At 45.0% G+C, this 72,089-nt stretch overlaps 1 protein-coding gene across 1 annotated transcript; it reads right to left on the bottom strand.

The window, feature by feature from the left end:
- Positions 1-24,435: 24,435 nt before the first annotated feature.
- On the bottom strand, positions 24,436-32,231 carry LOC126541778 (cytochrome P450 1A2-like). The gene is made up of 5 exons (XM_050188707.3): positions 32,012-32,231; positions 29,811-29,936; positions 28,149-28,253; positions 27,102-27,233; positions 24,436-25,589 (listed from the first exon to the last, which is right to left on the bottom strand). The coding sequence occupies exons 1-5, from the start codon at positions 32,151-32,153 to the stop codon at positions 25,231-25,233; spliced, it is 864 nt and encodes a 287-aa protein (XP_050044664.2). The 5' UTR covers positions 32,154-32,231; the 3' UTR covers positions 24,436-25,230.
- Between the last annotated feature and the right edge of the window lie 39,858 nt (positions 32,232-72,089).

Below are 72,089 nucleotides of genomic sequence, written 5' to 3' on the forward strand. Positions count from 1 at the left end.
ATATAAAGGTTAGCAATACAGGCGATTAAATTAAAGCTGCAACCATGGGCAGAGAATAATGGCATATTGGAAGAACTTTATAATAGTTTCAGTATCGGGAGGCATCTGGATGATAACTAATTTGTCTTTACTCAGTGTATTGAAGTATCCAGTGAAGAAACGAGACTGCTATATGTGACATTTTTCGACATTACCGGAGCATATGACAACGTAAACCGCAACATATAGATATATTGTAGAAGGGGAATGCATAGACAACGACTGTGTACAGCTTTTGACAGAGATTTACCTACAATATACAGTTTGCGCAAAATGGGTAGGGATGAGGAAGGAGGAGCAAGTTGATGTCAACAAGGGACTGAGACAGGGGGGCCCTCTATCCACGCTGCTGTTTATGATGCACATGGTAAGGGTGGAAAGGGCACTAGAGGGAAGCAATATCGGGCTTAATTTCTCATACAAACAGGCGGGAGCAGCAGCTTGCAGGTTTGTCTTATGTAGATGATATTGTGCTTCTGCGCTTCAGAATAACCCCGCGACCTGCCCCTAGCTCCCCCTATCTAGGAGGCCGGACAGATACCAGCAGTACCACCCGGTGGCAGACCAACTACGTGAAGTGAGAAATGTGTCAATCCTCCGCCAAGAGTTAGCCTGACGACCTCCCACCCCCGCGAAGACCGGCATGTCTTCGCGGGAGTGGGAGGTGGGATATTGTGTTATTAACTAACAAACAAAGTCTATATGAATATGAACAGACGATATGAATCGTCTGGCTAATATCTGTGGACAGGAAGACAAGAATTCAGGTCTGAAATTCAGCGTTAAAAAACAGGTGTTATGGTATTTCATCAAAACAGTGAACAGACATTGTCAATACAGGGCCAGGAAATACTTCGCGCAGAAGAATATAAATACCTTGATATAGAAATAAACGAAGGCAATATGGAAACACTTGAAAAAAAAAAACAATGACACCAAGGGGGAACAGAAATACGGCCATAATGAAGCAAAGAGCGCTATGGGCATACAATAGGTACGAGGTGTCCAGGACTTACATTTGTATATGCGTTTGTTTATTTGAAATCAGGGAGACAATCAGGACTCGATAGCAACCAAAGGTTAGTGGGACGCCTCGCATTGGGTGCTCCCGAGAAGGTTACAAATGAAGCTGTGCAGGGTGATATGGGTTAGACAAGTTTTGAAGGGAGGGAAGCTGAGAGTAAAATTGATTATGAAGAACGACTCAGGAATATGGAAGAAACTAAATGGGCTGAAATAGTGTTCAGATATTTGTACCGGAAGAACATCGATTCGCAGTAGAGTAAAAGAACAAGCTTACAAGCAAGTATGCGACCGGTATGGTGACCAACATGTCAACAAATAACGTCAAACAGAAAGTCAGAGAGGTTGAGAAAATCTCATGGGTGGCGGCAATAGGAAAGAAACAATTTATTATAGCTCAAAGGGAAGCTCTTTACTTCTTCAATCAGGATCAGGATTCCATAGAACGTGCATATATGAAGCGAGATACAACAAGGAAGAAAACGGATGTACTTGCTGCGGTAAAGCTAGGGAAACGATATAGCATGTTTTATTAGAATGTGAAAATATCTGCCCAGCGGTTGATTTTGGCATCTCTAGCCTCCTTGAAGCCCTTGGGTTCAGCGAGAGCAGGGGGAAAATAAACATTTCCGCAGCAGAGATTGGTAAAAGACGATTAAAAGATTGGTGGAAGAAAAGTAGGGAAACGACAAACAACGGAGGCGTACAACAAAGTTCCCAATAGTGGTTCAGAAAGTTTTGTGATGAAAATTTTGCGCGCGTTCTTTTTCTTTTTTTAGATAGGTGGTACATTAGGAAATATAATAACACCAGTTTGGTGGCGCAGCCCACCGCCCCGCTTCAAAAGAGACGCTCATAGCATCCGTCCATGGCAGGCTATCATGAATTGCAGTGGCGTTTCTTCATCCCTACGGCCAATATTTACTGTTACAATGGCTAATATTGTTTTTAAGACTGTTCTCGCGTACAATATTTAGTTGCCTACTCACTGCTTCCTCGAAGTTCTCCGCATAATTGAAGCGTTGTAATTTCAATTTGCTTGTTCATGTGTTTGAAGCAGGGCCGTAGATGCTCGAGAAGTTGAGTGCATAGGACAGATACCAGAGGAACCCTACGTTGCTTTAGTAATCATCGTCATGTCTATCATCACCAGTTCATGTTTATACGTACTGTAGGGCGAAGTCTTCTTCCAGCGATCTCCAATTACGCGCCCTGTCCTAATACATACCACCACATAATCCTCTGTCGTAATCGACTGCGCTTCCCTTCTCTTGGAGCTAATTCTGCAACTCCAGCAGACCACCGGGTATTTGTCCTGCGCATTAATTACATGACCTTCTTAACTTCATCTTTTCTTCATAATGTCAATTAAATATCAGCTAACTCCGTTTGCTCCCAAGTCCAGATGACTGTCTTCCTGTATCTTAAGGTTACGCCTAAAATCTTTAGTTCCAGCGCTCGTTAGGAGGTCCTTAACTCCTTCATAAGCTTCTTTGTTAACTTCATAATCTTAAGGTACGTACGCCGTTCTTATCGGAACGGGCAATAGCACACTTTCAGACTTCTGAGGGTGCAGCGGAATGATCGCGCACCTTTTTCGCCACTTGCCTCGTTTCAAACCGCAATGAGCAGCCCTCTCAGTCACGCTAGACCAGAGCCCACACTAACGGAAAACAACATTATTGGAAACTGGCCTACGCGAACGTCAGTGCGAGCCGCTGTGAAGGCACTGCAGCGTTATTTAAACGACACCGGACGTTTTCACAAATTATGACTGTGCGCTGCTGGACGTAGACTGTATTAGCGGGACGTTGACACTGTGTAACACTGTGTGACGCCTTCGCAGACTGTGTCAAAGCCTGTGTGCGTGTGTGTGTGTTTCTTTCCTTTTCGTAGTTTTCTCTCATCTATATCTATCCCATCCCTATCCCCCTTCCCCGACAGAGAGATAAACGCTGATTAACCTTCCATTGTTCCAGCCAATTTTTATTCTTCTGTAAATTTCGTCCTCGTGATCAATGTCGACTTTGAGTAATCGGCCTAGATAAACGTACTCTTGCACAGATTCTAGAGGCTGACTGCCGGCTATAAAGTCTTGTTCTCTTGGCAGACTATTCAGCATTACCTTTGTCTTTCGTATATTATTCTTCAACCCTACTTTTGCACTTTCTCGGCTGAGTCCTCAATCTTTAGTAATAGATTATTGTATTAGAGGGACCTAAAGTCCGCAACAAGCTCCATAGCTGTGAGTTGCATCCAAGTGGGACTTGGTGCAAGTTGTTTTGATTTTGCTAACATCTTGTTGATTACCAATTACCCGATCCGTGTCGTGGTTCGAGTGAAGGTCTCATCAAAGATTGGTGTCGCAAACTTTCGCTTTGTCTTCCTAGCATTTACGTGCTACTTCTGTCATACCAATTATTTATTTATTTATTTATTTATTTATTTAAATTCTTAATTAATTAATTAATTAATTAATTAATTAATTTATTTATTTATTTATTTATTTATTTATTTATTTATCTATTTTATTTTCTTTACACAATACTGCAGGCCAGTAATTTAGCCCTAGCAGGAAGGGCTACAAAGGATACATACAATGTAACGAAGATCAACAACAACAAAAATCAAGGGAACACGAAGACCATAGCAATGTTCAACCATCAAAGTTTACAATGCGAGACTCGAGTACCTTCATAAATTTATCTTCCGGGGCAAAGAATTCCATTGAGACACTGTTCGGAGGAAAAAGTGTACTTGTGTGCGTCGGTTCTAGCGAAAATTGTCGATAAAGAGTATTCATGGCTATGTCTAGTTGTCCTTGCAGTTAAAGGTTTTATGCAATTGGGAAGTGTTAATTTAGTTTTCCCTGCAAGACAATTGTGAAGAAACCCAAGACGACCAATTTTCCGGCGAGCCTCGAGAGTCAGTACATTGTACTTCTGCATCAATACGGATGGCGAATCGTGGCTTCTGTATCTACCAAAAATAAATCTTATTCCCTTTCTTTGGACTCTTCCGAGTTGCATAACATCCTTCTTATAATGGGGATCCCAAACTTCACGAGCATACTCTAGCTTTGACCGAATACACGTATTGTAAGCTAACTTTTTGGTACTAATTGCAGCATGTTTAATTTTTCTTTTAAGGAACCACAGCTTCCGCAGGGCTGATGAAGAAATGTCCAATATATGCACTGACCAAGCAAGCTTATTAGTTAGAGTCACGCCTAAGTACTTATATTGGGAAACTTCCAATACAGGCTGGTTATGGAGTTGATAAGAAAAAGAACTAGGAAACTTTTTTCTTTGTGACACGTAAAAGTAGTTGTCTCATAATTCAGCGCCACACCCCAACGCATACACCAATCATCGATTGCCAAAAGAGTTTTTTGCAACAAGAAGTGGTCATTTGTGGATGATATATTTTTTTTAAAAGAGCACAATCATCAGCACACATTTTTATGGATACGTCATGAGACACTACGTCCACCAAATCATTAACTTAAAGAAGAAACAGTAGCGCACCTAAAACACTCCCCTGTGGAGCACCCGAGATAACAGACAGCGCACTAGACGGACAATGATCAATTTCCACAAACTGCCTTCTATCGGCTACGTACGAGGCAATCCACTGAATAATGCACAAAAGTAACCCTATACACTCTAATTTATAGAATAATTTTCCATGAGGCACTCTATCTAACGCTTCCGATAAGTCTAAAAACAGAATGTCAATTCGACCGGACTGGTCAAGTACACTCGATATCTCGTGCACCGTCGAAATAAGCTGTGAGGTTGTAGATATACCCTTTCGAAAGCCGTGCTGATGGGGAGACAAAATATTGTTTTTAATAACGAATTCCTGAATAAAACTCACGAATATGTGTACCAAAAGCTGATAACATCTGCTAGTAACAGAAACATGACGGTAATTTTTAGGAAGTAGCCGGTCACTGGCTTTATAGACAGGCGCCACACGAGCTATACGCCAGTCAGCTGGTACGACACCAGAAGTTATTGAAAAGTTAAACACTGTGGTCAAGAAATTTGAGATTTGTTGAGCGTAACGCCTTAAAAATGCATTTGACAGTCCGTCAGGGCCGGTGGACTTCTTATCATCGTGCTTCAATAGCATGGCAAGAACCCCCTCACTAGTTATATCCAACTCATTTTCTAATACAGGAGAAACATTCGGCAGGTTATATTCACCATGTATTGAAAAAACAGATTGAAAGTATTGATTAAACGTCTCTGCAATAGATGTTGGGTCATCGAGAATTTTATCATTAACTTTGACTTTCTTAATCTCCTTTTTAGTTTGACTGAGGTAGCGCCAGACTTTCTAGGATCACTTTTAATGAAGTCGGCAATAGTGTTGCTAAAAAAGTTGCTTCTTACTTGTTTTACTTTACTTTGCAGATGATGCTTTAGCTCCATAAATTGTGGAGTGAATGTCTTGTGCTTCTTTCTCAGGCGCTTAATTTTTATTTTGGTTTGTATTATCTCCCGACTAATCCAGGGGTCTGTACGGTGCTTTTGCAGTCTTTTTGACGGTATGAAATGTTTAATGCAGAACTTAACTGCAGAATAAACTGTTGCCACAAACTTTAGACGTTGTTTGTACTAACAAGAAGATGCTCTTCTAAATGATCGATTACTGCTGTGTCATCGGCTCTATTATAGTCTTTTACTGTAACTGGAGGAATTTTTTTTCCTTTTGCATCTCCATATATCTAGTCCAGCAGAAATATATCAGGTTATGGTCAGAAATTCCAGGTTCAGCTTGCACCATTCCCGAGCTAAATTATTCAGAAATAGATATGAGATACAGAATTGCATTTCCACGGGTGTAAGCTCTCACAATCTAATCAAGATTAAAAGTAAGCATTAGAACAATTAGAGCGTCAACCGCTTCACAATATCCATACTGCATGTTATTCCAATCAATGGATGGCAGGTTATAATCTCCGGTTATAATTAGGTTTTTGTACCGGAATTTTAGCAGGTTATCATGCAGCCTGCTCAAAAACAAGTCATCAGCATTCGGAGGTCGGTAAACAGCGCAGACAAAAAACGAGTTACCTTGTAATGACACCCTTAGAAGTAGACTTTCATGATCACAGACTTGGTCAGCAACAGTAACTTCGATATTATCATTTGTTATCACCGCAACGCCGCCACCACGGGAACCCCTATCACGTCCGTACAGCCTGTAGCCCGGCGGCGCAACTTCGTCATTTTAGTTTACCTCAGTTTACCTGTCGCTCCTTAGGTTAGTTCTCACGCTCAACTATTTCGAATTCGGTTCTATCACTACCTGCAAACTTTCGGCACTAGCATGGGAACACCATTCGCTCCCACGTATGCAAACATTTTCTTGGGACAGCTTGAAGCAGACCTGTTGAAATCCCACCCTCTAAAACCACACATCTATCTTCGTTACATAAACGACATATTTATAATATGGAAACAGGGCACAAGCGCGTTAAGCGACTTAATTAGCCATTTCAATCACTTTCACCTGAGTATTAAATTTACTGCTCACCACTCGACTAGTGAGATCAACTTCCTCGACACGACGGTCTGCATAGAAAACGGAAAAGTGAGAGCGACACTTTACTGGAAGCCTACGGATAGCCAGCAATATTTAGACTACAACAGTCATCTTACGCGACACGGCAAGCAAGGAATTTTTGTCGGACAAGCAAAACGAATAAGAAGAATCTGCAGCGAAGACCACGATTATATCCACCACCTCATCATCATCATCATCATCAGCCTAGTTACGCCCACAGCAGGGCAAAGGCCTCTCCCATACTTCTCCAACTACCCCGGTCATGTACTAATTGTGGCCATGTTGTCCCTGCAAACGTCTTAATGTCATCCGCCCACCTGACTTTCTGCCGCCCCCTACTACGCTTCCCTTCCCTTGGAATCCAGTCCGTAACCCTTAATGACCATCGGTTATCTTCCCTCCTCATTACATGTCCGGCCCATGCTCATTTCTTTTTCTTGATTTCAACTAAGATGTCATTTACCCGCGTTTGTTCCCTCACCCAATCTGCTCTTTTCTTATCCCTTAACGTTACACCTATCATTCTTCTTTCCATGGCTCGTTGCGTCGTCCTCAATTTCAGCAGAACCCTTTTCGTAAGCCTCCAGGTTTCTGCCCCGTAGGTGAGTACTGGTAAGACACAGCTGTTATACACTTTCCTCTTGAGGGATAGTGGCAACCTGCTGTTCATGATTTGAGAATGCCTGCCAAACACACCCCAGCCCATTCTTATTCTTCTGGTTATTTCAGTCTCATGATCCGGATCCGTGGTCACTACCTGCCCTAAGTAGATGTATTCCCTTACCACTTCCAGTGCCCTGCTGCCTATCGTAAACTGCTGTTCTCTTCCGAGACTGTTAAACATTACTTTAGTTTTCTGTAGATTAATTTTCAGACCCACCCTTCTGCTTTGCCTCTCCAGGTCAGTGAGCATGCATTGCAATTGGTCTCCTGAGTTACTAAGCAAGGCAATATCATCAGCGAATCGCAAGTTGCTAAGGTATTCTCCATCAACTTTTATCCCCAATTCTTCCCACTCCAGGTCTCTGAATACGTCCTGTAAACATGCTGTGAATAGCATTGGAGATATCGTATCTCCCTGTCTGACGCCTTTCTTTATTGGGATTTTGTTGCTTTGTTTGTGGAGGATTACGGTGGCTGTGGAACCGCTGTAGATATCTTCCAGTATCTTTACATATGGCTCATCTACACCCTGATTCCGTAGTGCCTTCATGACTGCTGAGGTTTCGACTGAATCAAATGCTTTTTCGTAATCAATGAAGGCTATATATAATGGTTGGTTATATTCCGCACATTTCTCTATCACCTGATTGATAGTGTGAATATGGTCTATTGTTGAGTAGCCTTTACGGAATCCTGCCTGGTCCTTTGGTTGACAGAAGTCTAAGGTATTTCTGATTCTATTTGCGATTACCTTAGTAAATACTTTGTAGGCAACGGACAGTAAGCTGATCGGTCTATAATTTTTCAAGTCTTTGGCGTCCCCTTTCTTATGGATTAGGATTATGTTAGCGTTCTTCCAAGATTCCGGTACGTTCGAGGTCATGAGGCATTGTGTATATAGGGCAGCCAACCTTTCTAGGACAGTGTTCCCACCATCCTTCGACAAATCTGCTGTTACCTGATCCTCCCCAGCTGCCTTCCCCCTTTGCATAGCTCCCAAGGCGTTCTTTACCTCTTCCGGTGTTACTTGTGGGATTTCAAGTTCCTCTAGACTATTCTCTCTCACCTTATCGTCGTGGGTGTTACTGGTACTGTATAAATCTCTATAAAACTCTTCAGCCACTTGAACTATCTCATCCATATTAGTAACGATATTGCCGGCTTCGACTCTTAACGCACACATCTGATTCTTGCCTATTCCTAGTTTCTTCTTTACCGCTTTTAGGCTTCCTCTGTTCCTGAGAGCCTGTTCAATTCTATCCATATTATAGTTCCTTATGTCCGCTGTCTTACGCTTGTTGATTAACTTAGAAAGTTCTGCCAGTTCTATTCTAGCTGTAGGGTTAGAGGCTTTCATACATTGGCGTTTCTTGATCAGATCTTTCGTCTCCTGCGATAGCTTACTGGTTTCCTGTTTAACGGCGTTACCACCGACTTCTATTGCGCACCACCATCTAAATGACCTTAAAATATCCACCACCTAAATGACCTTAAAATAACGCTAGCAGAAAGAAACTATCCACAAGCCGCTGTAAGCGGCATCATAGAGATTATGATGTCGCGTCAAGATTGGAGAGACAGTCGGAATTAGCGAAGAAATAGCCTACACCAGAATTTGACAGACCGCCAGTCTTCATAACAAGATATTCTAATGCACTCCCAAACATAAACAACATCCTACGAAAATACCACCCAATATTATGAAGTAACGAGGGTCTCAGAAAAGCGTTCCCGTACGTACCAAGGGTTGCCTATCACCGCAACAGGAACATTAAAGACATGTTAGTGCACGCAAAAGTCAGCCAACCTCATTCACCCGTAATAAGAGCATGTTGTCGCCCCAGGGGCAAAACCTGCAGACACCTTCAAAGTGACATTAAAATTAAAAGCACTGCCAATACTTACACACGAAGTCAAATCTAGCTTCCCATGTACAAGTTCAGACGAGATCTATATGCTTGAATGTTCCTTCTGTAAGAACCAATATATCGGTGAAACGGGACAATCAATGAACGTCAGATTAAACGGACATCACGCGGACACAGCTAGAAAGCTTCCCAAAGTCGTCTCCTAGCATTTCAACCAACCAGGTCATAACTTTGATGAATTTAAACTCTACATCTTACAGTCGAAGTTCCGTTCTGAACGTGAAAGAAAATACAGAGAATCATACCTTATCCATAACTTCAAGACATTGCAACCAATAGGCATAAATATTTCAAAGGGAGCTTTAGAATATATTCGCTATGCTAAATTGCAAGCTATAGGCAACAGCACTTAGTTTGGTTTCTTATCGTTTTTTTTCTTCTGCTTCTTGCTTCCGTTTTACCCGTTTTATTTATTTATTTATTTATTTATTTATTTATTTATTTATTTATTTATTCCATTTCAGTATTTCCTTTTTTTTTCTTTTCTTTTTTCACGACCACCTGTTTCTACCGCTCCTTCCTTCTCTGTCAGTGACACGATAGCCCATGACCACGTGCGAAACAGGTAAGGGCTTCTGTGCACGTCGTTGACACGCCGGCTGACACACGCGCATTCACACGTGATTGACAGACGGTCGTGTCTCGGGCCTTGTGCGCAGCACACGTTTATTCTCAATTCGACACCCTCGCCGCTAATACACCTTCGCTCGTTGCCGCACTCGCCCTCCTTACGCCCTCTCCCCTTTAGAAGAACCCCACCTATATATACTGTGGCATATGTCGCCTTGAAGAGGACATGCCCGCTTGTCGAAACGTTGGCTCCTGCTTTCACCTTGTTTTCGTTTTGTTCATCGTCCACAACAATTGTCTGGCATAATTTTCAAGCCATCGAAGTTTAGTGCCTTTGCTTTATCTCTCCGCTGTTCTTTCCGTCTACCATTTCTCATTACCCTGTCTCCATGCAGGGTCGCAAACCAGAATATCTTCCAGTTAACCTCCTTGCCTTTCCCACCCCATTTTCTCTCTCTCTCTACTCATCTCAAAAGAAAGGACACTTCCAAACGAATTTGTTTACGCGCTAGTTGGCACTCTTATATTGAAAACTGAGTTTGTGCAGCGCAAACAGAAACAAACGCAGCGCCCGTATAACTCGTTTGTGTTTTTGTACGTCCTCTCCATTTGCGCTGCATAAACTCAGGAGAGGAGAGAACTATTAAAGTTGAACATCAGATAAAAGAAACGAAAAGGAAAAACACAATAGATCACAAAGACTGAAGTAAAGCGTTGACAAAGAATTGAGTGCGGCATGGAGTAGAATAAAAAAAAAAATCACGGTGCATCCCTACCTAGCGAAACACTTCTGGCGACGATCCGGGAGATGGCGCTTTCTCCCTCGTAAACAGTTTTTCCATTGCCTCCGTAATGCTCAGCGGTTAATAATTGGTAGGTGTCGGCAGAAACGTGCTACTTACTCTATTCTTCGTTTCGGGGATAAGAACAGTGTAAATCGAGATACCGTAAACCATGCGTCAGCAGGACAACGTAGAGTGGCCCGACTTTGCTCAAGGGCTCAATCTCTCGAGCAGCATCAAGAACGGCCAGCGCCTATATGAGACTACTTTTCAATCTAGTAATGGAACACACCTTGCTTTAATTTTCATAAACATGTCGTACCTGCCCTTTCTTTCCTTTACTGGCACCTCTGCCTAACTTGTATAACTGGCGTATGCGTGTACGCTCTCTGAGATTATTCTTAGTTTCTTAGAATGGCGGATGCAGTTGGTACTGAGAAGAAAGTTATTAACCGAACAAAAGAGTGCTGGCCTCGCACCATTCGTCCTTCCTGGCTGTATGTATCCTTTGCGCTTAGTTGTCCTTTACAGTACACTTGTGTTAGGCTGCTGAGCACGAGGTCACGGGATCGAATCCCGCCCTCGGCGGCCGCATTTCGATGGGGGCGAAATGCGAAAACACCCGTGCACTTAGATTTAGGTGCACGTTAAAGAACCCCAGGTGGTCGAAATTTCCGGAGTCCTCCACTACGGCGTGCCTCATAATCAGAAAGTAGTTTTGGTACGTAAAACCCCATAATTTAATACAGTACACTTGTGTTGTTGTTTTTTATTGATACCTCAAGGGTCCAAATAGGACAGACATTACATGAGGAGTGGGCACGTAAAAGGCGGGAATGATGATGATAAAATGAGAAAGGTGAGTCAGAACACTCGATGGCAGATCTAAAGCGCGCTGTATCGCGGATGAGTGCAGTTTGTCTGGAAAGGCCATTCCAGTCTCGGGCAGTGCGCACGAAAGTGACTGCAAGAACGTAGTGGTGTGGGCTTGTGGTGGGATTAGCGAGTACGGATGGCCTGTTCGACGAGCACGATGAGCCAGCTGTACCAGCTGGCTGTCACGAGGCATGGAATAAAAAAAACCTGTGATAGAGGCATCGGCGAGCGATGCGACTACGAGAAGCAAGAGGGGATAAGTCTAGTTCAGGTTTTAGTGATGAAACGCTAGTGTGATGTGAGTATAGTCTGAAAGAATAAATCTAGCAGCACGGTTCTGAACAGATTCAAGGGCTTTAGTGAGATTAGTTTGGTAAGGGTCAAAGACAGCACATGCTTTGGTCGCACGAGCGTTTTATAGGCAACTGATTTCACGGGTGGTTGTGCTGTGAAGAGATAGGGCGAAGATAACCAAGAATTTTGTTAGCTGAATTAATTATGTGGCTTGCTTGATCTGTCCGAAGACAAATCTTTGCACAGGGGAATTCCTAAGTACTTAAAGGAGTCGGTGGTAGATATAGTACAGTTGTTGTTGTTGTTGTTGTTGCTGCTGTTGTTGTTGTTCTTGTTCGTGCTCGTGCTCGTGCTCGTGCTCAGCAGCCCTACACCATAGCCACTGAGCAACATGGCTGGTTGTTACTTTCTCGATAATGTTTCCATGCAGCTTACAGACAGAAGCACAAACAGCAGACAAATTTGGTTACACATCATTCTTTCCGTGTAATTGAAGTGCGTGGTCGCTCCGTAAATTATGCCTCGAGCGGAGAAATGGTACAGGAGGAGGAGGAGTTGGTAAGGAAGAGAAAAGGCGGGGATGTTAACCACGTCTGGTTGGCTACCCTCTTCGGGGGCACGCGAAAAGGGGAATAAAAAGATGAGATAGAGAGAGGAAGGGAAGAAGGACAGACGCGGTTAGCTCGATAACACACGCTGAGGGCCTGAGCAAGCCAAAGGCGTTCACATAGGCCAGTCGCCCACAAGAAAGACAAAAGTGCCTTCACGGCTCTCCGGACCGACGTGCGATAGGGACGGTCTTCAAGTAGCACCTGCACAGGCAACAGCCGATCGTCATGTCGTCGCAATGCGATAGGTCTGCATATCACCATTTACGGCGACTGGCGCGAAAAGTTTATATCATATATAAGTTAATTAAAACATTATATTATATTATATATAAAGCATTATATTCACGTCGCCTGCATCGCAGTGTTTCCAGGCGAGGAAATTTGACTCCGTGGTTATATTTTCCTTTCTACATCGTTTATGGCTTTGTCAAGGTAATTTTGTGGCGAGAGACAGAGGTTTGTCGCTTAGTTCGTCGTTCTGCAGACTTTTCGGCCGCTATCATTTCTCAATATGTCACGCTCGGGCACCGGTGTTGAAGGAATTTTTTTTTTCGAAGCAATTGTCCCATACTGGGCACGAGAGCCAGATGTAAAGGCCATTAAAATCTAATCACGGGGTTCGCTAAAGCCAATAGCACAAAGAGAACGATTGTACATGAAACGATTGCGACACTTGATCAAACCTCTAGAAATTTTAAGCAGTTACCTCGCTTCTTGTGCAAATGAGATCTATTCATCCAATCTATAACTTTGCCGTTGGTTTGTTTGTGCTTGCCATTTACAGAATCTTCAAGACAGAATCTTTAAAGGCGATGCTAATATATGCCAGTTTTCGCGATCTATTTTCTCTCCGTCTAGAACACATATGTGCCTGCATTATAGCCAGTGATCAAAAGGATATACGGGGCGAAATCTTAGTCTTTCTGTCAAGGAGATCGATCTTTCGCAACTACAGTAACGGAAAGTTCAAGCCTGTCCGTATTGAGAAGCGTCAGGGAGACGGGGTTTTCTTACATCTCGATATTGCTGGTCATTTTAACCATGACCACAGAATTTTTGAAGGCGTATAATGACACTAATTACTTTCTGAAACAAGTAACCCACGCAAACTTTATCAAGCTAGAGAATTTATGTGGTCTATCCTGATTTCGAAGCTTGGAGCCCGTAATAGATGTGTTTCAGAATCTCTTACTGGCTCTATTAAACGGGATATTGGCGGCTGCTCTGTAACATGCGAATTTAGGCTGAACAAACGCATGCAGTTCAGAACTAACCTTACAATACTGCGCAGTTTCAGTGCCCATGATTGGATGCCCATCACTCCCACGTTCCTATTTCCGACGCCAAACACTTGTTGCCAGGCAGCCATTATCCCATCTTAGCGGCTCTTCCACACAAGGAACGCCTTCGCAGACTCCGTGACAGTGCCTACGGAAACAGTTCTGTATCGTGTGTATGTCTGTCTGTGTTTGTGTTTTTTTCTTCAATTCTTTTTCTCTGTCACACCTATCGCATCCGTATGCCCCTCCCCCGGTACAGGGCAGCCAACGGGAGATGATGTCTGGTTAACCTCCCTGTCTTTCCTTTGCCTTTCTTTCTCTCTCTCTCTCTTCCACAAAGTCGAAATGCAATCACGCGAACAGATTCCTAGACCTAAATTCCTAGAACGTGCTCCGTTCAAAGAGAAAGATAATGAAATTAAGGACGCCGAAATTAGCCGGGTGATACTTCCGGTTGGCTAGCCTTTAATGAAAAAGAAAAAAAAAGTAGGTAGGAAAGATGAGATATAAGGAGGAAAGAAGGGACTACTTGAAAGTTATATTGGTACACACTGTCATAGAATCAGCCGAAGTGACACGCACTCTCACACACAGAATATCCTAATGTCGTACAAACAGATATACGTGGGCATGACGATAATCATAATATTAAAGTCACAATTTTTTTCCTTTCTTTATTCATTAATATTAGTGTACTTGCTTATTTCTTGCGGTGAAATTGACAACTGGAATAGTCGTGGGTCTCTTGAACTCAGTCTCTCCACTTCAACTAAGCTATTACAGAACAAGAGTTTGATACAGCAGGATAGCACCGCTGGAGCACCTCAAATGCTTGAACAGGAGGGAGCCATGCTCTGCTTTTTGGCTACGGATAATGCAGATTCTCTCCCAGCAGCGATGGCAGCTCGGCGAATGGTGCACTGCGTGTGCGTCAAAGTTTGAACCGCGTGTTATAACGCCAACTATTATAACTTTTGGAGACGCACGTGCTGCATTTAGCGCGAGAGCGTTGGGGGGCGTCCGAAGGCTTACACAATGTGATAGAGCACCAGGCAAGGACAGCCCACCTATTTTCGCGCCGGCCACTCTCCTTGTGGCAGCTGCGTTGTATAGAGGGACTGAATGTGGCTGTGAAGAGAGGAAAACCGCGGCAACTGTCTCACGCACTGCTAGACACTCCAACGGTGGTGTTCGGGGGAAGAGAACGGAGAAAGAACAAGAGAAAGAGTAGAAGGAGAAGGGTAAAGCGGTAAGTGCGGCGCGTTGCCAGTTCGGCGACAACAAAGAGTACAGGCCGTGCATTCACCGTAGGTAACGGTACACTACAACGGTGGTTGCGCAGGCGGCGACAACTGCAGCGGTGCTAACGACCCTCGAGTTAGCGTATAAACCCTTTTCACCGGAGAGTGGCTCACTCTAAAGAAATGGCTCTTGCGCCGCGCCTAGCCATTCGTTGCCTCATGTAAGGCATGTGACCGGGATAGTTTGTGTTTATCCATCACGTTTAACAGCGCGAACTCAAGGCCGGCCGCGTCGCCTTCTCGGCGGGCGTATTCCGATAGCGGTGGAATGCAAAAATTGCTCCGTTGCTTATGCGGTTGTCGTATGAGCACGTTCTATCGCGCTCGATTCCTATCGGGTTCTATCGTAATTGAAAGCGAGCCGTGTGATAAGCGTATGACAATGAAGTGCACGTTAAAGTTCGCTAGACGGTCGAAATGAATACGGAGCTCCAGAACTACCGCGTACCTCAAATTCCACTGTGCAGTTTGAGAACACCGAATCCCACCTTTTTTTTTTTCTTTTTAATCTGCTAAATATGCTTTGCGCGTACACACTTGACTAAAGCTGCTTCCTATTTAATGAATTGGCGACTGTCGCATTCGCAGCGGGATATTTGTACTATAGAAGCTCGCAGTGTTGTATGTTCAGAATGGAGAAACATCGAAAAAAGATGTATCACTCGTTAATGGCGTTCTGCTAGCTCTGCTTTACTGTACCTATACTGCCCTCCAAAGTTTTCTTCGTCCTTGTTTCCTTGTGCCACAAAACTGGAACAAAATGTCGCACCGTCATCTAACCCAAACCAATGTTGTGCTGCAGCGGCATCACTTTTTCGATCGAAAGTAATGTTCGCGGGGAAATACGATAGCCAGGCAGCAGAGCAAATTTAATAGACACTTACTCGCGCTTGGCAATATTATGTGTTCTGGGAATATTTCTGCAAAAAAACATTTTTCTGGGAAGCGGCCCGCATTCTCCACATTCAACATGGCAAATTTGCCTCAAAAACGACAGTTTCCTCGTATGGACCACCGCCCACACGGACCCTGCGCTCCGGGGAAACGAGACGGCCCATGCCGCGGCTCGAGGACTTACATGCCGAGCCGCGGCGCCCGCAGGCAATCCCGGCGTCTCGCCCACCACTAGAGCGATGCGGGAGTGGACGAGGGGGGATCGCATGACCACTTTCAGAGACATCACGTAACTCTACAGATTGAACAGATGCAAATACCCACCACCACACGCCAAACTAAACAAGAAACAGGCGGTTGCCTGGAGGCAATTGCAGACCCACACATATCCGAACCCGGCTATCCTTCACCTCTGCTACCCCGACATTTATTCGTCCGACGATTGTAAAGCGTGCGGAGCCAGAGCTACGCTGCAGCACATGCTGTGGGCATGCACCGGTAGCGAGCAGCAGGAGTCCCCGACGAACGGGGTAGATATGGCAGTCTCGAACCGAGGGGTGCGTTGGGAGGCGGCCCTGCTCAGCCATGTTAGGGCTGGCGTCTGACACCACGTGGCAAAAGGAATTTCATCCGACCATCTTCGTCGAAATGAGGCGTGACTTCTCCTGCGATGGTTAACGTCCCGCACTTCGTGCAGAAAGAACTTTCTCTCACCGGACCTTTTTCCAGGCCTCGTTGAAATGAGGCGTTACTTCTCCTGCTATAGTTAACGTCCCGCACTTCGTGCGCAAAGAACTTTCTCTCACCTGTGGGGATGCGTGACTCTCACGCGTCCCCTGATATGTTGTTTTCCCCGCACGGCTCGCGTGGCCTGGCGCCCGCGGCGGTCAGAGTGGTTGCGGCGCAGTACGAGAGATGGCGCGAGTGTTGCGCTGCTAACGCCGCCGACAGGCGGGGTTACTTGGGCGCCGAGAGACAAGGCGCTTTCTCTTTGGTTCGAGATCATCGAGGGGCGCGGACGTCCCGCGCGGGCGCCGATCCATGCTTCTGCTAGACTGTCTAGCGCGGCCGCCATCGAACGCGCCACCGTTCGCGTGACCGTACGCGCGAACGACCAGGCGTTGGGATCCAGCATGGGGCGAACATATTCGCTCGCTATCCGGTCGCGGTGAGTCGGACTTCTAGATTTGTCACGCGCCCATCGGCATGTTTTGTGGATAGCAACTCGGCTAGCTGGCATTGATCTATGAAAGGTGCAATAAATGCCCTGGTGATTGTTTGCACTACTGTGTTGTCGTTCCTTTGTCCCAAGAGCACGGTGTGAGAACCCCACACACCGGACCTTTTACCAGGCCTCGTCGAAATGAGGCGTGACTTCTCCTGCGATGGTTAACGTCCCGTACCTCACGCACAAAGAACTTTCTCTCACCGGACCTTTTTCCAGGCCTCGTCGAAATGAAGCGTGACTTTCTAATTCGCCATGACCGTTTCGAGTGTGCCTATCTACCGGAAGCCCCGCAGTGTGCGTGCGTGCGTGCGTGTGTGTGTGTGTGTGTGTGTGTGTGTGCGCACACACACGCACACGAGTTTAGAGAGGCCCTTTCCTCGAATGGGACCTAGAAGAGAACTTCCACGAACCCGCAAAGCGCAGAAGAGGCGGACCGGCGTCTACAATTCCGGGAGGCGGGACGACTTCTTCCTTCAGCAGGCTCGGTATAACCAGAGGAGGAGGGGCCCTCTTTCCGTGCCGGTAACGTGACATCGACGGAAGCAAGATCCCGCCCACGATTGTAGAGAGCCTATTTAAGGGGCTCCGAAGTGTACTTTTGATCACTTCATGCTCTTGTCATTTTCTTTCATCTACCTTTGAATAAACCGTGCAAGTTTCGCACTAGAAATCTTCTCGCCCTTGCTTGGTCGCCATGGTCTACCGGATGCCTGCAGCCCGCCGACAAGGCCACGATATCAAATAAGCAACGTCGGTCGAGCTTCGATAGGCAGGCGCCGCCAGTTCTAGGCAGCAGTACGATACGGAACCCTGGAGTACGCAACAGCCACGACCTCGCTCATCAACTGTGGGCCATCCGACACGCCGAGGAAGCCGCTCGAGGCCATCACCTAGGCTGGGGTGCTTATGGCCCCACCCCGCCCAAAACGCCAAACATCCACAATAAAGATTTCACTCACTCACTCTGGTCTCAACTAACGTCAAGCATCATTCTCTGAAACTGACTGAGGTTCACAGGCACGTATTACAAATGAGTGCAATCCTTGGCTATTAGGCCGACTATTGAGTGCTTTACATGTCTTACGTAAGAATGCTCGAAGTTGTGGGTTCTTTCGCCACGAGTCCCTACTTAAAGTAGTGACGAACGATATTATGTTTTTTTTCTTTTTTCTGTAAGCTGCTACAAAACATCAACTCATGAATCTCTTGAGTTCGGAGTGCCGCATAAACAAATCTAGCGCAAACGGCCCATTAACGAGTGGGTACGTAGGAAATAAATAATGTAATGTCGTCATACCATAAACTATTACACTAAACCCAAAAATATCACAACCAGTGGCATCCAAGTCATTGGCGAGAAGTGAAGAAAAAAACGAAGAATGAATGACAGTAACCCTGATTTAATACCGCGGCTGAAACGACGCACCACTGTGTCTTTAAAAAATATGTATAGTCTTCTAGTACGGGCGCTGTACGGCAGTGCTCCTAGCCTTTGGACAAGGCTTATCCAGCTCAGAAGGATAGATATACGATAGTTACGTGTCTTCTGACGCTTTGGCCAAAGTTTCGTGCCCTTCATGCAATTGTTGTTGGCGACAAACGCCGAAACAGTGGCTTACCACATCGCACCGGCGTCGTGGGCTGCCGTTGTAAAGAGAGGCAGCGGAGGCCGGCTGAGTCAAACAATGGACGCGTCACAACGTAATCAAACATGGTGACGTCCACGGGGACGCGGTGAAAATGGTTTATAATTACTATAGCCATAAAACAGTGAATAAGTTCATCAGCGCTATCCGCATAACGAGCTCCTTTGTCTCGGAAGAGCTGTTTTGTCTCGGAAAAGCGACCCGCTCTATTTGAGCCGCTCGCTCGCTGAATTCTCAGCTGCGTGACTGGCGTCACAAGCCTATACTGAACCAATCAGTGGTGTGTGTGTGTGTGTGTGTGTGTGTGTGTGTGTGTGTGTGTGTGTGTGTGCGTGTGCGTGTGCGTGTGCGTGTGCGTGTGTGTGTGTGTGTGTGTGTGTGTGTGTGTGTGTGTGTGTGTGTGTGTGTGTGTGTGTGTGTGTTGAAGTTTGAATTCCCAAGGCTTTTCTTCTGTAAGCGAACTTTGCCATTGGCCGGTTGCCTTCGCTAATATTGCGCCCAGCATCAGGGTTGACTGACTAGATTTTACGCTGGCAAACAATTCCAGCGTGTGAGCTTTTTGTGACTGCGGTTTCATCAAACGCCTTCGTAACGCGCACCGCGCTAGTGGTATTTCCACACAGGTGGAGAAGGCCCTACTGCCTCTAACCTGCTGCGCTCCCACAAGAATCAATCTCACTCGACGCAAAAACAGGCGCTACAGCCGGCGCGACTGCGCAAGCTACTTCCGAGAATTTTCATTTCGAACAAGGCGCTTCTGAGTTGGCGGTACACATACGGCTTGCAGCAGAGAACGTCGGCAGGGACGAGCCACAATTCCGTTCCCAGCCGCAGATGGTCCAATTCTGCCTTGCTTCTCCATTTCTTTCTCCATCTCTCTCTTGTCAATCGCCGCTATAAGTACATCTTAAGGCGTGAAGGTGCGTATTCCTCTAAATTCACTTGTAAAACAGTGTGAAACATTCCTTTAGTTGGAATTTCGGCGCTCCCACCTTCTAGCACGCCACCTCACTGACTCTAATTTTTGGTACAGCGCACATGGCGCATATGGCAAATGGGGCGCAAATGTGGAAGAAAAGGTAGAATCGGCGATCAAGCTGCATCTACTTGCTAAGAACGCAGAAAACTGGATCTCTACACGAAACGCAGTTTTTGCTTTAGAGCGGTACATAAAGGTAGCAACAAGTTGTGATACTTAATGAACATTTCATGAACAACGGTGACCCACCAATAGCAAACAGTCCTGATGAAAGGAAAGCTCTGTGGATTCAGCGCCTGGGGCCAGATTTAGAATTATTTGATTTCGCAAGGGCTGCTTGCCAACAGCCAGTCGTCTTTGTAAACACGTCCAACATCACTATTGGATCGCGTCGGCTCTCACGAAAAGCAGTGGCGTATGGATATTCTCGTGGACACGGTTATTTATTCAAAATATCTGCCTGAAGCTGGGCCATGAAGTGTGGTGGTGTTAAGGGCCGTGATGTTTCACAGTGCATTGAGGAGGCCCTTTGAGAAAACGCTGCATGGGATTTCGACTATACGTGAACCTTCGTGTAAATGTATACCGCAGAAATGTACATCCTATAATTGGTGCTGACGTCAAGCTCCCTAACAGATGTGCATGCCTTGAGCGTAGGTGCGTCCGATTGCAGTCTCACGTCCAGTGATGTTCTTTAATGAGTTACCCACAGAATTCCGAGCACTAACAATGCAATTATTGAATATAGCACAATTTCTTATGTCTTTCGCCACAATTAGTGGGCTGCCAAAAAAAAACAAAAGAAAAACTCCATCCGCATCCGTTTATCGCTTTCTTTAGATATTTCTGAGACATTCGTCGAAACCCCAGAAATTATGAAAAAAATATTAATAACTTTCTACGCTCCCTCAGATTATCACTTTCCATGGGCAATCTTTCACAGGTAATGAAAAACCGTAAATTTCCGGAAATTCGTTATTTAGAGAAGAAAATGTTCGTTTTTTCATCTGTGCCTCAATTCTCTGCGTAGAATCGTACACTGCCGATGAAATTGCACTGCGCAATGAGAAATCGTTCCGGTGAACTGCTTCGTTTCCGAATTTAAACGAAAATAACATACATCGCATATGTGCCGTGTTGTATCGACCTTATTTTTCTTTCTTTTTCTTTTGGTTGGGGTGGGGAGGGAGGGGCTGTTTAGAAAGCTTGAGGTCGGCCTATCCAAAGTGTGTACTTTGCGTTCAACTTCTTAAAAACTTCTTTTCTTTCACTTGAGATGCCCAATAGTAACACAGCCTTGCTCGAGAGCACATCTCTAATAATTGAATCTGTCTTGAGCACTCCTCGCCCACAATTAATGAGTAAAGCCCGTTTTCTGTGGTGCGGACCAAACTGTCAACAAGGCGATGCTTAACCTTCTGCTTCTTTTTTGTGTGCGCGCGCTTGTGTATGTATCTGGCTCAGCGCACGCGTGTTGGTAGCGGGCTCGCGTGAGCCTTTCAGCCATTCGTCATACATGCCAATATAGATGGCGCAGCTGACGACGGTAAATTGGTGGTCGTAAATTGTCGCTCACATTTTTGGTACGGCTGGTCAGTTCTTGATCGAGCCTGAAGAGAAAAGCAAGCGCCTTGTGAAACGCCGGTTGCGGTGGCATCTTAGCTCACCCGCCGCAGTAGCCTAATGGGTATGATGTTGTCATGATAAGCTCGAGCTTGTGGGCTCGATCCCGGACGCGCAGCTTGTATTTAGGTGGAGGCGAAATGCGAAAGCACTCGTGTACTTTTCAGGTGCACGTTAAAGAGCTCAAAATATCCGTAGTCCACAACTAGGGTGTTCCTCCTAATCAGATGTTTTTTTTTTTTTTGTGCGTAAAACCTCGCGGCTCGTATTCACAAAAAGCTCTAGCGCTGGAACGTGCCGTGCGAGAAATATTCAGTCGTTCTTAATACTGGACATATCTTTAGCAAAAGCGGCAGACCAGTGTAGCAAAGAGCACTTACGAAGGAGAAGCTTTGGTAATTCGGCCCGGGAATTTCATTCTACAGAGCAACTGTAAAGGCCAATTCCGCAATGGTTTTCATGGGGTGGCAAGCCACGGTGTGGTCGATATCAAATGTAAATGCAATAAAAAGTGTGTTGGAGCCCCTAATTTGCTTTTGAAGCGTAATGATCAGTAACTATAAAATGAAGTTACCTTGCCTATACCTCAATAAAATAAAAAACAACCTGTGGGGGCAGTTTTCTAATTTAAATGTAATTCGTAATGATTGTTTACAGCGACACGTTATAGCGGCTCCACTTTGCAGGTTGGCTGGGAGCTTGTACGGCTTCCACGGTGAAAGCCGTGGAAATATGACAATGGGCTGCTTTTAGGCTGCTACATTCGCCATACAAGGGCACAGGACTTTTCACGTAGCCAGCTGTGGCTGCGTCTCTGATACAGCCTACCCAATGTTTTTGCATCCGAACTACAGCACTCCACCTATCATAAGTAATAGCGTACTTGTTAGGGTAATTCATTCGCTTTGAAATAAGTGCATCTGACTAAAAAAAAAAGAAAGAAAACACACCTTCCTCCTGTCATCCCTATTATCAATGCGTTTTCCAAGCTCTGCATTCTAGTTTTCTTGAACGATACCCTTCCCTTCATTTTGGAAAACAAGAATTGGCAGCTAGCTTTTCTCTTTTCTTTATTAATTTCAGTGGTAAAATATTTAACCAGTTGTGGTGAACTTGCGGGATATGGATGGTCTCACATACAGCACATATAGAGGGACCCCAAAAAAGACGGACTGGCTTCATGGAGCTCTTGGTAATTGTAATGTTATGTTTTTCCACTAAGTGGGTGTAAGTGGTCCCTTCACGAGATGGTACCCAAGTCGACGTCACGTAAGATATCTTACTGGTTTGTGGCGACAGTTCTCCCTAGTGCCGTCATGCTGCTCTTACGAAATTGTGACGTCTATTCGTCACTAGCAGTGAATCTCCTTGAGTGTTTTATTCCTTTTTTAGAAAAACGACCAAAAACTTAAAATGCTTCAGACAACGAAGAGGGACTACGCACTGAGTCGTACACGATCGTTTGGGTGAGTTGGAATATTCCAAGAGCAGAAATGAGCGTCAGAGACCATCCTCGTTTCGGCCAACCTTGAACCCGACGCGCTTACGAGATTGCCGAAAAGCTTCAACTAAAAAATATGAGAGTGGTCGATACACTATCGGCAAGATTTTAGAAGTTGCTGGCAGGCGTTGGAGCTCTTGTGAGTGGATGTTGAGTGTGAAATTTGGCTTGAGACACACAGCCGCGATGCTTATTGCTCTTGCGCTCACAAAGGTCAAAAACAAGAAACAAGATCATTTGTTCGATTTTGTGCTAGGATTTTGAAATTCATATCGAAAGTGACTCAGACTTCTTTTAACGTAATTACGAGTTACGAAAGGTTTAGCGATGTGTCTGAATGCACAACAAAGAAAGTTTCTAGTCAGTTCACGCCTTTTTCTTCCACAAAACTGAAGAATAAAAAAGCGCTCGTGTGACAAATGCACTCGTGTGAAGACGATAATCATCGTTCCTTTTTTTTTCTCTTCTTCGGCGTTCACAGAATTGCACAGAAGGAATTTGTTTCTCCTTGACAAACTGTCAATCAGCAATTTTACAAGAAAATAGTAACTGAATTAAGAAGGAATGCGTGAGGAAAACGCGAAAAAGGTTGGAATGCTGGTGGCTGGTTTATTCATAACAACATCGCAGTTCACGCTGCTTTTGTAATGACGGGGTATTTAGCCTCTCAAGGATGAGCCGGAGTTGACCACGTACCCTATTAATTAGACGGAGATGTCTGTGATATGCCTTCTTTATTTTTAAAGAAAATTTATAAATAAAGAAGATTTACCACTGCGCATGAGGTGAAGACAACTTGGCAAGGGTCACTCGACTGCATTAAGCATAAGGACCTCCCGACTCGCTTCAAACAGTGAAAGAAAAGGTTTTACAAATGTACTGGCTTCCTTAGAGATTATCTGAAATTGTTCTAAATATTTTGTGTTGTTTTGAAGACAGTCGCTATTTTTTTAAGGGGATGGGGTGGGGTGCCTTATGTACTGTGACACCCAAAAAATTGAAACGAAAGCTAACTCAGACAGATGACACATATTATGTCATGTGTGCGACATGTTACGACATGTTGTCATCATGACATGTTATGTCATCTGTGTCGAAGAAACCAATGTTTCTCCATACCGAGAGTTCAATCTAGGTTCCTGGACGTATAATGACGGTGAGCTGCATCTTCGCGTACGATGGCGTGTCATCATTGTCCTGTTCACCCTCGTAGTCGAGCAGGTGCCGTTGTTCTGGCTATTGCCCCTAAAGGTTTAATTTGAGTTACGCACTAACATTTATAGATTGCATTTAAGAATTAACGAAGCTACGCTTATGCTTAGCCTCTGCGAATATGTTATTATGGAGGACAGTATCACTGAGTGCACTGGTAAACTGTTCAAAGAAAGCACAGAGACAAGAGGCTCTTGAGTTTTCAGGAAAGCTGATAATAGTTTTCTCGCTAAAGCTTTAATATTCAACTTTTTTATTATTGTAAGATAGCAGCTGTATCGGCCTGATATCACAGTTTTTCACTTGTATATAGACCTACTATCGCTGAAGAATGGACGAGGGCTTTTAAAGCATCTTGAGTACACGCTTTAAAAGCCTAGAACTCCAAGAATTGGCTTCATAAAGGTCAGAAATAGTATAATACGCTGATTTTATGTATTTTTGTAACAATAACTTGAGATCCTTACATAAAGCGCAGGTACAATAGCACCTATAGAGTCCCCGACATCAATCTTTTCACAAGGTACTTTACTTCACTTTTAATTACCCCCCCCCCCCTTCCGCGGCAATCCTTCTGCCAATTTAGTGATATTCCCCCTTCCGTCTACTTTATTACCGAATAAAATGAGCTTGACAACACATAAATCCATTTCACGACGAGTTTAAGTATGCCGTAGCTTTCGCAATGTAGCCAGTGCGAAGTCATTATTGGCGGGCTAAGGGCAACTATAAAACGCGATATGTTCGTATCATCACAAGCCCGTTTAGACCTCAACATTAAAAGACGGAGAGCTAAGAAAAAAGATCCTGAATATGGGTGGGGTCGTAGATACTTAGCCGTCAACTTCCCCCTAAAAATTCGAAGGTAACATCCACAAATATCATTGTCCTTGACAGTACCTTCAATTTGGCCTTGAGCCCATGTTACAAGGGAATCGGTGGGAACTATTGTGGTTACGACGCCGGCAGGGCCTCTGCGCGTGCTCTCTAATCATGGTGAAATTGGTTTATTAAATAAAAAAGCTTAAAGACTTCTCCGATGCTTCTTTTTTTTTTTTCACATAAAGGGTCGAGCAAACTGTTTTCCTCAGCAAAGAAGGACGGCCTAGCAGAAGCCGAGGTACCAATCAAGCACATCAATATGCCATTCACGTTTCGTTCGTCCACCACAGCACACAATAAGGTTTTGTAAACGATGTCTTTTCATTTCATTCTCTTGGCGACGATTACACGCCGGTCTGCCGGTGCCAGCAGCAGTGTTGTGCCGTCGGTTCGCGTCGGGTCATAAACCTCACCAGGCGGCAGGCTCCAGGTCGTGCGCTGCATCAGCCTGACGAGAACGTAGAAGAGAATGGTCGGTACGAGCTTTTCCGCAACGCAGCGTCGGGCGCCCAGTCCGAAGGACAGCAGCGCGGATTTGTCCTTGGTGAACAGCGCACCCGTCGAAGCGTCCAGGAACCTCTGGGGCTTGAAGGATAATGGATCTTCCCATAAGCTCGGGTCACGGCCAGATTTGTATATGTTGTAGAGGAGAATAGCGTTTTTGGGTATTAGCACATCGCCTGCAAAGACGAAGTACGACTTCTGTCAACAGCGCCATTGCTTATTCTTCGCAAAAGAGATATGCGCTTACCGCCTTAACCGCTTTTCTTGTGGACGGAAACCTAATTAGTTTGATTGAGTTCGTAAATTCTTGCAAGCTCTACTTACACTGAGTGTTTGCATTTAGGAGTGCTAAGATGTGTGGACGTATACTTGCGTTTTTTATTGCATTTTATGCATAACTTCCAGAAGTTAACACGAGGGCTTGAAATGCTTCCCATGGAAAGCTTTCCTTTTTTACGATAACAACTATATGGACACTCCAGGCCAATTTCTGCCGTCAGCGTCAGCGACACATAACGCGACTGAGCGCACTCGCGCGCGTCCTATCTTAGAGTCAATCTGCGGCGGGTGCAAAGGTAACCCGATCCGAGATAGCTGATGCTTTTGTGTGGGGTGAGTTCTTGCGCGCCTAGTTAGCGATGACGCGAGAGGCACCACGAAGTAGCAGTCGCTCGCTGCTGCTGCCGCTCTTCCTCTCCCTATGGCGTTCCGGCACCAAGTGTCTGCGGTCATCAAGTGAGATTAGTTCATGCTTTCCTGTGCACGCGTAACACCATGCTTGTTAATTTAGTCATTTTACGTGGTCGATAAAACTACTGTCTTTACTTCGCATAGCTGTCTAACAACTTGCTATCACAATCGATGCTTCGTCTTTCCGGTTAAACTGCGACATTTTTTTTTCTTATTACTCCGGCGAAGAAATTTTACAGCCTCTTCCATTACGATATGGACCGATCTCGCAAGCATACAATGCCGACCTTCGTAGCGTTATCTGCTAAGAGGAAAAGACAGGGGAACGTGGTGTGATCCCAAAGGCGCTGCAGTCGAAGAGAGCGTCTCAATGTGTTAGCTGCCACAGGGCCTGAATGAGAGGAAATGGCATGCTCCCGCTCGTGAAGCACGCGAAGTATGATTAAAAGTCTGTGGTAGAATGGCAACTGGCCAACTCGCACGTGCTTAGACCGTGCTCTGTGACGTGACGTACAAGCCGGTATCTCAAAGAACTAATTTGTAGGAGTTGGCACGAAATAAACATGCCTGCGATCGTGGCATAACAGTAAGCCACAAATTGGGCACTGAGGGAGATTCGGAGCGATCGATGATTGTGGCCAATCGGTTAAAGCACCAAAGGGAGGGAGGGAGGGATGGAGGGAGGAGGGGCGGCGTTGTGCTCCGGCAGCAACTGCGCATTCCGCGACCGGGCTGATTAAGCTGAGTAAGCTTCACTTTAAACATATGTTTACATGGTGGCTAAGTACATTATCGTAGTGATACGATAGAGCATTATGACGAAGTACACGGAGTGTGGAGATGCATATGCTGTTGTGGTACTGCAGAGCAATTTAAGCGCCCACACATTTCCGCGCATATCAAGAGCGTCGGTTTTATTTTGTTGTTGCTTTAACCGGCAAATCACATAGGCGCATTCCACTACTCCTGTATTTCTGAATGCACACTTGCACACTTGCCTAGCCATTCGTCATTCTGCACTCGGCGAGGCAACCCCAGCAGGGCGGGAGGGTACAGTCGCAGGACTTCCAGGATGCAGGCCATTGTGAAGGGCAGTCTATCCCTGTCTTCCATAGTTGGTCGCCTCTGACCTGTAGGAAGAGCCTTCTCACAGTTGACAAATAGTTCCCTCCCCTCTCTCCCCAGCGTAGGGTAGCAAACCGTATCTTCCCCTCTGGTTAGCCTCCCTGCCTTTCCGCTTACCTCTGTATCTTTTTTTTAGTGCCTAGTCTTTCGATATTAACCTGAGCTTACGGTTTCGCACAACCTTGATCGTAATACTAGTGGAGTGCCTATTTACTGAACCTCAAGCAAGTCACTATTCTCGCCAATTTCTGTTGCAGACTCTATGAACGCTCAAGTTCCAAACATTCCAGGAGCTGTCCTAAAAACCACCGCCCGCCGTTCAACGGAAGTTTTTCTCATTTCTTAAAGGTGTCTCACCACCACCAATTAACAGGGGCACGCTTTCAATCGCACTAAATGTTTCGGCGTAAGGCGTAGCGATTGCGCACGAGAGATGGGCCACTGCATGTGACGCCACCTAGGCAGCTCCGGCAAACCACCCTTGCACATGTCACTTTTCTCTGATCGTCTCTTTGCATTGCCAAATGCAAATGACTGCATGAAAGAGGCTCGAACGCTATGACGAGTGCTTCGGAGAAAAAAACCTTAGGGAGGTCATGACAGTTATTTCATATCTTGTCCATCTTGTAGAATGACCCCCAAGTGCAATTTACCGTGTCCACAGCCTGAGCCCCACCCACCATACGGGCAAACGTGCACTTTGGCCATGAGTAATGCGGCCACAAAATCTCTCAGACAGACGGCGCCTACTTCGGGTCAGTCTAATGTAGGAAGGCCAGTGTTTTGACATTACTCCCTTGATAATTCACAGTTTCATGAATTCTGACAGAACCACTGGTTTTCTTTCTTTTTCAATGATCTGTAGTAAAACGTATACAATCTTTTTACGGACAGTATGAACAGACAATATTGTCATGTACCAATTACAGTGTCGATATCACTCTGGACTTTCCTCTGGATGTTCGGGTTGCGTACGAGCTCAAGAAGTAGCCAGTCAGCGGCACTCACTGTAGTGTTTAGGCCAGCTGCAAGCAAAAATAGAAGGGGAGCGCTGCATGTAATCAATCGATACATTTATATTTCTTTAATCAGCATAGTTCTAGTGCTAACGAAAACGATGTGGCTGCTTTTTGAGTGGCAATGTGAACAATAATAAAGACGTAAGAGGCACACCTATAGAGAGCTTATCTTTTTATGTAGCTTACATCAGCAATCTTAGCGAAAAAATACAGCTTGTACTTACAAATACATTCTTACGATAGACTTGTTATTCAGAGTAGATGCGAGCCTATTGTCATGCACTTTGCACATAATATTACCGAAGCCAGTCGGCGAATGGCAAAAAGTACTCCAGGAGTCGAATTTGTGCCACACGTTTTATATTATGAGCAATATATGCGTAGTGTACTACTGCAGAATTAAACCTTTTTTCCGGTTATGACAATGCTGCCACTGTTCAGCGTTCTTCACCACTCAAAATAATTGATACCGGCATTAATAAGTGCAGTCAATTTCACGTGATAGCGCTAAATTAATATTTGGGGGTGGGACAAAATCACTGAATGTCCCCTACTGAAGATACGATCATGATATGCAGCGCCAACGTAGACATAAGATACTGTTACGGAAGGATAAAAGAAGAGAAAGGAAGAAGATCGCGAGACGCTGGCTGCTGCGGGTTGTTGCGGGTAAGCCATCTTAACCACATTGACTCTGCTTGTATACATATATATTGTAAATACAGTCTGTCTTTCCTCCCAACACACCCGTAACAATATTAAGCTGCCTGTTAGAGATGAATTCTGAAATCAACTTCAATCCCGCTGAAAAGTAATCTCGAGTGCTCGGAAGTTTGAGGTGTTGCGAGCGCTAAACATCATCGGAGTAACAACAGCGCCGGAGCTTCAGTAAAATAATCTAACAGGTCATAAGTGTTTCTCGAACTGCTCAAAGCTGACACAATCATGGGTGCAAAATGCGCCCTCTGTCTGTATCACTAGTTTGGCTCAAAAGCACGGGCACTCCAATTGAACTGTCTCAAAAACATTAAGACCTCGGTGGGTGTGAGAAAGGGCTGACTTCGCGCAATGTCAAGCTGATTATTGTACCCACGCAATCGTTAACACAGACCCTGTATCAGCTCTATATAACTAAAAGAAACTTGTGGAATCCAATTTTTTTCCACACGCTCTCTTCAGTCACTCACATCTTACACACCACGTTCCCCCAACACTCGTTACATAAGGTTACCTGGCTAAAAGTTCATTTTGGACTTCCAGATGAAAATTATCCGTAAATAATTATTAACTTGCATTATTGATTTGCTTATACAATTTAGCTTTCTTTTCAATGCAGAAAGAACATGTAGTTCAAATTACAATAGCCGAATCAAGGCATTATTTTAAAGCACTGACCATAGGTAGTTTTAAATGTTTCTGCAACGACCCTACTAGCTCTTCTAACGTTCTTAAAAGAGATCGTTATACAAAAAAAGAAAAAAATCAAACTACGCCATTAAGTTTGTAAACGGCAGCTCAGTCATAGAATCTTTACCTTGCGGAGACACGTCGAGACACACCTACCTTCGAATAAGTTCAGCACAATTTGCATCATATTTCTTTCGGTCAAGTAGATAGCGTCGTTCTTGTCTTGTTCGATGGCTTCCTCTCTGGCAGCCAAAATAGCGTGCACGAAGTTGAGTTCTTTACCTGCGCCCATCGCCCAGTATTCGCATTAATTGTGAGATATCTATCTATGTTGATTTAAGTGAAAGCAAAAATTTTGATGCAGACTTGAACACGCATGGAATACCGTGTGCGGTCTTCAACGCGTGTTCGAATAACAACGAATAACACTCGAATAACAACGACAAGAGACAGGATCGACGGAAGGAAACGGACGAAGCACTGGATAATAGCAGCGTGCTGTGGACTGGGCAAATAATAACAACTTAAACTTGCTAAGACTGCTGGGCATATTACAGAACTGCGTTATACCTTTACCTTGTTTCATTCTGTTCTGTTATAAATAGGAAAAAAAGGAAATATTCGGCTGTGCGACGTGATATCCATACCTCGTGTTTTACGAACGCTCGCATTCAGTTCAAACAGAGATTTTCACTGAAATTAAAATAGAAGTAGTGAATAATGCAATATAATATGTGAGCAACCGCTGCATCAGCAGAAGGCTCTCGATATTCTTGTCGCGTACTGACTTAAGATTGTCGCAAAACGTTTCGAATTAGGGAAACAAATTATGTAAATTGTTAAGGTTCTTCCCATGCAATCGCGATACCTTCAGCGTGTGGGTTTCGACTTGCGCATTAATCAGCCTAGTTCCGCAATTATTCAGCCATGTATTAACGGTCGTCAAATTTGACCGTGGCACCACACAGGCCGCCGAGTGTAGCAGGTATACAGTGCAGATTCGACACCAGGGCAGCAATCGCTGGATTGAATTCCTGACGTCGAACACGCACACGAAAACAAAATTCTATTTGATTTCTGCACTAAAGTAAGTGACCGCAGAAGCTGCAGCTGGTCAGCCCTGCAGAAACAGAGAAAGGAATCACAAATAGGCGTGAAAGAGGTATGCCGTGATCTTCGAATGCCCTCCTCCTGACGCTTTCCTCGGCAGTGTTATCAAACTTGGTCCGTTGAGTCCTCTCGTTCTCACGCCTGATCCATGACATGACGTGAAACGTCGCTAAACCAAGTGCATCCCTGCGGCTAAGAAATCAAAAATCTAAACTGCAACAGAGAGGTTTCTTTGCTCTACACCTGATCAGCGCCGCTTTTCATGGGTAGGTTCTGAGGTGTACGCGCTTTCTTCAACGTGAAAAAGCGCTTCAGTTCTCTGTCCTTCGTCAGCGCGCACATTTTAATGTTCGGGATTATGAAAGATATTGGGACCACAACCGCAAAGGTTGTTGTAGCACCGTGCGGGAAGGTTTTCCTTATACAGCATATCAAAAGCAATAGAAAACACACACTGTTCTTTAAGTCCAATGAAAGTACCAGACGCACAAAATTTTAGACACCTCTGACCACGACGATTCTAAAGAACGGTCGACCGGTGGCGTTCTGTCAAAATTCGATGTTGAAGAAGCCTTTGGCTTTATTGGAAAGTTGTGTACACTTTTAGGTGAAGCCGACTACAATGCAATAAATGAGGTTTCTACCCTCGAGCCAGTGGATTGCAAGTTCAATAGGGAGCCCAATGAACCCTTTCAAAATTGTAAAGCTAGCCTCTCCGCGAGGCAGTTTGCCAAACTACTGGATAGTCAGTTTTGCAATCGTCACATGCGAGCGCTGGTTGCCTGTCTTATGGCATGAAAGATAGACGTGGTTCTCGTAATGTAGAGGGAGAGAATAAACATGTTTATTAGATAACTGAAGCTTTCTAGCGGCGTCCTCAATTCCAGAATGCTTGGAGCTCGAGCCGTGCCCTGGACCCTCGCAATCAGCCGTTGCTGATCCTCGAGATCGGAGCTTGCCAAGGCTCTCTTCCAAAGCTCGTTGGTTTGATAAAGGTTCGGAGGATGTAATGGTGCCTGTCTGCAACCCCCTACTATGGTCCGGCGCTTCCTTACTACTGTACATTCTGAGCAAATCTCAGGACACTGCAGTAAGTAAGGGTCAATGCTACCAAGAATTGGACAATGGACGCATGACCATGATGCTCCGAGTCCTGTTTTTCACCACCACGCCAGAGTTTGCACTGACCCCGTGCAGACGGAATAACACTAACAGTAAGACCGTAACGTCTGGCAACCTTCCCTTACCCTGAACATACTCGTCTTTGGTCTTGTCGTACAGGCGGCTGAACAGTGCCAGCAGTTCATTCATGTGGCGACAAAAGGACCTCTCCAGGCGCCACTGCAAGACACCAAGCCACGGGGCAATATCGCTCTGCAGCGGAGACATGTCGGGCAGACCTCGGTTTATGTTGGCCAGTTGCACCAAGTCCGGGCTGTTGACCTCGAACCTGAAATAAAATGAGGATGTATAACCCCACAAATACGCACCGATTTAAAGGTGCCAAGGGAGTTGTTACTGACCACACCGCTGATTTCTTTACGGTATTAACAGAAATAAAGATGAATGAGGTAGAGAGACCTTAAGGATATCTGAAGAGCTTCGCCTAGTGGCAGGTCTCGCGCGCTATCTCTAAGTGAGATGGCGATTGGCAAAATAAAGTGAGGTAAATAATTGACTCGCCCTCCCGACCCTGCGAAAGTGGATTCCCAGCAAAGCTCTTAGAAAACCACTCAGATGCCATTCTGCCTAGTCTTAGCACGACACCGTTGTTGAGCATTACAATTTCGCACTCTTCAACGCTCATCGCATTCACTCTGCTCCCCGGGAGTCTTAATTTTGCGTGGTGTACCCATAACGGTCTTGCAGTAAATTGAATAATTTGCTAGGAGGTCTCCCTCTTATATATATATATATATATATATATATATATATATATATATATATATATATATATATCCTATTATATATATATATATATATATATATAAGAGGGAGACCTCCTAGCAACTTATTCAATTTACTGCAATATATAGATATATAGATATATATATATATATATATATATATATATATATATATATATATATATATATATATACATATATATACATATATATATATATATATATATATATAAGAGGGAGACCTCCTAGCAATTTATTCAATTTACTGCAAGACCGTTATGGGTAGACCACGCAAAATTAATATATATATATTATATATGAAGTTCGGTGACGGCACTCACTGATTCGTATGCTGCTGTTTCCCCTTTCCCACTGGAGCAGCTTAGGCAACGGCAACCTTTACCGGAAACACAAGCGGGGAGGATGAACGTGTCTCGCATTGTTCACAGGCGCCTTATCATACATCGTGCGGTTTTTACGCTTGTTTTGTGCTTTTCTTTATTGAAGTGAATACTGAGGTGCATGTTGGATGCCTGATCCAAAAGAAATATGCACTTTTTTCGGCTCTTTCTTTTTTTCTTTTTTGGTGCTGACGGGCACGAAAAATCCCCACCAACTAGAGTCTAATTAACAGTTTCGCTGTAAAAAAATCGCAGTTTCGCCCGAAAGGAGAACCACCGATTGCTACAGCAAATTTGTAAACAGATATACGAAGTGAGGATGGTAGTTTTATAGGCCGTATAAACTTGGAAACATTCGCTTTCTAACTGAATTAACAAGCATGGCGTCAGCGCGCACAAGCAAACATGAACAATCCAATCGATGAGCGCGGACACTCACTTTGAAAACGGTGGTGTGAGCAAACGCGGCAGGAGCAGCGAGCAAAGTGACCTTCATGCTGTCTCGCTTCAACGCAAGAGCGGCTAGAACACAGTACGCACAAAGGTATGAGCTGTCTGCCGATACCTTTCGAGATACGGCGCACGCGACCGCGCGCTACCGTGCAAAGTACGCACCGGTCACGAAATGCGCAGTTGCTGCCGGAAAACAGCCCCCCTCCTCCCCCTCTCCCTTCACCCCACGGCCTTCCGCGCGACGGAAGACGGCGCGCTAGCTCTCCGCTTTCTCCTTCGCGCGCGTCAGATTAAGCCGCGATCGTCGGCTTCCCTCGCGCGCTTTCACTCGCACATATGGCATACGACGCGTGCACTGACGCGTGGCGACGGTGTTATCGCCTTTGCACTTTATACGGAACATCACGGCGACGGCGAAAAATACGCCTGGAGTGTCCATATAATTTCTATCGCAAAAAACAAAAGCCAAACATACAAATATCCTAATACATACTCTAACTCAAAAGTTATTTGCAGTCTGAAATAATAAATTATAATGATAATTCAGTTGCAGACGTAAGATAAGAACCACGATAAAAACATCACCGAAAAGAGAAAGGGAGAGTTTATTTGTAATAAGACAAACGAAGATCGCACAGAAGAACCTTTTTTCGCACACATGAGTTTACCAAGGCCAGCAAAACAAATTAGTAGACATTATATGACTATCCTTGCCGTGCGTCGTTTCTAGAACAGTCATGTGCGATTTATCGAGTATATTAAACACGTTACAAGATATCCTGCTTTATTATGATTTTTTAAGGTGAAAGCCTTAACTCTGCGTTTCAAGGTCGCGTTGTGGGGTACAGAAAATATCACGTGACCGAAGGAAGACCAGAAGCGAATAAAAGCGTACCCATAGACATAGAGCTCCTTAGAAGGTGCATCGGGAAGCTTATAGTAGGGTTAGGCCAACGGAAATTTAGGGGTTGGTCAAATTGAAATTCGGAGGTGGGACAACTGAACTTTCGGTGTTGGCCAACTTAAAATTTGTGTTTTTATTAAACTATTGCGCGCACAAAGACAGGACGTCAAACGAAGAAGGGACACACAACATGCGCATGTTGTGTGTCCCTTCTTCGTTCGACGTCCTGTCTTTGTGCGCGCAAAAGTTTAATAAGAACCATGCACAACCAAGTCGCCCAAAACGTAACGCTTTTAAAATTTGTGGGTGGGACAACTTGGATATTGTGGATGAGTCAACTTGAAATCTGAGGTGGGTCAACTGAAAATTTGGGGGTCGGGCAAATTAAAATTTGGGGGTGGGCCAACTTGCAATTTGAATGTGAGCCAACTGAAATGTGAGGGTTGACCAACTAAAATTTCGTGGTGGGGGTGGCGGAACTTACATTTGGGGGTGGGCCGACTTGAAATTTGGGGTTGGCGCAACTGAAATGTGGGGTAGGGCCAATTTGAAATTTGGGAGGGGACCTACTTAAATTTGGGTGTGAGCCACCTTGAAATTTTGCATGTGGGCGAACTTGAGATTTTGGGGTGGCCCAGTGTACAACTGAACGCTGCTGAGCATCCTTCGAGTTCATGCCCCAACTTACATTTGGGGGTGGACCAACTTCAATGTCGTGGCGGGCCTACTCCAAATTCGGGGTTAAATGGCACAACTGAAACGTGGGATTGGGCCAAATGGAATTGAGGGGTGTGCCAACTTGAAATTTGAGGGCGGGCAAATTGAAATTTGGGGTCGGGCCAACTTGAGAGCTTGAGGTGGCCGAATGTCCAGTTGAACGCTGCTCAGCGTCTTTCGGGTTATGAATACCTCGCGGGCAAGCGAGCGCCTTGAGACGCTTGGCGCGTTTTCATTCGACCTTACCGAGGTGCAGTCGGAACGCAGGCTAGAGGGAGGTTGCGTGGTCAAGGAACGCGCGCATGACACAGGCTTGCGAGATCGACAGAGAGGGTGACATGGGATCGCGCAACGGCGTTGGATCGCGGCGATGCACTCTTCCCTCACGCAACGCCTCACGCGCTACTCCGGACGGCCGCTCTGCTCCGTTGTGGCACGCTCGTGCCCGGTATTGCGGCTCAACTGGTACGATTGCATTGAAGGGGCTGGACGTGGCGAAAAAATCCGACAATTGTATAATAAACCCTGCGCATGTTTTCCCACCTGAAAGGTCAAGGGTAGACGCGCATAAGCTATAGAAAGCAAGCAAAACTAAGCAAAAACCAAGTCCCAGCCCTGCCAAACAATGCGTTAGTTCACAATTCTCATAATTTATTTAGCTTCTTTTAGCCCTGCTAAGTCTTCGTGAATAGAAACCACCGCACGCTATTACGCTCTTTACGGAATATTTAATATAAAGTATGGAGAACTGCTCTGGCACACATACAACAACGCAGTGGCACATGGCTTAAAAACAAAGGTTACGGCGCTGAGCACACGAGGACGAAGTGAGACACAAACGACACATCCTCTGGCACCCGTGTGTGTTGTTTGTGTCTCACTCTGTCCTTGTCTGCTTAGCGCCCGTAACCTTTGTTTAAACCCCCATATTCAGAAATGCATCTTGGAGACCACGCTTGACTTGAATTAAATGACGCCTGTCGTGAGTGCACCAAAGAAAACGCAATGGGCGTCTTCGGCGCGTTCCCATCAGGCGTCTATCAAGTCAAGCATGGGCTTCAAGACGCATTTCTGAATACTGAGGCAAGTCCTGAACCAACTAGCTCAGCAATAAGTTTTGTTAAAATGGCATATAGATTGTGCAGCTTCGAGTAGTGCTGGCGTTCGGGGTTGAGACGAGGGCCAGTGTCAACAAAGTCAGTGACTTTTCAGTTCGTGAACCCGGGTTACGTGAAAGTGTATGGATGCTATAGCGCACACGACGCTATCGGCCCTAGGTGCGCCTAGACGCCTACACTGTCCGCATCGCAGATCGCATGCAAAACAGGGCTGGCGTGGCTGCGCCATACGCAGCAGCCGCCGGAGCAGAATGCCCCTTGTAAACATTCGCTATCTAAATTACCTAGCATAGTGTCAGCGCGCGCAGGGAAACATGAACACTGCACACTCGATGACCGCGGACATTTGTTGTCAAAACGCTGGCGTGATGAATCGCGATAGTAGCAGCAAGTGAAGGGACCTTCATGCTGTCTATCACTTCACAAACTGGGCGTTGAGAACACAGCGCACGCAAAGCTACGAGCCGTTGGCCCATCTAAACTGTGCCCTCGAAGCAGATCGCTTTCAAAATAAAGCCCGCACGACCACGTGCAACCGCGCCGGGGTACAGTATGGTGTTACCGCTGGCATGGTAGTACCGTTCAGTACCGCATGTTGGCACAGTGGTAAGGATAGCGTTCACGCATTCTTCCCTCGTGACAGCCAAGACTTTGAGACGCTGCGCCTCTGGTCGCGGCATCTGCGACCTGAGGTGGTGGCAGGCGCTGCACGGGGTTCCGACTGCGTTGCTTGGGGAAATGGCGCTCAAAGTACCGGTTGGCTTCCGCGTATGGGTAAAGCACGGTGTTCAGGGGGAGCATGTCTCATAAAGGCACGTCCACGCTATCGGCAAACGTGCCGTAACGGCTAACCGGCCTCCAGGGCCGCAGAACGTCTGCCGCGCGAGAGATTTCAAATGTAGACTCCACTTCGGCCAGCGCACCATCCGCCGCACAACCGACGGACCAATCGACGACCGTGAAGATACGCGCCTCTGCCACCGGCGACGCAAACATAGGCTGCAGCTTCTGTTCCAAGCATAATCATTCCCACTAGATAAAGTAATGCGCGAATTGTGTGTACATCTTATGAAAAATGATATTTACTGTCAAACGTTAAACACGAACGAGAGCTCCGATACTTGTTGAGCTCAGCTGCAGTGCACGGTTACCGACTGCACACGACCAGCGCCGCTATTATTAGCGTATTTTCTTCTTTATGTATAATAATTGCGAAGAGCGACAATAGCGGTAAGAAGATATTACGGCTTGTAAGGGTCGGTGATTCATTCCGAAGCGCCGTTAGCTTTAGCTTTGAAGTGAACCGGAGAAGCCCTAGTGACTATATTGGGCGCCGCCGAGCGATCAGTGGCGGTGAGGCTGCCGTCGCGACCACTCCTCGGTCTCAGAGTGGCCACTTCGCTGTACAGCTGTCGGGCAAATGGGTCCCTGGCACATCGTCTCTACGGCAAGGAAATCTTGCCGTTCGGCGATCCGCGAACGGCAAACGGCGTGCGGCGAGTTGCCGTGCCGGTAACGTGGACGGGCCTTAACAGACTGCTACATAGTGCCGCAAATAACCACCTCCGAATGCATGCTCAACGTATTCTCGAATAGTAAGCGGGTTTGGTTCTTCATAACTTTTTTCCTTATCAAATAATAGCAAACATTTCAGCAGCGCAATTTTAGGCACACGCCTGTCAGACTTTGAGTTCGAAGTGATGGTTCAAAGAGTATGAAGGAAACTTAACGATTGTTGTCCTCAAATTCCTGCGCTGTCGCTGCCCGTAGTGCTAATTAAATACGCAAACGAAAGTTGCAGACAAACCGGAGCCAGTATGGAGGCCCATGTACCTTCTTCGTTCGCATGCTTCGCGGCTTCTGACAAACACCGCCGATTTCACGAGCTGGCAAGTTACGCTTCCGCGTAAAAGAAACGCTAACTCTGTTTGTATGGTCAAAGACTAAGTTCTCTGTGCTTTAAGCAGGGAGAGACAGCAAGGTGTCAAATTGCGTTTGCTGCGACGCGCGGCGCATTGAAAAGATAGCTGCTCCGACTCTTTTTTTTATCTTATCTTAAGCCGACCACGTTCAACGATAGACGGACCACTGCTGAAAACTCCTGTACAAACAATTTCTGAACACTTCAGTTTCACAAAGTCAGGACTGTCACAGCGTACACAGATTTAATCAAAGTTGCAAACGGCAACTGATTGAAATGAACTGGAGCGTAAAATGCTAATGTCATGTACGTACATACGTTGATGACGTGAAGGAAAGACAAATAGCGACGAAATTAACGTCCAAGCAAACCATTCAATAGGGTAAAAACTCCTTACTGCACATTGTTTAAGTCCTGCGAGCTTGTGGCCTAAACAAACATCGTCGTGTTTGCCTAGACAGACTCGTGTTTGTTTACACGTTCGCATTAGTGCTTCGTCAGAATTAATTTTCTTCTCCCTTTGGATTCCTCGTTATTCTTTTGTTTGTTCCCTTTGCTCTTAGGTGCCTTGTTCTTAGGTGATGTGATATCTTTTCAGAACCGGTAATGCGTAAGCATTCTTTGGCGAGTTCCCCTAGCCCTGTCCCGTGAAAAGTGTAATCTGCACAAAAATGCGTAATTTTCAAAGACATTTAATCGTTATGATAGTGTAAATGTAGATGATTGGTAGCTTTTGCGCTATAAGGAAATGTTTTAAGCAAAAAGATAAAAAGAGAATATCTATAGAGATACATCGGGCTCCTTAAACATGCAAGGGAAGCTTAGTGTAGGGGTGACCCAACTGAAATTTGCAGGTGGGCCAACTGAAATTTGGGTGTGGATTAACTTGAAATTTTAGTAGTGGGGCAACTTGAAATTTGAACGTGCGCCAACTAAACTTTGGGAGTGGGCCTAGTTGAAATCTGGGGGTGGGCAAAATTGAAATTTTGGGGGTGACCCAACTTAAGTTTGGGAGTAGTCCAACTTAAATTTGGCAGTGGGCCAATGTGAAATTTCGGGATGAACCAACTTGAAATTTGGACGCGTGCCAAATTAAATTTCGTAGTGGGCCAACGTGAAATTTGAACGTGGGCCAACTGGTACTTGGGGGTGGGCGAACTTGAGATCTTGGGGGGGCCGAATGTCCACTTCAACGCTGCTCAGCGTCTTTCGGGTTACGAACACCTTGCCGGCAAGCGAGCGCGTTTTCATTGGACCTTAGCGCGGCGCAGTCAGAATGCAGGCGAGAGTTTTCGGGGTCAAGGAACGCTCGCACAACACAGGCTTGCGAAAGCGACAGCGAGGGTGACATAGCATCAGGGCGATGCACTCTCCCCTCATGCAACGCCTCACGCGCTAATGCGGCCGCTGGGGTTCCCTTTCGACCGCTCTACTCCGTCGAGGCGCGGTCGTGACCGGCGTTGCGGCTCAACCGGTGCGATCGCATTTAAGGGGCCGGACGCGGCGAAACAATCGGACAGTTGTATACGAAACCCTACGCATATTTTCCCACCAGAAAGGCCAAGAGTAGACACTCATAAGCTAGGAAACGCAAGTAAGCAAAACTAAGCAAAAATTCAAAGCCATTCCACTTTGTGAAAGTGGATGACCAGTGGGACTGTACAGATATGTTTCTAACAAATATATCGACTGAAAGTAATAGGCACATACCACAACGAATTTTGTTTTTTCACGATATTTTTGATTTGTGAAATTTCATACTGAATGCTTTTTTTTATTTTTAAACATATTTTGTTTGCTTTTGTAGATTTATTATTTGGTCACCAAGGTGACTGTCGCTTTATGATCGCTATGATATACGGCCAGTGGCTCTGTGACGACGCTTGAAATGTTTTTGGCCAATGTGAGGTTTATACACGACCGATGGTGCGGCGTGGGCACACTAATGTTTGTGTAACATCGGATGATTTAATGCCGAACCTTTCCAAGAGAAACGCGACGAACCACGTTCCGTCTGGCCGAGATAGCTCTATGTTGAAATCACCGTCAATTACAATAGAAGTGAAGTTAGTAGGGGGCGATCCAACCAAAGGTGCATACGCTTGGTGTTTGCAGCACGATCTTCGTGCGTATTACGTGCCGCTCGCCGTCGCCGCGCACATTCTCGCTTCTGTTCACGGCGGTGTTCTTCGTAATCACACGGTTCCTCCGCAGACTCACCACACGCGGCCTACCCATTGCACGGCTGTAAGGGAACTGATATAACGTTACGTAGTTTCCTTATGAAGCCTGTGACGTCGAACCGCAATCCATAATCATCAGTGTCTATACCGGTTCTGATTTTTTATTACATTTTTTTATCACAACACGTTTTCACACTTCTCGCGATTAAATGCAGCTGGGGCATACCCGACGACACGCTTTTGCTTTATGCTTTAGCTCTTTTAGCTACACTTTTGCCTACGCACACAAGCCACCAGGATCTAGCGCATAACAGCTCTGCTGTAAAACGAAGTCACAGCCGTGCCAAACAATGCTTACGCATTAGTAGAAAATTCTCAGGATTTCTGTAGCTTTTTCTGAATATGGTGCCTTAGGTGGTATTCCGTGAATGTCCACCTAGTGGACATGTCCATTTCATCTGATGCTAAAGTCAAGATTGGCTGGGCTGGGTTACGCGTAACCAGGAGACACGCACATGGAGCCAATCAACACTTCAGCAGCAGACGAAATGGACATGTCCACTAGGTGGACACTTACAGAATAGCCCGCCTGGTCTCCTGACGCGCGTTTTTCATGTGCCATTTCTTTCCCTGATATAATGAGTCAATTAGCCTAGCAACATGGTTTATCCAATCTAATCGGGATGGGAGATTATTCGAAGTTTCGAATACGAATCGAATATTACACGCTAGCTATTCGTATTAGAAAATGAACTAGTGGGCATTTTCGAATATAGAAAGCACCCAAATGCTTCGCAAGAACCGAAAATTAAAGTCTGGCTACTGTTCTGTTCTCCGCCTGCTAAACAAAGTGCCGCAAGTTATCAGAAGTGGAACAACGACAAATGCTTTCGGTACAGTGCAGAAAAAAAATGGTTAATGGGCTGCAACGCCGGAACCGATGGAGACAAAGGAGGCACACAAAGTGCACAGACACTGCGCTGTCTTTATGTACGTTGTGCGCCTCCTTTGTCCCCGTTGGTTCCCGCGCTGTAGCCCTCTACTAGGTTCAACCAACAAGCCCAACTAGTTACTCTGGTTAACGTAAGCTTTGCTTTCAATTTATCGGCTGAAATTTTCATGACAACCTGTGGTTTTTGCTTGTAGTCGGTCACTAAGCGTTTCCTGCGTTCTAGTCATGTAGCAGTTTTATCTTTTACGCTAGAAGTGATATATTCCTTGCAACTGGCCTTTTTACGTGTTTCGGCGGCACACCAAATCCTTCAGCAGCTTTCTTTCTTTCTTTCTTTTTCCACAGCTTCTGATTTTTTTTTAAGAACCAATTATTTAGCGTCCTTACAAAGCTAGTTAATACAGCAGGCAATCGTGCTTGAAAACATTGTTTGCAACCAGGATTTAAATATGTTGAGAGGCTATTCTTGCAGATCATTTAATGACAATTAGTGATCTTACATTTAAAACAAATCCTAATCGTCCGTTATAGCTGGCTGGGTTTTTTTTTTTTCGCTAGTCAGCACACGCATGGTACCTAATTGAGCCAAAATAAGTATTTATGCTGTAAATATATGCGTCTGGCATTTCACTATTCGATATTTGATTCGAGCTGTAAACAGCGCTAAACAACAGGACGAAGGGAGGGACACAGGCCACAGTCCAAATGCGTACTGTTCTGCAGTTGATTTGATTCGATATTCGATACTTTCTATTCAGGTTCAGTTCTTGTTCGAATAAATTTATATTCGCCCCTCTCTAAAATCGAATAAACCAAACTTAATTACAAACTCCGTGGAGACCATCGGTGGTTAGGAATGATAGTCACAAGCCTTAGGGTTCTCTAACAGTGTCCGAATATTTACTTGTGGACGATACTTTCGCATTCCCTTTCGCACATAATTAACGTTATATTCTTCTGACCGCTTGCATCTTGCTGTTCTGCCAGGCACTAGAAATTTAAGGTTCCTCTGTGGTTATACGTCAGGCTGTGCAGACTTCTACGGTGCAAATTCGTTGTTTATGCATACTTATATCTTTATACATCATCAGCAGCCTATTTCTACTGCAGGACAAAGGCATATATATATATATATATATTCGCACTATTTAGAATTAATGAATGCACATTTTCTATGGCTGCCGCGCAAAATAGAAAACACAAGTTTGAACAGACTGGTGGGGTGGGGGTTCTTACTTTCTGCTGAATGTCGATGCCGCCGTTATGTTGAAAATGATGAACAATAGAGGATCTCTCGCTTTTACTGTAACCATCTCGCCATGCAACGAATTTACATAGGCATCGACGACGTCACAGCAGAGTACTTCTAGGTTTTCGCTAGAAGTATGCTTCCTGCAACCATAACGGGAAAAAGATATCAACATCTTCGCATAGGAATTCAAAGAAAAAAAAAACACATCAAATCGTTCTATTGCTACAAAAGGCATAGATGCACTTTAAGCATCGTCTAACTATAACGAGAACCTTCCTTTAGAGAATACCCCTTACCTCACTGCAGCCATCGCGACTTTTCTGAGCGCTTTCCACGTTAGGTTTGCATCTTCAAAAATGATGTCATGATCTCCTTTCTGCTTGTGCATTGCCCCTGCAAGCGAAGCGTGTTTCTTTTTTTTTTTTTTCTAGAGCATCCCGCAAAAGGCCTTTATTAAATGTGAAGCATTTCTTGGCGAACATTCGCCACTTTGACAGTCTCTCCTTACGTATCTACTAGCCGCCTACGGCTCACGGTCGTTTTGTTAACTTGGTATGTACCCTAACTGGCATGGTATGACAAGAGTGTATGACGAGCATAAATGATCGGCCATGACACGAATGTTATGGCATGTGTGTCATATAGGTTCTGCAACAGCTGCCTACGTCTTGGTTCTCTCATGGTCGTTTCGTTGTTTTGGTAGTCTCCCCTCACACTGCTTCGAACGACATCGATTCCCACAGGGCGTGGGATCTGCGGGATTTTTCATTAATGTACTTTTCCTTACGGTTTAGACTCCCCAATATGCCTGAGATTTAGATCTAGATATTGCATTGGAGGCTAGCGCACAAAGTGGCTTTCCAAGCTGCATTTGCTTTGCTTTCTCTTGCGCTGTTCTTTTCTTGTGAGTTCAACTGAAAACACTTATCCTAGGTTGCACGCGTGCCTTGGGTAAAGCAGTAATCAAATGTCAAAGACTAAACGTTTCGTGAGTGTCGCAAATCAACGCCGTTTATTGCGCATCTTAAACAATTAAAGATATTGGCGAAAGAAAATATGAAATTTATGAAGCAACAAGGTTTGAGGGATATATTGTATGATGTTCAATGTTTGACGGACGCCTGTCTGGCCGGGATGGAACATGGTGAAAAGGTAGACAAAAACCTGGGGAACTACGCCGACCAAAGTAAAATTTAAAATAAAAGAAGACGTTTCGGCGGCCACGTAATGGACTGGGGGAAGGCACGTGTCCTTGCCACACACTCTGAACAGGAGCGATGGCAATCTGCCGTCAGTGCAAGCACGCTGCCTGCGTCACGTGTTAAAGACTACTTAAACAAGCTGCTCAAATACCTGTGTTTATTTAACCTGTCAACAAGGCCTGTCAACAAGGGAGCCGAAACGCCTTCCTTTCTTTTAAATTTTACTTTGGTCGGCGTAGTGCCCCGGGTTTTTTTCTACCTTTTCACGACATAGTGTACAAAGATCAGGAAGTATGGTTCACGTTAAAATATACACTTTTTTCCACGTCTGTCACTTCTAAACCTATAAAGACAGTCGTACGTCCATAACAAAAGACCACTAACAAGTACGTGCAAAAAAAAAAGAAAGTGTACCGACTAACAATGAAAATTAAAATAAATTTATCATGATTGTATGTATAATGTATATGTTTGCATTTGGTTGTAATGTTGACAAAAATACGTAATTTGTAAAGTGTATGCTACAAATTTACATGATCTTGCAATCGTGAACGAGATGTAGGGGAACCCAGGGGCTCAATTTTCGTTAGCCACAACCATTTGAAGTGAGCAGACAACAAAGTCAAAGAAAGCATATGGGAAGTTATTTGTACTTTTAATTGAAGCGTAGAAATGATAAGCTGGAGGAAATTGAAAGTGCGCGAAACAAGTTTTCCGTCGGTGGGAGCCTAACCTACAACCTCGGCATTACGCGTGAACAAGATTAAACCTGAGGAGATTAGTCAATGCCACTCACGGTCTTGGCGGTGGTTGTGGAACATCCCATGTCAAAAGGATGTTCCACATCCAACGCCAAGGTCATGAGTGGCGCTAGCTAATGCTCCCCGGGTTCGATCTCGTACACATATATAAATACCGAAGAATGTGGATGTGGGAACAGCCGTCGCCGTAGCACAATTGGTAGTGCAATGCAGGCGTAATGCGGAGGTTGTGGGTTCGGCTTCCACCGGAGGCAAGCTCTTGTTCAGCCCACTTTCAGTTCTCTTCAGCTAATCATTTCTACGCTTCAAATGAAACTACAAATAACCTCCCGTATGCCTTCCTTGGCTTCATCGTCTGCGGGCTTCAAATGTACGTGATTGTGTACAATTGCACAAAGTTGATGAAACATCGCACAACTTAAGAGAATGTCACTTCTAAGTACGTTACGGAAGCAATAAACTTCCCCTTTGAACAGCCAAGCTTGTGGACTGCTGTTTCGTGATTCCATGTTAGCAAACGAAGATTAGGCACTTAAAGGCACACAGAGAGAACTACGTAAGACGAGCAAGACGGACACTCCTCTTGTCCACCCACTTTGTATGTAATTCTTTGAGCACATAATGTCCGACTGATAACTTCCGAAGTAGCCTGACAAAAAACCCTGCTGAGACTCACCCATATTACAAGGAGGCCGTCCACCAAAGGAGTTTCGCTTTGCTATGAACGCCTCCTTAACAATAGCGTGACTGCCCAAGACTACGACAGGCTTTTCGCCCATCCAGAAGGTGAATACTTCGCCGTACTTGTCTGTCCATGCCAAAATACTCTCCTTGAAGTGTTTTCTCGCTCCCACTGCTGGATTATCAAAGAAGTGGCAAAACAAGATAGAGGTTAACATTTGTGTTTTTCACCATTTGTATTGGTTTCCACGCCAGCCGATACACTATCGCAGGAACCATCCATCCATATAGGATTGAAGAATGGACGAACCATCCATTTGGAGAGCCCATAGAAGCTACACGAAGACGGTAAGCTAGTTTCACGACAATAAATGTACAGCAGGAACGCCGCTCACTACGTATCCACATGCCACTCTCAACAGCGAGCAATCGTTCCTTGAAGAAAAGTTAGGTGTTTCTTCTCCTGTTGCCCACGGGTGTACATTATTTTCGCAAAGCCATGTGTTTATTCACAAATCTTAGACGTAAAGCGCAAACCAATACTTTCTTCAATCGATAGTGCTTGTGCTTGAGTTTGCCGCATCAATTTCGACAGCGCAAAGCACTTTTACGCGGAGCTAAATATTGTTACATGTACTATGTTGAATTGCACTGCGTTTGTCGGAGTCACCATGGCCACGAATCTAACCAATAACCTTGCGTTTGACTTCATACCACAAATCCATATGTGAGATGCCATAGTGAAGAACTTGGGATCAATTCTGACAACCTTAGTTGGTGTGTTTGTTCAATGAGCATACACAAAGGTGAACGTAGGCTGCATTATTGCCGGTTATCTCAAGACGCAGTTAACCCAACCTTCCGCACAGAACACGCTCACACATAGTACAAACGCGTAGTACGAAAGCATGCTCATACAAACGCGTGTGCTAAGCTCAGTAAACGAGCGTTTCTGCACGGGTGTTCGCATAGTGAAACTTCTGAATCGAATGGAATACAAATATTTGAGATACATGACAACCGAATATCGAACATAATATCGAATATTTTCTCATTTCTAAAGCAACATGGAATATTAAGTTTGCGCAGTCAGTAAAAAAAATAAGAAAGTTAATGAGATCGGGCTTACAGGTATACATTGGGATATGCCAGTAATACCGTTCACAATTACACGTCCAGACAACTGAGGAACCTTTAACTGTTAAATATAGGGTTTCGATTATCTGAAGAACCATGGAAATAGTAGCAACGTAACAAGGAAGCAGGTACGCCACAAGGTACACACGTATAGACTTGTGTTTGATGAAAATAGAGAAGTGTCACACTACACCACCGCACGTTGTTTTAAATGTTCCCAAACATGGTGAGACTGGCCAAATGATAAAGCCAAACGAATTGAAATATAGGCTGCCTACAGGGTGCCATTCTTATTAAATGACTGGAAAATACCAAGCAGAAGTTGTCTGCACCCTGCACTCAGACAGACACTGGTGCCCTTGCGGAGCTGCCGCAGCTATCCTGCAGCAGGATTATTCCCAACAGTCCTGACATTCATCGTTCTGTCGACTTGCAGGCTCCAATAATTGTTTTTATTCCTTTTATATTCTGAAAAAAAAAAAAAAACATGCGGTAAATTCTATCGCTGAATTTCCGATTCGAATACGCATCGAATAGCAGGGACCATTCGATTCGCATTCGAAATTTCGAACATTCGCACACTCCTAGCGTTTTCGCTTTCCGCCTCGTCTGAATGTGGCCACCGCATCCGGGAACCGAAAACGCGACCTCGAGGTCAGCAACAGAACTCAGCAGCAAATGGCCCACCGCAGTGTTTAGCAGATCGGTAGGTCGCGGCTGGTCAAAAATTTGTTACGAATGCTTTCAAATAGGCGCAGACATGCGCAACTCTGCTTGAATATTTCACTCCCTGCCAAATTTACTTAGCTACGATGCTATCTTCTCTGTCGCGCTCTATGTTTTGAAAATAGGAAAAAATGTATGTGCACATCAGTTACCCGAGGGTGCACGGTGGCTGGATGCGAGTGTTCTAAACGTGTGTCGCGAGTGTTCAGTTCTGCCGCTGACCTGCGGTGCACAGGTGCCGTTGACACACATTTACATAGCGAGTGCGGGTCGACTGAGCTCCGTCAGTTAAAGTTGGGAGAGATGCTGAATGTTGCTGACACGCTGAGTGACGCATTTCCAGCGATTTCAGAAAAAGTCGGAGAATAAAAAAAAGAAGAAAAAAACACAGGACAGGGAGGACGCTGGTCGTCAATTCATTTGAATGCCGGAAAACACACCCGCATTGCACGCGGTAGGAGACGAAATAACTTGAATCGCGGCGCATGCGTCAGGCCAGTCGTCACAGATGTGTATCACACAAGTTTCGACGCAGATAGTAGCACTATTTCATTGTCAACGAGAAAGAAGCAGTGCTAATGCATTTGTCGCGCTGTTTTTTTTTTTTTTTATGTTGTAGGCCTCAAAAATCAATCTGTATTTTTTATCTTTGTACTTTCCAATAATACGTATTCTTTGAAACAGATGTGCCTCGCATTGCTACGGTGGTCTGCTAAGTTGCCGCATCCCGCTACTGCCCGTATCTGCACACCTCTGAGTCGGTCGTTTACGCAGCGCCCAGTCTGGCCTAGGTATCATTTGCCACGTTACAAGGGGATGCTATAAACAACACCTGTAGTACATGCAATCAAAGGCGGGGCGTGCTTTTTTTTTTAGCATACAGGTCTTTTGTGCCTGTTGTCATCTACTACTGGTGCACATACGAGCCAACTTGTCCGCCACGTTCTTCCGAAGCGCTGGAAATGCATCGGTTATCAGAAATTCAGCTATCCCAGCTTTCTGCCATAAGCTTTACTGACACAAACTCATACACTGGTTGGATACCGTTTCGGGAGCGCCTTTGTGATCCGGGTGCGTGGACTGTGGCATTACGAGAAAACAGGTCGAGTGTTCACGAGCGCGGCCATATTGTGCAGCCAGCGAGTGGGCAGTTCAAGGCAGCGATTGCCTCCGTCTATCTCTTTCTTTGTGTACATGTTCTAGTTGGCGCTGCTATGACCTCGTGACGTAAATTCGTACTTGAAAAATTTGGTTTGCTTTACAGAAATTACTGGTGCTGTAAAATTGCGGCTTATCACGATATCTGTATTGGAGTGCGACGTGACATCGCATAACCAATGCAAAACAATTTTAATAATGATGCTCGGGCACAATAAGACAAATATCATCAGCAAATGCTTTTGGAAACTAAACGCACTAGTTCAAAATATGAACTCCATCTAATGACTCACACAGCGTCTGCAAGCTTCAAGTGGCAGTTTTCAGCAGAGGATAACAATTTGCAATATACATATAAAGTTCAAGGTAACGGTATTTTACGCACAGACAATGGCGTATGCGGATTTTGATATTCACTAAAGCTGAATTACTTGAACTGTAGCATTAATACTGTTGTTTAAAGTACCAGAAAACTAGTTTACTAAATAGACGCTTAAACCACTGTGTCATCACGTTTATGTCATTATCTTCTACAACTGGTTGCAGCTGAACCAAAGAATGAAATTCTATCGATATTTTGTTTTTCAATGCTACCACGTGCGATGGTGAAGAGTATCGCTTACCAAGCAAGTTTCCGACAATAGGCCATGGAAAGGGACCTCTAGGGTGCCTCGACACGTTCCGGTAAAAGCGAACAACGTGCCAGATGACCAGCGCAGTAAAACCGATCACGATGCAAAAGATCTCCTGCGCTGATGTGTTCAGGTTCAACATCCCGAAGAAACTGGGCTGTGTGCAGGAATGTTCAATCACTTGTCAGCCTACAAAGAAGATGGTTGTCTCGAAAAAAGATTATTTCGCTTATCCTGGCCCACTTGCGTTTCCTTCATTTAAGCGCTCGCTCTCGAAGTTCTTACCGTCGAGCACCACACGCTCGTAAATATAACTCTGGCTCGAAAGTGCTTCAAGTAGACCACACCGTGCCGCCTGTTTTAGCACATATTTTATTAGTATTCCTTCTGATATTATTACGTTATGTGAATAGGATTCGCCTATGACACTATAGAAGCAAAAATATCTTAACCAAGCCAACTAGTACAAGCGAATCTTAAATGTACGCTATTGCGACAGAAAGAAAAAAAGAAACGTACTTGCTATCCGTCGACCGTCAAGGCGGCACTGAATTCCTAAAGCTTTTTGTTCGCAAGTGTGCTTTGCCATTGGCCGGCCGCCTTCACTAATAATATGTCCAGCATCGGGATTGGCTGGAATTTCCTCTTACAAACAAGTTTAGCATTATAGGTTTTTTGTAACTGTGGGCACCGCTTCTTACTTCTGTGTCTTGTTCGGCCGTGGCTAAGTGGTAATGCTTCGTACCCATCTATTTCACAGAGAAATATTTTCCTAATCAAACCAAAGCATTGTTCATGCCCTAAACTTGGTGAAACATTCGTTACTTAAGCATAATTACATATGCCAGAAAATCTGCCAATGAATGCAATAGCCGTACGCGAAATTTCGTCTCCAGTCAAATTACACTTAGAAAATGTGCTGTATTGCCACGTCTATACATAATTCATAAACACCTACCTGCATTACTCCATTGCGGAGACAGGTGTGGGGACCAGTAATGCCACATGACAAGTGAATTCTTGAGGACTGTACGCAAGCAGCGTAACCACTGAAAGGCCTAGCGCGACCGATACGAGCCTTAGTCAAAGTGAAATTGTCTTTTGCCGGGGCACCTTCCCTCGCTTCTCTCAATTTTCTTCGTGCCGTGCACGCCCCATATTCCTCTCTATGTTTCACACTTAAGGTGCTGGAAATGTACTGCAAAATGCGGCTGATTTGGTAATAACAGTTTCTTGAATAGATAATGCCTGGCTACTTCTGTGAGAAGAAAGAAAGAAAAAAAGAAGTGTTGGACGCATGTCATTCAACAGCCATCCCAGACAATGCGCGCAGATGCTTTCTTTTCGAGCATTGCGCTGAATGGCTCATGCTGACGCCGGTGCCATGTTATAAAAACTCCGATGACTTTCTTCAGTGTAAAAGCATTCAACTTGGCGGCGGCCACCGAAATTTATTTTCACGCTCTCTTTGCGGCAAGCTTTCCCTTTACAGACAATGGAAAAGAATAAAAATGAACGCTTTGCTGCTCCGAACATTCGCCAAATAACGGAAAATATTCTCTAGCAGTGACGCGGACTTCTCACCGTGATAGAAAATAGGCGGGCAAAGTTTCAGCAACCAACATTACAAATTTAGTTAAAGTAAACAAAAAATAAAGAAACACAAGAGAAGGGCACTACCGATGGGTAAAGCTCAAAACTACAATAGAATTCGCTAACACTGCTCTTACGATATTGCACAAGAGCCCTTGCCTCTATTTATTTTCCAAGCATTTCCTCAAGGCATATCGTGTCATGAGACGCTTTGGAGCATCATGCGAGACGGCTGTTTTCTTGGAGCCCTCGCAACCTCCGCCCCCTTTGCTCTACATACTAATTCTTCTTCAAGGTCTTGTCACATTTTAAAGCTCGAACTTTGCTGACATCTCGGAACAAACAAAAATGTAGGCTATAACAAGTGGCCTTTTCAACTTCAACCAACCAAAAAGACTCACACTTTTGCGCACTGGGCGTGCAGTTGGGAGGGTAACTACCATGTATTTATCAAGCTCCGACAGGACTACAAGACTTCTACGGCTACACATGTACTTTATGCAGTCACGGGATCAACAGCTGGAGTGGACCGCCGTGCCCATTTCATGTGCGGCAAGCAAAGTAAAATGCAATCTGCAATCAAGTAGACGCGACGCTGTTTTATTTTTTCCCTTTTTCCCTCCTCATTTATTTTTTCAGAGCATCGCGCAGCAGCTTTCCCGGCTATTACGTATACATATTAGGCCAGTTTCCGCAAAGCAGGTCGCGATTGCGGGGACAATGAAGGCCGAAGTTTTAGTCCGGTAGCGTCGCCGGATGTGGGCCCACCATTTTTAGGTGACCTGAAAGGCAAGGTGCTTGAACCCATAGAGAAAGCACAACATGCGTTCATTTGTGGCGCCAGTGGTGTTTACTTTTTGAGTCGTTAAGAGATGAGTTCTTTTTTTTAACGTGAGAATGCAGCCTGCAGCCTTTGAGTGTGCGTGTGTGTGTGCGTGTGTGCGTATGTGTGCGCGTGCGCGCGCGCGCCCGTGTGTGCGTGTGCGTGTGTGTGTGTGCGTGCGCGTGCGTGCGTGCGTGCGTGCGTGCGCGTGTGTGCGTGTGTGCGTGTGTGTGCGTGTGTGTGTGTGTGTGTGTGCGTGTGTGCGTGCGTGTGTGTGTGTGTGTGTGTTTGTGCGTGTGTGCGTGTGTGTGTGTGTGTGTGTGTGTGTGTGTGTGTGTGTGTGTGTGTGTGTGTGTGTGTGTGTGTGTGTGTGTGTGTGTGTGTGTGTGTGTGCGTGTGTGCGTGCGTCTGCGCGTGCGTGCATGTGCGCGCGCGCGCTATTGCTGCTGGTTACATTTTCTGGTTAACAACTTTTTCACAGGGCCTGCACATATTGCTACTCTGATCGAACGATTGACCCTACAACTCCGCTTTTCGGAACAAAAGCTCAGTACAAAAATTTTGCGGTTTCTCAGTGGCAACCGGGACGTGATATGTCTATATATTATACATATGGTCATATAAAAGTTGCGCGTAATTACGGTTGTGGGATGCACAATACCTGCCTCATTATTCAAGGCGCACCAGGTCGCACGAACTGAACCCTTTGCTCCAACTCCGACCTCCACCCGGGCTTCACCGACGTGAGGCATCGCTTCTATACCGGCTGTTGTAGGGAGTGGCTTTCACGAAAGGCGTGCACTACTTTGATTTGAACGACCGACAGTGCTGCATTCGACGTCTGCGGCGTGGAAGAGAACATCGAACATTATTGTGCCATTGTCATCGATTTCAGTCGGAAAGACAAACATTTCTACCTCATTGCGACGACTGGACGATCGGCCTTTGTCTGTGCAGGTGCTACTTGAAGACTGTCCCCATCGCTCGTCGGCCCACAAAGCTATGAAGGCACTTTTGTCTTTTTTGGGGGCGACTGGCCTATGTGAACGCCTTTGACTCGCTCAGGCCCTCCGCGTGCGTGCGTGAGCTCACCGCAGCTTTGATCCCCCTCCCCTCCCTCTCTCTGTTTTACCTTTCTATTCCCTGTTTGCGATCCCCCATAGTAGGGTAGCCAACCAGACGCATTTCGGGTTAACATCCTTGCCTTCTCTCCTTATTTCTTCTTCCTACTTCCTCTTCCTTCTTCTCCTTCCTTAAAGCGCCAGATTTCATTATTTCGTAATGCGCGCCAGTGCTACGAGTCAAAAGTCGAAATTTCAACCCGTCCAGACGGGGATCGGTAAACTTCGGCTAAACAGTGAGTAAGCCATTGAAACAGACGGATAAAAAGAAGTTTGCTTCCACTGCCTCTTTGATGCGCTGTTAGCATTCGCTACATCTTAGCCAAGCGAAACCAATCACAAGAAACGCCTGCGCTTGCTTACGTGGTCTTTCCCACAGCACACTGGACGAGAAATGGCAGACGTATGCGACTCGTAGTCGCCTACCTTTGCTGATGTTGTTTTCCGTTCCGTTCATTGATTTTATTGCAAAGGAAAATGCATTTGCGGCGCTTGAAAACGCCAGCCACCTTCAAAGTCTTGTGGTCGCACAGCTACTGCACATTCTGGAGTGACGGATCCAGCATCCTACTTTTTCGCTGCGTTTTTTCCTCCCCCGCGAAAGCCACTTCGAACGCGGGCTTGCCTTTCGCCAGCCTTTTGCCCATTCCACGCACTTAGGCTGCAGCTGCCGCCATAGGCGTACCTATCGGGGGGGAGGGGGGGTACTTGCCCCGCCACTCTCAGAAATGGGGGGGGCAAAGTAGGTCATTTGCCCCCCCCCCCCTTTTTTTTTTGAAACTCGGGAATATATTGGCCTAGAGTCGCAACCAAGATCACTCGGCTTGAAGCCCTGATAATGTGGGTGAGGCATCTCCACCAGCTGCACGTGGAGTCTCTGCCACATTGGTTCTTCAGCGCACTTATCACTGGTATTTATATAGCAGAGTCTACTCGGTAACAGTTGGTACATTTCCCCTCCTCTGCAAGTGTGCAGTGGTCTTTCAAGTCTTAATCTAGACATTGATTCGGGCAACTTTGTCTGTCAACAGTGCAATCGAACCTCAATAGTGCAATTGAGGTTTCCAGAACTTTCAAGACTACTTTCCCTTATTTGGTCGTGAAAGGTGTTCTCGCGGTCAAACTGAGGCCACACGAAGCCTTCGCTTCTCGCTGCCGGCGGTCTTCAACACGTCAGCGTTGTGACTGCGAGTGCTCGTCGCCATCGAGTGAGATGTGTTTATATTTGCCAGTGTGCGCGCGACACCATGCTTGTCATAGGTTTACCTACCGGTTCGGGAGGGGAGTTATGCCCCCCCCCCCCCCTGTCACAATTTAAAAGTAAAAGTAAGCCATTTATCCCCCCCCCCCCTCACTACACACACATACTTGTGAAAGCGGGTACTGTCGGCTGCACACTGCACAAACACAACAAAACAACAGCTGAAGCCAAATTTTCTATCAGAAATGAGTTCAAATAGGTACGATTTATTTGTCAAGTATCCCCTGCTTTCGGCCCTCGCCTCCACGTGCAGTAGCAGATGACGCTGGGCCGGCCGCACTAAGCAGCCAACGGTTACCCTGCACTTTGCGGCGCGAGACGCCGGCGGGACGCGCCTTGCTAGCTTGCATTGCTGAGAAAGCTATCGCTAAGCTGTTCAAAACCAATTTAATCTACCATCACTTGCATCATCCCGTGTTTGTTGGGGCCGTCTAACGTAACCATCTTTGAAAACATAAACTCGAATTCGCTTTTATAATTTACCGGTATTTCATCAGTGTTGCCATTTTAGCGATTTTGGCGCTAGATTTAGTTACTTTTTCGTCTGTTTACGGCAAAGTTTGCTATTTAGCAGTCAGTGACCTTTTTAGAGACATTAATGAACAGTTGGCAATAATTTAACGACACATAGGTTAAAAAATTGTTTAGAAAATGGCCTTCAAGAACTCGCTTTGCTATTCGAAAGCGACATGTAAGTGGCGGAAACTCGCTGTACAAAAGCATAGGCTACGGGACCATGATGAACCAACGGTACCCTTCACACTGGTAGCCTTCACATTGTGATTGTGCTTCACAGCAGAGTGGTCATCAGAGCGTTGACATTGTGATCACAAAATTGAAGTTTCTTTATTATTTACAAAACCTATTTGAGCGCGTTTAAACGCTGCGGCTTCGGTGGTGTCACTAAATCCCTTCATCGTAGACGCTTGGCCAACCTGTCAGAGAACTAATTTACGAAAACCAAGTGGAATAAATTTTCTATTCAGATTACAAACACAGCAGACGAATTAGACATATGGACTGCCTAAAAAAGGCGTAAATATCGGAACGGCTTAGCTCGTTCAGGCGCGACTGAACAAATCGCTTCTGATTCTCACGTCTTTCGGACCAATCAGTACTTCACGGTGGCTTTCAGGTAGATAAAGGGCGAAAATATGGTATTTACCATGTACAAAGCTCCGGTAATTGTCATCGTCATGTTAACAACATGCAGCCAAGCGCGTTCCACAGAATCTAGTTATGCTACAATGAATTTTGGGGAGCACAAAAAATGTAGGGTAATAGGCAGACTAAATGCATTTTCGTCCTAGGAAAACTGCGTTGCTTGTGTTCTTTTGAAACGTGGTGTATTTGTAACCTTGCAATCTGAGGATAATGAAAATTTTAAGCTGTCATAATCTAGTATGTAACTATTAGAGGTAGGCAATTGAATATCGACTTTTTCTAATACGAATCGAATACGAATAGTAAGTATCGAATATCGAATAGACGAAAGCAGACGCACATATTTACAGTAGGAATACTTGTTTCAGTATAATTAGGAACACACTTGCACTGAATATACAGTCAACAATCAGGCAAAAGATCACAGCAGTCATGAAAGGAACTACACGAACAGCAGCTTGACACCTTTAAGCATGGTGGCATACAAGCTTTGCAAGAATAACAGGCATTTGAAACTGATGAACTTTTGAAAAACGCATAATAAATAGTTCTTGAAAATTATCAGAAGTTATGGAAAAGGAAAATAAAATGCTGAGGAGGTATTTGTGTGCCCTAGACATAATACAGAGTCTTTTAGAAGAAAAAAAATTACTGCTTGTAACGTAAGAGATAAAACTCTCCTACATGACTAGGTTGCAAGAAAGACTAATTGACAGGCCATAAGCACAATATAGCCGACTGTCACGTATTGGACGAAAATAAGAAAAACCGAGGGGAACGGTTTTGTAAGGGCACCATTTTTGTAAGAACGCTCCCATAGACAGAACCATATGAAACCAACGGATAATGAAGAAACAAAAAGCATGGGATAAATTATTTGTAGATTCTAATTGAAGTTCAAGAATGAGAATCTAATGGGAAATGGAGGAAAACTCCACTTGCTGACGGTGAGAGCCAAGCCCACAACCTCTGCATACGCGCGCGTTGCACTACGAATTGTGCTACGCCTACAGCAGTTCCGACGTCCATTCATTCTTAGGTATTTCTGTATATGTGCAAGATGTAACCGAAGGAATGTTAACCAGTGCCACACTTCCACATGAAAACCGGAAAAGAAAAGCTCGCGTTAGCGATTTTGTATTTGGAATGCTACCAAACTTTGTCGCTGTTTTACTTCTACTAGCGATAATTTGCGTACTTTAAGAAAAGAGCGCTACGAAGACGCGGACAAAAAGAGGAACATGAACGATAATTTGTTCAGAACGTGGCAAACAGTGACCCGATGTTAACAGACGGTTGTCTCGAAATATTTGGTTAGCTTTTGATATCCGAAAATACTGCAATACGTATTCGACACTTCGAATATTCGCCCATTCATACTAAATACATTAGTAAAGCTACAGCGTTCTATACCCTCCTGGTAAGTTCCCTATTTTCCTTCAGCTGTACGGACATTAGACCAACATGACGCCGTCTAGGTAAATTATTTAGTTCACGCTAGCTTATATTAGAGTGTTTCAAAACACCTAAATTCTTAAAATCCACTTCGCAGTTATAGCGAGAAATTTTAGTGCCTTTGTCTCGGTTCAGTGACACTCTCCCTCAAATGTTGGCAACACTAGACTGTAATGGTCCATAACTCACGATTGAAAACCAGATCTGCCGACGACAAAGATAACTTGCACTGACGCATATTTCAGCTTTTTTTTATTGCAATGGCAATCCGGTAATCCGCAAAGGAGGCGAATTTCACACTATACGTACCACCTAGGCCCGCTCTGAGTGTGCATTATGCGCCCAGTCATGAACGTAAACTTCCGCATAACCTCGAATGAATATTTTCCAACAAATCAACATGGCCTTAACACAATAAATAAAAGAACGTGCCATCGTTTATTGGTACGTGACCGCTAAGACGGCCGTCTACCTAACCTACCTCCCACCCGCGCTGCGCGCCGGTAAAGCATACGAAAGACGAACGTGTACGGCAGAGAAGTCAAAGGGGAAATTATTTGCAGAGAAGTGCAGCTGCCGTTGTTGGCGTGGCGTCATTGCGGACAGAGCAGCGGCGGCAAAGATGTCAGGTATATACCGCATTGAGAGAGAGAGAGAGAGAGAGAGAGAGAGAGAGAGAGAGAGAGAGAGAGAGAGGTGACTTGAGATTGACGAAGCTCATCTAATTTTTGCCTTATTACTTGGTCATGTGTTGGACCACGGGTGTTTTGAAAGGGAAGTAAGGCTGTGGTGCTTCTGGCGGTTGCTGATGTGATTATGATTATAATTATGATGATGATGATGATTTATTGGCAACCTCTTTGAAGCGGGTCGGTGAGAAATACTCATATAGCCTTTTTGGGTTAATCGGGCATGCTACAATTGCTTTTCACTCTAGCATTTTTGTGTGCGTCTCCTTAATCTTTTTCTCTTCTTGTTCCTGCCGCCTGGGTCCAAGGACTTCGAGCCGTCATCTGAGACACCACCACCGCCATCGTCATCGACGGAGAGTGGGAGGCAACAGGGGCTAATCCCCTATTCCCCCGTCTCACCTCCAAGGAAAACTGCTGGACAAGCTTTCAATAACGTTTATTCTCTCTCTTGTTGTTTGCCTCTCCTCAAAACTTCTCATCTACCTCTTACCGCTACCTATGTCTGTAATGGATCAGGTCGTAGCAGTCTCTTCTCTGTTTTTTTTCACCAATGCTCTGAATCTCTCTTGCTTATCTGGAATACTGATCGGTTGATGCATATGTCCAATTTATATCCTAGCACTTCTGGAACTTGTACGTTACCTACGGCTCTTACTGGGTGGATTCCTTCGCATTCCATCAGGTTGTGCTCAGTGGCTTCCGGATTTTTGCTGTAGCATACACATGCTTTATCTTGTACCGAGTATTCGTTCCGGTATCTTTTGTGCTTAGACAACCGGATCGAGCCTCAAATAGTAAGACACTGGCCTTTGTGTTATCGTACGGTATTTCTTTTCTAATTTCTTTCTTCCCATTCTTGTAAATCTCTATGGTCTTTTTTTCTTTCCATTCTTTTCATTCACTGTCTCTGTTTCTCACACTTTCATTTTGATGACTCCTGGTCGTCTATTTACACTTTCAATTACCATGCACTTGGCCGCCAAATTTCTTGACCTCTTCCTCAATTCCGTGTCAATGCTTTTCAGGTACAGTACCTGAAAGCGGCTTCTGTCCACTGCCACTGCCATCTACAGGCTGTCCAATCCAGCTCATACGCGACTATCAATAGGGCTCGTTTTTTACATCACAAAGGTGTGTTCTCCAAATTTTTTAATCAGTAATCGGCGGGAGATTGACTTCTCTTTGAGCTCTGCTTAGGGATCGAAGCCTCATCGACCAATCTCTGAGACTTCAGTATGAAAGCCCACCCGCAAGATAAGGAAAATAATTGCCTGAATGTGAATATTACTGTCGTCCCATCCTCCCAAATGATGCATCTTATGTGTCATGCTCATTATCATTGCGTTATAAGGTCTGTGTGCGGCAAGGGCTGAAGGCGAGCTCCGGATCTAGCCCCACGCTGTAGCTCTCTGGTACTCCCCAACCCGTAGCGCGGGAATCGCGGCTACGTCGGCTTCTAAAGAGTAGGGAAGCCAGCGGCGTCAACTGTAACAATGTTTATTGCTACCAGCAATAAGGAACACTGGCATAGGGGCGTCCTCTCTGTAATAATTAATAATAGGCTAGCGCCGTTGCCCGGGTTAGTCAGGCAAACGAGGTCACTCCTGGGTTGCGGCAGGTACTCCAGTCCGGCAGGTTAGGGGTCCGGAGTCAGAGAGAGAGGGTCTGCCCCGGTGGCGCTGTTTTGTACCTGTTTACTTTTGCGAGGGGAATGTCCTCCTCGCCTGTCAGCTACCCTCTCACGAGTCGGGTAGGAAGGGTGCGCGCGAGAGCGAGGGAGAAGCGGGAGAGGGCGTAGTGCGCCTTTCCCGTGTGTACCCCGGCTCTCGGCGTGATCGCGACGACGCGGGGGAAGATGGGCGCGTGTGCTGCCAACAACTGCTGTACAAAATCCTTTCTTGTGAGAATAATCAATTTCAAATATTCTCACTTGCGAATATTCCTACATTCTTCTTCTTTTATTCCTTTCTTTCTTTACTGCAGGAAGCAGCAAAGCTTTGACAGAACTACCACTTTAGCCCCGCGTCGCGCTGCTTATTTCTCCCACTGTGGTTATCCAGTTCGTAGTTTAATCATCAAAATATATTCTTAACGTCCGAACACGCACCACTATGAGAAACCAAATTACATTGCGTTGGAGTGAATGAAATCAAGGAACACAGATAAAAAGCGTCGCGTGCCCTCTCGCGAAGATTTTCGTTTGTGTAAGAATGGGCAAGATCCGTGGCATTTCATGAATGAGAAAATTGTGCACTAGTAACTATAATACGAAGCTACAAAAGAAACCCGCACGGCTTTCTCAGAAACAGGAAACTCTGCTTCTAAAAAAACCATATGCGATTTTTGTTCCCTTTCGTATGTCTTTGTGCTACTTATGGGATTATGAAAACTTTTGCCTTCAACACACTCTCCCGAAGTTAACTTTTCTCTTCTCTTATTTTTTTTTTTTTTTTTGGGGGGGGGATGACGACGTCTACACGAATTGTTCCGTTTCTTTCTCTCTTTTTTCTTTTACTCTCCTTCTCGGCCATGGTACAAGTGTAGCAAACCAGTCGTTCACGTGGTTACCCCTTTCTGACAATCCTCTCCCTACACGGCAATGACGGCTCAATCGACAGCGCTGCTTGATCTGGACAGTTATTTTTGCGATTGATTGATTGATTGATTGATTGATTGATTGATTGATTGATTGATTGATTGATTGATTGATTGATTGATTGATTGATTGATTGATTGATTGATTGATTGATTGATTGATTGATTGATTGATTGATTGATTGATTGATTCCGCTGCTCAACACTTCCCCATTCTCCATTGTTCTGGCACCGCGACCGCGTTCCGATGAGAGCAGACTGTGAAAGCGCCTTCGCACTTGCGGTGCCCGCAAAAGAACCCAATCTGGTTTCTATAGACAAGGACCTCTCCCTATGGCGTCTCGTATTGTCTACTTGTAGCAACTCTTCCTATTCCATCTCTATCTACAGCAGGCTCCGCGCCAGCGCGAAGCCGCCTAAAGCATAACACAGAATACCTAAGAGTCTTTATTTAGCGCTATAATTAAACGATATAATAAATAACGAGTCGCTTACTACGTACTAAGGCTAGGGAGCCCATCAAACTCTGTTGAGTTTTTTCTCTCGACACTAGTCCACTCTTCTGAGTGGAAGTAAAGTTGGCTTATTCATTCATTCAATGTAGATCGCGGCTCGCTGCCCTGCGCAAGCAATCGCTGCCGCTTCATCTGAATACAAAAGAAATTCACAGTGTTAGTACGGCTTTCTTGATTAGACCGCTTTGAACTCAACATATCAGACAGTATTTCAAATGACCGCTTCATCGTAAACTGTGAGCCAGACTTCCCCCATAACGTTGTCGGTACTACATATCCTTTTTCTTTTCATTCTCTCCCTTTTTTCCAAGCAACATGGAATCTTTTATGCATGCCATGCTCGCCGCTCGGAAAGACGCCATCCGCGAAAAGAAAGCCGATCTCGAGTACCTCACCAAAGGCAACATGATCCAAGTCGTCACGAAACTTGTCACCGGTATATCTCTTGTTTTGCAGACACTTTGGATTTCGTTTTTGCTTTCATTTACCTTCTTCAGCGACAGAACACAGATCTGGGAGATCGGTTTAGGCCGGTTCGTTACGCGAGTTTGCAAAGTTTGCAGTCCAGCTCTGCTCCGAAGCGCTGCGAAAACGCCATTACTCAAACGCAAGCTTTCGGTTCTTTGAAATGTAAATTGAAGTGAATGCGTGTCCGCGGAGAGTGACTTGTTTAGGGTCTGGCTAGTGTTATGCTGTGTATGGTGGCTACCAGAAGTCTTGCGGAAACATGACGTCAAGCTGCACGTCGAATCACTTTATGAGTAAGAAGTACTGGGATCGTCGTAACATCCATCGCTAGAGCAAAAATGTATCAGCGCACTAATAGTGTTATGGAAGTGCATCTGCCTGAGTGACTGCTTATAGCCATGCTGCGCATCCTCCTGTGTGCGCGCAGTGCTCCCTCTATCCTTTCTTTCCTGTTTGCATTCCTCCTTTCCCTTACGCCCAACGTGTTTTCTCCAAATGTTTTAACTAGATGCCCGTCAACATATTTCAATCTGCTATCGCAGTATGTGTCGAAGGACAGGGAAAAATTTTTGACGCTGATGTGACTTGACTCCATCAAGAATTTGTGAGCAGCCCCTACTACCAGACAAAGCAACATGCGGAACGAAATAACATTTAATGGAATTAACTTAAATAGCTCGTACTGCACACAGACGGTGACAGAGAGAACAACGGGACACAGCGCTGTGTCATGTTGCTCTTCTCTCTGTCGCCGTCTCTGTGCACTGTTAACTATTTAAGATGCTTTACCAACTAGCCCACCAAGCCATCCTTGTAATAAAATTAAGCCTCGGAACGTACAAGCGCAAAGCTAAGCATACTGATCGAAAACTTGCGTCTTGATAAACCACTATCACAGGCTGTCCCTGGTGGCCCACACCATAGTAGCTAAGTGGCTATGCCGTGACGCTCTTGAACTCATGGTGGAGGGTTCGATGTCGACAACGGTGGCCAACTTTCAATTAGGTAAAATGCAAGAGCGTTTGTGTGCTCGCATTCAGGTCAAAATCATTCTGGAGTTCTCCACTACAGCGTGCCTCGTAATGAGATGATGGTGTTGGTGCGTAAAACACCGGAATTCGTTTGTAGTTTGGTCCTGCCCCGGTAGGGCGCAAGCCTTGCATTTTGCAGAAGCAGATTCTCGACAGCAGTCCACCCGGCAGTCTCAGTATGAATAATTTCAATGGCTCCGTTTGAAGCCTGGACCGCCACGCCTTTTGTGTAGAGAAAGTGCATCATATCATGTGAGGAGTCCTTTACCAACGCTGGAGGCGCCGGATTACACATGCTCGCAAGAAGAGCATCGTCATGTGGTGGCGGTTGCAGAATAATCGCTCCGGTTAGCATCTGGCGTGATGTCAGCGATCCCTAAAACGTATGCCTTTTTTTTCGTACCTTCCATCATCCATGAATCCTTTTGCGGTCTTTTTTCTATTTCACATTACAGAGTAGCCAACTGGAGGATACCTTCTGGGTCCCTAAAGCAGCATTGTTCCAGCGCCGACGAGAGCAGCAGTCGACACCGGTTGTGGACGAAGAATGCTTTTCATCAAGTTCAACAATTTCAACAGTTCATCAAGCGCGATTTAACCCATGTTGTGGACTAAGAAAAGTTTACCAAAGAAGCAGTAATATGGTGTTTCCGCTCATGTCTGTAGTATGATGCCCGAGTAGATAAGAGAGAACATTTTTTTGGGACTGCGATCACACAACATGATTATGACCGCAAACTCTCGGAGAGATCAAAGCAAGAATCTGTGAATGAACCTTGCGCAAATTACGACGTCAAGATTCTGTGCCGGCGCTTGCGAAGGTTGATATCGCGTACGTGTAGCATCATGCTCGGTCACTCGATCAGGAAGTGGAAGGTTTCACGGCTACTGCATTTTCCCTTAGAGCAATATTAGTTTCTAAAATCACGCTCAGTAAAGCTTCCTGGCGTTTGCGTTTCCGTATACGTTAAAACTAAAAGTCTTGAAGAGACGCACACCAAAACGCCCCACAAAGGTGCGCGCGTTTAATCTACGTAAGGTTACAAACGCTATTCTAAAACTATATTCTCCAGACACGTATCGGTGCTCTGACTGCCTCACGAAAATACGAAACGATGCCTATCAAGGCGAAAATGTGAGCCAAGTGGACGCGTATTGTAGGTTTAAACCGCCATTATTTGCGAGGCGCGGCAAACTGAAGGCACACGGGCGCGAGCTTTAACGCACCGGCAAGCGTACGTGTAATTTGGCCTTTAGAGATGTAAAGTTTCATGAACCTTTTGAGGGTAATGAAAAAAAAAAAATACTGGTTTGTTTCAAGTTTCTTTTTTTTTCAGGAAAATACGAAAAATTGAAAGAAAGTCGATTTCGCACAGAGCTGTAAAATACCCGACACATTTATTTCTGTAACACTGAAAAGAATATAATGGTTAAATTATTGCATCACAAAGGTCCCAGCAGAGCTTCTGGGTTCAGAACGTAGGAACAATTTTGCGTCAAGGCATTACTTTCACATCAAAGCGTCAAGGCCGACATTTGTATGCATCTGTGTCCGATTCACTTCCGCTTGACGCGTAACGCTTCGCTGTGCAGCGGACGAAGCCTTCCGGAAACTGAGGTTCGAGTGCATATGAACGACTTTTTGCACGCGATCGCCTGTGAGCCTGTTGCATAGCTTGGCGTGCACATTTTCAAACTCGGACCAGTTTCTTTCACATGCCACAGAAGACAGGCGAATCTTGTCACGTACTGCATGCTGCAGTACGTGACAGGCCAGTGGGCTCAAGGGTTGGTTGAAGCAAAGTCCTTGCCACCACGTGGATGGATTCAGGTGCTTCGCAGACTCCCAAGCTCCTTCTTTTCACCAATTTTTAGATACGTCGAAAGGAGTCGCATCGCAACAGAAGAATTGTGTTGAAAGCTGTTTTTTTTTTCTTTTCTTGCCAATTTCACATTGGTTAGAAAAACAATAAAAAAAAAAAACAGTTTTATTCCCCGAGAATTTCAATATTATTTCAACCGATTACGTCTCTAGACTCCCACTAGAGAAATATTCGTAGACTCACTGTCATAGCAGCCATAACGTGGAACAGAGAGGGAGCGAAATCATTTACAGAAAGGAAGTGGTTGATTTGGCTGCCGTGATTTAAAGTTCAGAGCGAAGAAATAAATGTGCTTATTGATCTTCTCTGAGGCAGAGAAGATCGCCATCGGAGATGAGCTTCCCCTAACCATGCTGCTCACCTTTTCGTCGTAGAAGCTTCAACATATCTTGGCAACTTGCAAACACGCAATAACAGAGACCTGTATCTCCTCATTGAACGAAGTGACGGCTACAGATGAGTTTCTCTCCTGTCGCCCCAGCCTCCTCCGCTCCTTCGTTGGCCAATCTGTGTCACGTGGAAGCACGCGACGCGCTTTTGTATGTTTTTTCTTTCTTTCCAGTGCGCTCCGACCGCCATTACCAGCCCAGTGCGGCAAAAGTACGAGCCGACGGATTGAATGCGGGAGGTCACGGGATCAAATCGCGACCGCATCGGCTGCATTTCGAGGGGGGGCGATATGCAAAGACGCCGGTGTCCCGTGCAATGGGGGCACGTTAAGGAACCCCAGCTGGTCAAACTAATCAGGAGTCCCCCATTACGGCGTGCCTTATAATCAGATCAGGGCTTTGGCACGTAAAACCCAAAAATCAATTTCATTTTTTCTGTGTCTTGTGTGCCTTGGAGTGTTCCAGTTGGAGCAACACTGCTTCCCTGCGAAAACGTACAACGCAAAAGAATACAGACGCACGTAGTATACATATATAAAATTAGCCCTTCAACAAAAGTGTTACTGGGGCTAAAGAGGGGGGGGGGAGGGGAATTAGTTTCGGACCCTCTGTCCAGTTGTCCCATCAAGTTCGTTCTTGCTATCAAATTCCAACCACTTGCACTGTAATAAATAACTAAATAAATAAATAAATAACTATTTCATGTGCTCGTACGTTGTTCAAATTATCAATACTGTCTACGTGTGAAAACGTTACTCATGGCTGCCACAGCCCGTGCATGAGCTACACACATCTGTAAAAGGAGCGGAGCAGAAGCAGCCCTATTGCTCGGCGTTGCTGGCCCCAGACAGTTGGAATCTCTCATGCGCCAGCCGAACAAAAGTATCCTGCAGGTACATAATTGAACCTGCGAAATCACGTACACAAACTTCACGCAGTCAAAACCTGAAACTGAGGTACAACGCGCGTGTTTGAGTACACCATGTGCATGCATCTTATTTCAGCAACACGAACTCGCAACGTGCGGGCGCTTTACGCCTTAAATAATAGTCCTTTTCTGTATTTTTTTGCGCAGTTCCAACAAGGCATTATTAAGGACAGTTACCGACTGACGAAGCAAAACCTAGCCTCAAGAACTGCTCCGCAGGGCTCGAACGAACATTTCCACATATTTACTCCGGTAACGCGTTAGCCGTCGTCTGCTACGGCAGGGCCAGCACAGGCGGTGCCACTGTCGAGGCCTCGCCGAGCGCAGGAGTGGAGCAAAGGAGGAGGGAAGTGGTTGGTGCTACCTTTGGAGATTGAGGGGTTTTAGGTCGGCCACCATAATCCTGTTGTGGCCATGCGAACGCGTCTCGTTAGGCTATATATACGGGCGTCAGAATCGCAGAATGATCTCGCAAATTGGCCGCACTATGCCCTCATAACTAACGTCTCAGGTGAGTTTAGAGAAAGCGAAAGCTCATTTCAATAGTTCTTGGCGATTAACGCGAGTGAGAACGTACCCATCACGAGAATTCACGCTGGAGCGGAGCGTTGGGGGTCGCCATGTTGGATAGTACTGCTATTTTTTAGCGTGCGCAAACCACGTAGGTCATGGCTAGTACACGCTAGTCGCGGCATAAACATTAGATATCTGTGCCAATCTATGCTCGCGCCACGCTTCGACGCGTAGGATCTGTCCTGCACCATCTACGCATGCGTAGATGGTGTAGGATGTAGTTTGGCCTTAAGTGGGAGGTTTGCATTTATGTCCGTAGCTACTAAACGTTGATTCAGCCTCAGAGTTGAAGCAAAGCGCTGCTTCACATACGCGTCCTTTCCTTGCCACGAGGTAAAGAAGGTGATGAGCGTCAGATCTCATGATATCTTTAATGTCCATCGACAACATCCAATCGATGGCTGTCGGTAATATCCAATCTCGCTATCCATTAGTGAAAATTTGTGTTCTTCTGTTACAACTGGAGAGAGAGAGAGAGAGAAGGGAAGACAGAAAGGCAGGGAGGTTAACCAGACTGAGTGTGGACACTTCTACTAAAGAGCTCCAATGGCTCTTTCAAAGCACGGCGAACGAACCTAGCATACGCGTGAAGATTAAGAGGGAAATCAATTGAAAAGAAAGTAGGTAAGAAATCCCGTTGTCTTAGGAACCTTGTTAAATGCGTTAGCGCAGCGCCAGTTATACTACTAGTCAAAGCCTCCAGAAGAGTGATCGTTGCAACATGAAGCCTGAAACGTGCTATGCAGCTCCTTGTCTTTCTTTTCTGTTGCGTGCATGAAGTACCTTTCACAATCGCGATGTGGGTTCGTTATCGAAGTGGAAATGCCTTCTGGGAGACTTTCGGATAGCGTTGAGAACCTAGCGAGAAAAGTCGCTAAATTTAGCGAATGTTTAGTTGTACCTTACCGACAACTTTGCCTTCTTGGAATCTTAGCGACGTGGTGGTGTCTCTTTAGGGATGTAAACAGCCAGTAAATTTCCCTCGTGAAACTCATCAAGGAACATTAGCGGATTTCAATGCTTCACCGCCATTTCATCCCAAGGGGATATACGCCTTCAGTTTTTGCTTCTTGTAAAGGCATAACTAAAAGCTTATTTAGTGATCCATCTGAATACATCAGAGCTCCTGTTCTATGCAAAGCTTCCGAAATCTTGAAAATCTTGAAATCTGATACCAATATCGGAAGTCTACAAGGTGTTGCTTTGTGTTTTCAATTTCCTAGCGTTGGTTGGCCAACGCTGTAACATAAAGCTATAGTTTCAGAATAATAGGGAATGTACCTAGGAAGAATTAAAGAATAGAAAAGAAAGAAATTGCGAGGCAGTTGTCATCTTCATCGTCGTAATCAATTAGCAGCTTTCAGCTAACAATGTAAGGTGTTGTGCGCCGCTACTCTTACCGAGAAAAAAAAGAAAGTTACCAGCACTGCTTTTAGCCGCCCTACGAAAACGCAGTTGTCCGTACGCTAAAACCCTGAGTCGACGCTACAACGTGAGCAAAGTTAGAGCTTGCCCCGTAATCCACTGAGGACTGCTGATAATCAGATTACGCCTTAATCTGTGTACAGCTTAATCTGCTCCAAAACTCAGACTGCCACTATGTGGCGTATAGCGTGCAGAATAATCCCCTTCAGACGTCCGGTCTCAAGTACATTAAGGTAGTAACGAAGACAGTAAAAGGACCTTTAAAACGCCATTGCATAATTCACAATTGTTTCTTTCTTTTATTTTTTAGGGGGGGGGGGGGGGGTTCATTCTTTCTCCTCTGGTTCTTTCAAGCAGTTTGGATTTTGCAGAGCAGTCCGAGTACAGCACGCTAAATGTCTGCTTTGTTAGCCGCCCATGCTAACCTAGTTCCACCTTCATTGCATTTTCAACTTCGTAATGCGCTTCCGTACTGTGTCGTACAGGCAAATTTTCTAAATGACGGCTATCGTTGTACCGTGCCGCGACAAATCAGATATGGCTACGCGTTCACAATGCTCGCTTGGTCAGGTAATAAAGTTAGCGAAGAGCTACTTCACGACAAGTTAGGCGTGCCTTGAATTTCTTTTAGCCGTATTTATCAGCTTGAAAAAACGTGCACCAAGAAGGCCGGCTATATTTCACTTCCAGGATTACAGAAAAAACGAAGTACAGTGTAACGTCCATAAATTGAGAGGTACTCGAATATACAAGGTATTTTACGTAGCCTGGCAAAATGAAGGAAAGAAGCAGTGTTTGCGCTTCCAAAGAATCATGCAGGGAAGAAGATAAGTCTAGTTTACGATAAACTTCCTTTCAATGACCAGCTGTTCGTGTTGGATGAGAGTAGGATGACGTGCAAAGCAGTTCCAAAAAACGACGCGTCGTAGTTACGCAGCTCGCAACTAATGCAAAGCCCTTACGTCTACTTTCGGTAGACTCCAGGAGCATCGTTAACAAAACTGATTCCATGGAATCGCTTTTGCTCACATATGATCCATATTTTTGAGTAATCTGAAAAACCTGACTACACGACACTATTGGCCATTGCGAAAATGTACTGTCACAATTCAGCTTGCCTCGTTGTGACATGTTATTTTAAAGGCATACGACTTCTCAAGATGACCACTACGTGCTACCAAAAATTTGCATTGTATTGATGATTGGTGCACATGCTGGAATACGGAAATGAACAATGAAAAAAGCTATCCTGTCACGTGTAACAAGCAAGAAAAAACTTAGCACATCAGTTTATTCGCTCAAAAACCGCGGCATACTAGAGGTGGATTATTACAAGTACACTGGCGTCACGTTAAACAACAAACATTCCTGGCCTGCACACATTTCCACTATTTGTAACCCGCCGTGGTTGCTCAGTGATTATGGTGTTGGGCTGCTGAGCACGAGGTCGCGGGATCGAGTCCCGGCCATGGTGGCCGCATTTCGATGGGGGCGAAATGCGAAAACACCCGTGTACTTAGATTTAGGTGCACGTTAAAGAACCCCAGGAGGCGGAAATTTTCGACGTCCTCCACTACAGCGTGCCTCATAATCAGAAAGTGGTTTTCGCACGTGAAACCCCGTAATTTAATTTAATTTGATCCACTATTTGTTCATCGGCACAGCAAAAAAGATATGTTTTCTTCGGAGAAAAGTTAAATATGCGTCACGTAGTGTTAAACTTCTCGCGTGCAAGGCTTTTCTTGGAGAAAAGCGTGTATGGCACCCACATAATAAAGGAGGCATTACACAACTCGAGCGAATTTAGAGAGAAGCAGTGCGATATGTTTTTCAATAAGTACCGCAGACATGATTCGCCCACTTCATTAATGCGTCCGCACTGTCCTTTGTTGATGTCTCGAAAAAAAATTTTGTCGCTTTGCGTTTTCGCACGATTGTCTTGCGGGAAATATTAAATTCACCCTCCCAGGATGTGCAAAGCCACACTCAACTAGGAAAACTCTACATAACCAAAATAGAGCTGTGATGCCGATTTATGCCAGGACAAAAGCATTTAGGTACAGTTTATTTCCTAACGCTGTTTCTGAGCGAAATGAATTACCAGCAAATATCTTTCATGCTCATGATATTGTGCACAAACTGGAGTGTCCGTTTTACGGCTGCTAAATTTACTGTCCTAGTGCATGTTACTTATTCCGGTATTTCTTTTGAACGTGTGGTTGCCTTTTCTTCTTGTTATTTTTTGTAAGATTTAAAGCGTCTCCTGCTTGCACCACACAAGTGGTTAGCAGTAGGCATAAAATGGAAAGCAAGAAAATTAACTTAGCGTGAAAACATGCATCACCATACTGTGAATTAAATAAATTAGAACGTATAAAGAAGCAAGAATTGTTACACACTGCTTCCCTATAGATACACTAATTTGTAGACATAGGACTTCTGCAAAACTCACGTGAAAATTGCAACAACTTCCGTTAAGCTGCAAATTTATTTATAATTATTCGGTTTGGGCCCTCAAATTAAGTACTGTGGTCCAAACCAGAGTACTTATTTTTGGTGCGCAGTTCCTCAATTTGGAAACTTCATGCTTCACTTTTTCTGAGGTTTACCAATTTTAGGCAGCTTCATGATAAATGTGAGGAGTTCAATAAAAATTTCGGTGCAAGTAGTCGGTAGAATTTTACTTTCTCTTAAAATTGAAACATGTTTCTCCCGAATTTTCTTGGTGGTTGTCTAATATATAACATAATCTCTTCATTTGAGAAATTTTCGTTAGGGCAATTACGGTTCATACCAATCCAAAGTTTCCACTTAACGCTGCAACACAATAAATATATCTGACAAATGCGTTGCAGGGAACGTTTGAGAGAACCGGCCAAATCGCATTCCTTTTTGTATTCGAAGGATACAACCTGCTTGTCAGCGGAGACCATAATAAGCTTCCGTTAACCAAGCCGTGTTTGATGGATACGCTGAGGATACACCCGGTGGTCCAGCTTGGTCTGCTCCGGAAATTACGTACCCTCACCAGAGCCGGTGAGCCCCACATAAGCTTGCATAATCTCAAGAAACCCACATCAGGCAATGATTATACTTTCAGTAGATGTTTGGTGTGGCAAGCTACGTTCACTTCTGGTCTGCTCCACGCATTTTATAACCTTTATATCGTATGCAATGAAGGAGGTACAAATTATTATTCCTATAAAAAATAAAAAGTGCTCCATTGGGGTTACAATCAGAATCAGGATCATCACAACCCGGCTACGTTAAGTGCACTGTAGAACGTAAACCTCTAGCTCCCAGAGAGATCCAGTTACCCTGACTCTAGGTTAGTCGAACCCGCCTAATGTCTGCTATATTTCCTAACCGCATAACTCATCCGAATCCTCTGTCGCCTTCGGCTGCGTCTTCATTTCCTTAATACTCACTGATTTATTCTGACAGTAATTACTTGTCCTAGGGCCTAGATGACCTGATCAGCTCAATTTTTCTATAGTAAACTCAATCATAACGCTGCATTTCTATGTCTGCTATAAATCTACAAAGCTTTCTTGCTACATTTTAATGTTGCTCCTATTATCTTTCACGTCATCACCCGTTGAGAGCTTGGCTTCCCTAAAGATGCTTTCTCTTCTGTTCTGTTACACCTGGATGCTGCATTAGAGAGATTAAGGCAGAGCGTGCCTCGGCTACGCAACTTCTGCATAATGCACCACAAAAAAATAAATAAGTAAATGATAATACTAATCTTTCTCACTATGACTTTCGACCGCATAAATTGGTACTGGATGGCAAAAATATACTATTCAAGTACGCAAGTAGGTTGCCATTCGTGACTTGGAAGCCCCTACTAATAGCTCCCAAATATCCATTTTTATTTGTCTGCGGATTTCCTTCTTATGATGCAATTCCTTAAAGACTACTTCACAGTGTGGGGAACAGAAAAGGGAAATAACCAACCTGTCAGCGAACAGGTTGATAACTGCTCGGTAACGGAAGCTGAGGAGATAGCCGTAGCTCTAGTGGCAGTGGAGGGCTACCAATCCGAAAGGTCTTTAACAATACTCACCGACTCGCAAGCTACGTGTCGGAATTAAATGAACGGCAGAATAGGACGCAGAGCGCTTCACATCCTCCGCTCCTGCAGGGCTAACAACAAAGTCAGGCATACAATTTTCTGGGTACCGGGACACGCTGGAATAGAAGGGAACCTAAGGGCGGACAAGGCAGCTCGTTTCTCCAACTACTCTGGTCATGTGCTAATTGTGGCCATGTTGTCCCTGCAAACTTCTTAATCTCATCCGCCCACCTAACTTTCTGCCACCCCCTGCTACGCTTCCCTTCCCTTGGAATCCAGCCCGTAACCCTTAATGACCATCGGCTATATTCCCTCCTCAATACATGTCCTGTCCATGCCCATTTATTTTTCTTGATTTCGAATAAGATGTCATTAACTCACGTTTGTTCCCTCACCCAATCAGCTCTTTTCCCCTTAACGTTACACCCATATGTCCAAACATAGTCTCCGACTAATAGCCCCAGGCTCCTTGCCTATCACTGCCTACAGACTATCTGCAAACAGTCCATTGAAAAGCTTATGTGGCTAAATATGTGCATAAAAATAGCTTTGATAACAACTGTTGTCTTAAGACATTAGTAAACGAACGTTATATTGCCGAAAGTGCAAGTGTACCAGAAAGATAATCAGTCTTTATATAGTAAGTGTATACACAATCTGTAGATAGTCCGATTTCATGTTTACGTTAACTCTCCTATTCTAAAGCTGCTAAACGCGCGATTAAAAAAAGCGCTTGTTATTGAAAGATCACCTGGTTACTTCCAAGAATACGGGAAATAATAATGGGTCTACATCTACGGCGTTGACCCCGACCTTAAGCTTAAGGGCAAATCGGAAGAGTTCCAGACGGTAAGTTCCTAGACCTCGTTTCCGGAAAACTGCGCACGGTCTTCGAAACGCTGCTCACCTGCTGCGTCGGTCCTAGGGCAAATCCGGGGAGATGCTTGCGCACATTAACTTGTTCTATATATCTTCGTCCAACTCGTGTAGACGTTCACTTACAGCCCTGCCGCTAAACCTTCGCATGGTAACTCGAACAGCATCGCTTCCAGTATGCTTCTACTTCCCGCTCAGCAAGTCATTCACTTACCCGCCCACATATGCAAGTTTATTCACACCTTTCTTACATCTCGTGAATTCGCCATACGCATCAACAAGGAGAATGTGGGATCCTTTCGGCCACATCGCGGTGTACCGCAAGGGTCAGTGCTGGCCCCTATACTTTT

The sequence above is a fragment of the Dermacentor andersoni genome, chromosome 2 (genome assembly GCF_023375885.2).
Source record: "Dermacentor andersoni chromosome 2, qqDerAnde1_hic_scaffold, whole genome shotgun sequence".
In the NCBI taxonomy this organism is placed as follows: domain Eukaryota; kingdom Metazoa; phylum Arthropoda; class Arachnida; order Ixodida; family Ixodidae; genus Dermacentor; species Dermacentor andersoni.

Coding starts and splice junctions, on each gene's coding strand:
- LOC126541778 (XM_050188707.3), bottom strand. CDS start 32,153: ATGTCTCCGCTGCAGAGCGATATTGCCCCGTGGCTTGGTGTCTTGCAG. Junction 28,254..29,810: donor TGTGCTGAACTTATTCGAAG/GTAGGTGTGTCT, acceptor TTTTGCTTGCAG/CTGGCCTAAACACTACAGTG. Junction 27,234..28,148: donor TGATATCGACACTGTAATTG/GTACATGACAAT, acceptor CTCTTCCTACAG/GTCAGAGGCGACCAACTATG.